Source organism: Archocentrus centrarchus, chromosome 9, assembly GCF_007364275.1.
Source record: "Archocentrus centrarchus isolate MPI-CPG fArcCen1 chromosome 9, fArcCen1, whole genome shotgun sequence".
In the NCBI taxonomy this organism is placed as follows: Eukaryota; Metazoa; Chordata; class Actinopteri; order Cichliformes; family Cichlidae; genus Archocentrus; species Archocentrus centrarchus.
The window spans coordinates 18,763,387-18,834,767 of NC_044354.1; the positions used below are offsets into that span (position 1 = coordinate 18,763,387).

The 71,381-nt window shown below is 40.4% G+C and overlaps 4 protein-coding genes across 4 annotated transcripts in view; 2 read left to right on the plus strand and 2 right to left on the minus strand.

The window, feature by feature from the left end:
* Positions 1 to 223: 223 nt before the first annotated feature.
* On the minus strand, positions 224 to 27,456 carry cemip2 (cell migration inducing hyaluronidase 2). The gene is made up of 24 exons (XM_030737774.1): positions 27,244 to 27,456; positions 24,313 to 24,670; positions 23,920 to 24,060; positions 23,213 to 23,780; positions 20,416 to 20,585; positions 19,450 to 19,641; positions 18,223 to 18,392; positions 16,673 to 16,885; positions 15,337 to 15,542; positions 14,528 to 14,597; positions 13,775 to 13,903; positions 13,094 to 13,182; positions 11,897 to 12,028; positions 11,509 to 11,544; positions 11,114 to 11,269; positions 5,442 to 5,637; positions 4,514 to 4,729; positions 4,210 to 4,421; positions 3,849 to 4,031; positions 3,415 to 3,634; positions 3,233 to 3,334; positions 2,979 to 3,124; positions 2,110 to 2,216; positions 224 to 2,026 (listed from the first exon to the last, which is right to left on the minus strand). The coding sequence occupies exons 2-24, from the start codon at positions 24,650 to 24,652 to the stop codon at positions 1,827 to 1,829; spliced, it is 4,194 nt and encodes a 1,397-aa protein (XP_030593634.1). The 5' UTR covers positions 24,653 to 24,670; positions 27,244 to 27,456; the 3' UTR covers positions 224 to 1,826.
* A 7,067-nt stretch (positions 27,457 to 34,523) lies between these two features.
* Positions 34,524 to 46,908, minus strand: LOC115786025 (abhydrolase domain containing 17B, depalmitoylase). The gene is made up of 4 exons (XM_030738019.1): positions 46,295 to 46,908; positions 44,709 to 45,185; positions 35,394 to 35,573; positions 34,524 to 34,985 (listed from the first exon to the last, which is right to left on the minus strand). The coding sequence occupies exons 2-4, from the start codon at positions 45,173 to 45,175 to the stop codon at positions 34,766 to 34,768; spliced, it is 867 nt and encodes a 288-aa protein (XP_030593879.1). The 5' UTR covers positions 45,176 to 45,185; positions 46,295 to 46,908; the 3' UTR covers positions 34,524 to 34,765.
* A 308-nt stretch (positions 46,909 to 47,216) lies between these two features.
* c9h9orf85 (chromosome 9 C9orf85 homolog) lies at positions 47,217 to 50,368 on the plus strand. Its single transcript, XM_030738095.1, has 4 exons — positions 47,217 to 47,402; positions 48,135 to 48,241; positions 48,414 to 48,527; positions 49,717 to 50,368. The coding sequence occupies exons 1-4, from the start codon at positions 47,301 to 47,303 to the stop codon at positions 49,934 to 49,936; spliced, it is 543 nt and encodes a 180-aa protein (XP_030593955.1). The 5' UTR covers positions 47,217 to 47,300; the 3' UTR covers positions 49,937 to 50,368.
* An 11,996-nt stretch (positions 50,369 to 62,364) lies between these two features.
* The window catches only part of gda (guanine deaminase), a 10,471-nt gene continuing 1,454 nt past the window's right edge, over positions 62,365 to 71,381 (plus strand). Inside the window, exons 1-14 of the mRNA XM_030736955.1 lie at positions 62,365 to 62,559; positions 63,104 to 63,192; positions 63,410 to 63,581; positions 65,506 to 65,593; positions 66,692 to 66,797; positions 68,213 to 68,240; positions 68,354 to 68,461; positions 69,073 to 69,180; positions 69,260 to 69,357; positions 69,594 to 69,661; positions 70,025 to 70,174; positions 70,309 to 70,427; positions 70,530 to 70,557; positions 70,653 to 70,725. Of these exons, the coding sequence (XP_030592815.1) occupies positions 62,431 to 62,559; positions 63,104 to 63,192; positions 63,410 to 63,581; positions 65,506 to 65,593; positions 66,692 to 66,797; positions 68,213 to 68,240; positions 68,354 to 68,461; positions 69,073 to 69,180; positions 69,260 to 69,357; positions 69,594 to 69,661; positions 70,025 to 70,174; positions 70,309 to 70,427; positions 70,530 to 70,557; positions 70,653 to 70,725 (1,364 nt within the window). The 5' untranslated portion in view covers positions 62,365 to 62,430. The remainder of the gene's footprint in view (positions 62,560 to 63,103; positions 63,193 to 63,409; positions 63,582 to 65,505; positions 65,594 to 66,691; positions 66,798 to 68,212; positions 68,241 to 68,353; positions 68,462 to 69,072; positions 69,181 to 69,259; positions 69,358 to 69,593; positions 69,662 to 70,024; positions 70,175 to 70,308; positions 70,428 to 70,529; positions 70,558 to 70,652; positions 70,726 to 71,381) is intronic.

The following is a 71,381-nucleotide window of genomic DNA, read 5'->3' on the forward strand; positions in this document are numbered from 1 at the left end:
AATCCTAAATTCCTAGGCTACCCCCAAGTGGTGAAGCTGTATAACAGATGCAAACGAAATGAAGATTTTAACATTCGCATTTCAGACCTGGACTGAGGAGAACCCGTGAGAGGCCATCTTCTAGCCTCTGGAGGAAGCAACTGCTGACATGTGACAGTATCACAAAACATGAGTTTATTTATTTGGCAATTTCATAACAAACTGAAGATGTTTTTTTTTTTTCCTCAAAATCATTTATCAATTGGTAACAAAAACAAAGCAAATTCACACATTAATGGTAGTCTGCTTGCCATTACACGTACAGTTCAACATCTTATTTACAAACTCCTAATTTAAAAAAAAAAATTGTGCATCAACAAATCTTCAACTGAACAAAAAGGCAAGGGATTGAACCACTTCTCATTCTTTTGCTCTTTTTAACAGAGTGGTTAAAAGGCAGCAAGGTCATCCCTTCATCCTACATGATCAGACATTTACTCACACAGTCACAATTACTTATCGTCACTCAGTGGGGGAGCCCTGCTCACATCAATACACCCAGAAAAGATTAGAATAGTCTCAAAATAAAGCAGTATACTTTTACAGCTAGTATATGATCTGTATACGTGCTGTCAATACTGTACAGTCCAGATACAAACTAAACCAAAAAAAAAAAAAAAAAAGGCATCCTGGAATTATGTCACCATACTGTTTTGGCAATAATGCACACAACTGAGGCAGATGAAAGGTAAAACATTCATTTGTTTGAGAAAACAAAAAGAAGGAAAAGTATCTGTGCTGCACATTTGAGAGAGCATCGCTGTGAAAAGATAAAAACAAAAATGAAGGTGGGAAAAAAAACAAAACAAAAAAAAAGCCCCAGAAAGTCTATAAAGGAATCCATAAAAAAGGTGCTTAAAGTTCTCAGATGTAGAGCTGCACGACGATAAGAGGAGGTTTTCCAGTTAAAGAGAATCAACTGTAACATGTTAAATATAAAAGGAATCATCTGCATACAAGTTACTGGTTTTTAAGAGCATTTTGTATACAAGAAAAGCCAAAAAACAGTCAGATTAATTTCACACACATTATTATGAATGCATATGACTATTTCGATATGAATATGGCTTGTTACAAATAAGTTTTAAAGGAGATTTGCAGTATTAATAATAAACCACCGGCTGTAAATTTACAACAATTTTTGGCTTAATGTTCCCATTCACTTCTCAGATGACATTTTATTATTATTATATTACTTATTATTTTCCTTTCAATCTGAGCGCAGCAAATCCATCCAATTTCATTTTCACATCAAATCGAGGTAATTTGTTTTCATAATTAAAATTCTGGTCTGCGTATGTAATAATTTCTTACATTTAATGGTTCTGTTTTCAGATTCAATTACTACACAATAAATAAGACTGAGCGGTAGATCTTACAGGTTTACTTTGGGTGTGTTTCTTCTGCTGTTCAAGATAAACTCCCATGTTACTGTAACGCACCATTAGGTCACTCTGGCTGGTAAGGCAGGTTGTGTGTATAAAAAGGAAAGTGCATTGACTTTGTGGCCCAAAGGCAAACTGACATACACGTGCACGCACACACACACACACACGCACACACACGCACACACACGCGCACACACGCGCACACACAAAAAAAAAAAATTCAGAAAAATATTCACCCCGTTCAGAATAAAACACTTTCTTTCCACTTGAAAGCGATAAACATCTTTGTCATCGTTAATAAATTAAAGGTTCAGCAGTTCACATTCAACAAATGGCTGTGTGTTTGTGTATCTGTGTGCAAGAGCATTTTAACTAGGTAATGTGTACAGTTCACACTGGTTATTGTTGTCCCGTGGCTTTTCTCAGAAGCTCCAGGTCTTTACGTTGTTGAGTTGCAGGTTGCAAACAGCCATACATCTCCAAGCCCAGGGGCAAGTAGCGCTCCTGCAGCCCTAGAAAGTCATCACCTTGTCCAGCCAGTAGTGAAACCCAAAAAGGAGGCAAGGAATCACCTTGGAAGCCCCAAAATGCCAGACTCTCTATGGTAAGAGGTGGGGGAATAAAGTGTTTAAAAAAAATGTAAAATGCAGTTACTAGGCAAAGTACAGAGAGTGTTACTAACCTTTACTACGCAGATCAGCAGCTTTGGCCACACCAAGAGAGACCAGATGCGGTGAAAGATCAACCAGGCCCTCTGGCTGACCCTGTGTTGCCATAAGCACTATTGACCTGGAGGAAAGAAATACATCTAAGAATGAGATAAAAATCTACAAAAATGTAATAAAATAATAGAAATTACAGTGCAGAATTTATTTTATAGTGTTATCGAATAGAAAATAAAGAACAGGAAAGTGGAGAGTGTTACAAAAGTGGTATATAATATTTACTAACAAGTAAATAAATAATGAATTCACAGTTATGATGAACAATCTCAAAATAAAAAATAAAACTAAATTTTTGGGCGTGATAACCAACCATGAATTATGTTGGAAAGCACAAGCTAAACAATGCAAAAAGAAATATAGCTTCAAATGTTACAATTTATTTTCACAGCCTTTCATTAACGCTGCACTGATGATGCACAAAGCATAAAATATTCTCCTTCCAAACTGGATTCAGAGGTCGTTTGAAATTAGATAAAGTACGAACTCTTTATATCAGGCATCAGGACAGATATTAAAGAGATGTAAAGGAGTAAACTTGTGATACAGCTGTGATGGGGAGTTTAGTTTAGGTAGTTCATTATGCAAATTTAAAAAAAAAAAAAAGGTTTTATTTATGTTCATGTTGTTTCTGTTTTTATTATTAAATCTAGTTACAAAAGTGTTGCCATTTAGAATAATCTTTCTAAATCCCAGAAATGTTTTCTGTTTCATTCAATTCTTTGTTGTCAGCTTTTATTTTTGTGGGAATTTTTTGACCATTGTTGTCATTTAACCAAAATAATATTATAATACTCTACTCTACTAATAATTATTTTGCCTTACTCACCTGTTTGGTATGCCAGTTTTTAGATACGTCTCCATCTTGCTATCCATCTTACTAAATGAGGTTTTCTTGGTGACTTTTCCAGAGCAGGCATCCACTGAGACAAGGAAAAAGCCCGGCCGTGAGAAGGACATGGTCACCTCATTCACCTTGGGGAATTACAAGAAATTGGATTAAATAACCCTGATTTAATTTCTGAAGCTCAAAAAAGACAAGGTAAAGTGTTTGGATTTGCTTTTGCAGCCTGGTGTGCTTACAGTGATAAAGGAGCTGTTATCTCCTTGCTGCTGCTCTTTGACGCTGAGAGACTTGACTTGTGTCTGGAGGTAGGAGGTCCACGGCTCGCTGGAAAACACACGCTGACACAAAGGCACATTGATCAGTGGTGGTTGCTTCTAATTTCAATGCCCAAATGAAGTCACCTTAAATGTTAAGAAACCTGTTGAGCACCGCAGTCTCTGCAGGGCTGTGTGTTTAGAGCTGGCATAGGCACCACTGCTGAAGGAGCCTTGGCGTACAAGGGGTAGGCTTTGGCTGTACAGTTACAGGTCTCTTTGGAGGATGTAGTAGCTGTGACTTTCACTCTTTCACAGCCTTTTTTTGAACAGTAGCTGTGACCATCACGACCATCCCGGGCCCGAAGGTAGAGCCACAATAAGCTGGGGGGGGTGAGCACAATAAAGTTTTAGAGGCTCAGTGGACTCTCCGAGGGATAAAAAGATAAAAATACTTGAAATAAAGTTGATGTCAGTTTGTACTGAAAGCGAAACTATATCCTACAGTGATCACATTGCAATATTTTCAACTGTGAGTGCATGTAAGAGGGTTAAAATTAAAAATTAGAAACAGAAGATCATTCTTCTTTCATCTCACCCAGCAGACTGGTCAAAGAAGTACTTCCTTTCCATTGGTCTTTTCTGCAGCTCTGAGAGGGATGGTACGGTGCCGTAGTCTTTGATGTCATTAAATGCGTTGCTTTGCCTGTCGTATGTGTCGGACATAATCTGAAAAGTGGTGTCAGATGGATAACACAGTCCCACCAGCACCCAGTCATCCCTGAGTGAAAGAAATAGAGGGACATTACACACCATTTGAAAGGGATAGAAAGAATCCCAAAAATATTTCCAATACTACTTTTTAATGCAGTGTTGCATGCATGCAGAATGTTTCAAGACTTGCACTAGCAGTGGCTAAAAGCACAGCAACACACGTGTTGTTCATTCTTGTCACTCACTTATCAAAGTTGATGAGAGAGAGGACAGTTTCTCTGGGCGCAGGCCCACTCCAATGCAGCGTGTAGCTCTTGCTCATCATCAGGATGGGCTGGTACTGCTGGGATGACGCCCCCTGGCTGTTAACACCCCTCAGTAACAGGGGAGCCTCAGGGTATTCATCTCTGCTGATGGATAAACTCAGGCTACGGGCTCCTTGGGTCTGGATGTACACCTGGAGGAGAGGAGGATGTTGTGGAAGAATGCAAGAATCTGTTTTCCATCAGAAGGACAGAATGATACTGAGGTGCAGATCTTGATGTGTACCTGAGAGTAGCGGCCGCTACATATCACTCCATTCCACTGCGGCATTTTCACACAGCCAGGATGTTGGATCAGGTAGTTGTCTGCTCGGCCAACATAGGTGTCTCTGTAGCCTGTTACTGAGCCGTCCACATCGTGAAAAATGGAGTTTTTGTCACCGTCCAGATCGTTTTCTTCAAACCACTCTCCAGGGCGTCCAAAGAATGCCCGCAGACCCACCTGAGGATTTTATGTGTGTTATGCACTCGGAAATTATTTTTCATCAAAGTTAAGCAGCTTCCCATCATTTTCATAATGATACTCTCAGTCTTCACAGGACAATTTGTTTAAAAATTTTGCAGATATTCCTATGCACTGCATTAGGACAGGAAATCTAAGAGCTTAGATTATTCTTGGCATTTGATATCTACCTGTAAAACGACTTGACAAATTTACCTTTGAAATGTCTTTTTCAGATAAGGTCACTGCACTGTACAAAGGCACCACAAGAGGGCACAATTGATTTACAATAGTTTCTCCACAGGACCGACTCTGAAAGACATCCCTTTTCTTCTTCTGTCTTCTGTCTGCCTGAAATATCTCCCAACTCTGTTCCTGACAGGCCTCTGATCTGATCTGTGATCTAACAAATAGTTGTAGGGGTAAATAACAACTAGGAGCAAACCACAAGAGTAAACACTCACTGGGCCTAGAGTGTGGTGCATTGTTTTAGGTACAAATAAAGGAGTGACTGGAGTATTCACAGCTACTGTCTGAGTAAACAGAAATAACCCTGCTGACCTGAACTGGAAAGTCTCTGAACAGCCTCTGCTCAAATATTACATATCCCCTTCAGAAAATATAACGCCGGAACCGCAGACCTACATTTCCAAAACAAACACTTTAATGTCCTAAGGACGCCACAAGTCAAGTCTTACCATGACTTACTTACCGTGGAGTGGAAGCTGAGCTGGGACAGGTTGTTTCGAGGCGTGAGCTGCCAGGTGTTCTTCAAGTTGAATCCCACTGCACTGGAATAACGGAATAATAATTCTTTTGGGAGTTTTAATGGGATGAAGCCACGAAATGTACTCTGCGTAAGCCGCACCGGGCCATCGTAGATCTGAAAACCTCGGATTGGGAAAGTCCTACAATGGAGAAGAATAATCCACAATTAGGCAGGACAATTACTGGAATATATAAAATCAGACTGAGGGAAACAACCATCATTTAGAAGGATTATAGGACCATTTTAGTCACGAAATGAAAAATAAAAAAAGCCACACAAGAGTCCTGTTGGCTTATAGAGATCTGCTGTCAAAAGTTTTATTTGTACAATATGTGATATATTGGAACAGAAACTAATTTGGCTGTAGGTCAACCATCATTGAGCAGATCTTTCTGCAACATTTTGCTAAAAAGCTCACCCTTTTGCTTTGGAAGAAGAAGGAAGTGCCCAATGTTAAACAATGGGTCAATGAGCTAACAGAAACTCTGCATCTAGAAAGAATCAGATTTCTACTTAGAAAAAAACTCAAGGAGTTTGATAAGATTTGGCACCCTTAGGTTTCCTATCTGAAAGGCTTAAACTAACTTAAGTAACACTAGGTAACACCCCAGGGCGGTTGCATGTTTGCTTTTTTGCTATTTTGCTGTCTTGTGGAGTGTGACATAGTTATTGTTGCGCTTCTGTATGGGGTCTCTGTTGTGAGACGTGAGGACTATTTTTCTTTTCAATTCTTTAACACTGAGAAGACTCCTTACTGTATTTGTTCTGTTGGCCAAAAAAGAGAGGGAAGAAAAAAAACCAAAAAAAAACACTTTTTTTGCTGAAATGTATGAAAACATGTCTTCTCTGTCTTGGCTATGGATACCAGCTATGGAAAGGAACAAATACCTGCAGACAGTAAGGTAAGTCCTGAGGAGTCAGCTAAATGGGAAGAACAAGATACACCTACGCCCTGCCGGTCTTCAGATACCCTGCTGGAATAACATGCTGGCTAAAGGAGGACACAGAAGCCACTGACATCAAGACAACAAAGCTCCTTACTATGCATGGAGGGTTTCACCCTAAATCCAGCACCCTGAGACTGTATGCCAAGTGGAACCACTACCCTAGATGAAACAACAAAGATCCATGAATACATCAAGAAGATCCTGTGGGACTTCCATATAATGATGGACAAACTGGTGATGGCTCACCGATCGGACAGGGGAGGAAGGAGGCTGTAATGATAGATGTGATCATTTGATATTGCTACAACATCAGGAGGAAGGCAGAGGTGGGAAGTAACAAAGTACACATACTTCGTTACTGTACTTGAGTACATTTTTCAGGTATCTGTACTTTACTTGAGTATTTATTTTTCTGAATACTTTTTACTTTTACTCCCTACATTTTTACACAAGTATCTGTACTTTCTACTTCTTGCAGAAAGTAACATTTACTTTTTAACACGTTAGAGAGAAGTTTGCATTTCCGGTCAGTGCGCCATCAAACATCAAACGATCTGAGCCTAAACAGCCTAACACATAAGAGCCAATCGTACTGCCGTATCCTCCATCACCGGGGCTTATTGGGTACAAAGTGATTAAATATGCTAACCCATATAATTAATGTATCATTTATAGCGCTATAATCAGGGGTTACACCAGCAAAATTTAGGTTGGAATAATGTTTGTATTCTCATGTATTATTTTATATTATTACAATAATATATAATAATATATAATATTATGCTTACAACATGGTGACTGATATTTGAACATAGAAAATGCTTTTAGCAGCTGATCCTTAAAACCTCTGGATGATGTTTTTATTGGGTATGCTTTTTACGTGATTTCTGCAAACCCATTAGTGAAAGTAAACAGCACTCTTGGACACATTAAATGCATGATATATAAGTGTAACTCTTCTGGGTTATATTCCAAAATTATCACTCTCGATCTAATAAGGCCTAGTTTAGCATTCTGCGTCGGCCCTACGTACATAACCAAAAATCCTCTCTGAACCTAACTTAACATGCACCTTGAGAAATGTAACTACACGTCCACAAAAACTGATTACTGCCTTGGCTTCAGAGGTGCTTTCTGGTTACATATGTAGGCCCCAGCACTCAATTAACAAGTTGGAGCAGCTTTTAGGGGTTAGCATTAGCAACACCCCTGCGTTGGGCTGAATAAAAATTTCTGGCCGAGTCACACACACACACACACACACACACACACACACACACACACACACACACACACACACACACACACTGAATTCATGAACACTGATTACGTTAAGGTTACTGGGGTAAAGGTAAGGCCTGTTATAGCCAATACTCATATATGCTTGAGACCTTGGTGGTTGGATGCAGGAACATCTTTGGGTCACATGACTTTGTAACCTCATGTTGTATTTTAGGAAGTTTTATGACAGGCAGGCTCCAAAAGTGGAGTTCTGCAGACCCACCTGTGTTTTTGTAACATAGATAAGCAGTGGATAAATTCTATGAATTCTTCAACCAGCATTTTCACAGTTCTTTTACTGATGAAACACAATGAATGTAGGTAAGGGGACCAACAGGAGAGAGAGAGTGAAACCACAGTGAAACATGGCTGGGGGAATATTTAAAAGTCTGAGGATGTTTTAGTAGTCTGAAGTTCCATCCTGAAGAAGCAGAAGCAGCAGCGCTCTATGCTCCATCCTCTTTTTTCTGGTTACCATGGCAAAACTATTTAGGGTTTTTTTTCCCCTTCCTCGTTTTGCCTTCAAAAACATGTTCCCTGTGCACTTTCATTCGTTCTTCTGCACCATAAAGTGTACATATAAAGAAATTTCTCATTTCCTTAGATTTCAATACATGTGGCCAATCTCCAGGAGTGAGACAAAAAAAAAACAAAAAAAAAAACTCTTCTCTCTTGCATATGTTTTTTTTTAAGTTTATTTATGTAAATTTAGTTTAAAACAGCAATTTCCCCAAGACTCTGTAATACTGCAGAGTCCCAGCAGTATTATAGAGGAGCCCAACAATCTAATGATCCCCTATGAGCAAGCACTTGGCGACAGTGGGAAGGAAAAACTCCCCTTTAACAGGAAGAAACCTTCGACAGAACCAGGCTCAGGGAGGGGCAGCCATCTGTCGTGACTGGTTGGTTTCACTTGCGGCAATTGCTGTTTTGGTTATATAGAAACTACATCTTAAAATTTAGAATACAAACCAATTGAAATAGGTCTTCTACGACCAATAATTTAAATACAAATTTTAGCAGCTATTCTGAGGTCTTCTGGAGCCAACAATCTCTGTATGAGAGCTGCACTTCTTTGCCAGACCATTGAAGATTTTTGTAGAATTGCAGTCCTGCAGTTGATCCATGGCCTCAGGATAAAGATTGTTCCTCAGCCAACACACGGGACAACGGCTCTGGCTCCAGAATAAACTTTTTAAGGAGCTTCTGTTTCAGTTAGAAAACTGTAGACTGTAATATCTCCTCTCAAATGTGTGGGAACAAGCCCGAGGCCAGGATTTTCTTCCTCTCTTCTTTTTTGCTTCTTCTTTCTTTTTTCTTCTTTCCTCTTCTGAATTTCATCTGTCAAAGAGGATGTACTTCTAGAGACCTCCTGTGTCTCACAGGCATTTCTCTCAGTTGAAGAGGTTGGTTGGTCTGCCCTCTTCTGCTGAATTTTAATCAGGGACTTTTCCAGATCTTGCATTGAATATGATGCCTGAGATTTTCCCCGTTGTGATCTGAAGACCTCATGGTTATTTTTTTCTGACTTTCTACTTTCCTTCTTCTTTCTGTTTTTTCCTTTTGTTTGTTCAGTTATTTCAGGCCTCTGGGCTTCTTTTCTTTTCTGGATTTCAACTGTTCGAGAGGCCAAGGTTGTACTCCCAGAGAGCTCCTGTGTCTCACAGGCATTTCTCTCAGTTGCAGAGGTGGGTTGGTCTGCCATGTTCTGAGTTTCTCCCAGTTCTTCCAAGGCTCTGGGCTCAGGATGATGATCATCTAGCTCACCTTGAGGTGGATCAGATTCTAGTGCTGATAACTCAGAGACATTTCTCTCAGTCGCAGAGGTGGGTTGGTCTGCCATTTTCTGAGTTTCTACCAGTTCTTCCAAGGCTCTGGGCTCAGGATGATCATCATCTAACTCGGCTAGAGTTGGAACAGATTTCTTTGCATTTTGCATTAAAAAACAAAACAAAACAAAACAAACAAAAAAACATCTAATTGAGGGACAGATTAAAATCTATTTAAGCAGTGACCCCTATTTTTGAGAAAAGACACTCATTGAAAGCTCCCCCACTATTATTGATATTACTTATCTGCTACTACCGTACTACAGTAAGACCATGGAAACACATGAGAGGGTGCTGGCCCAGTGTTTGGTACAAGAATTGGATTCTGGTGTCATCTGGTTGCTGGCTGGTTTTTGGTCTACTGACGTAACAGGATAAACACCCATAAGTTGGTTTCAGCCATAGTCACAATTGGGAAGCAAGTCAGTGAGATTCAACCTCCGCCACCTGAAGAGGATGCTGCAACACCATGAGGACTGAATGACTGTGTGAAGGATGCTGACACTTATGAAATTTGTCTTACCTTGAATATGCCTTAGCTAAAGTTGCGATTATATTATGTGTTTATTTACCTCAAGTCCTTTGCTTTTGTCTCTGAGTGCAGGGACTCAGACCCATGTGGTGTGCTCTGTGGATGAGGATGCTTTGTTTGGTAACATCAGATTGTTTAATGGTGACAGAGGTTTCTGGAGTGGGGAGATTAATGTTGCATCCTACGTTGGCAGGCACACCATGTGCGTGTGAGAGTTTGGCGCCTGCTATAAAATATGTTAGCAAAAAAAACAGCTCCCGCAGTAGATTACACATTCACCTTGGTCAATATTGGCACCGGCCTGAAAAATATTTCTGGCTAGAACCCTGACACTAACTCTTGAAACTAAAATAAGGTAGTTATTTTCCAGTGTCCCACTTAAGCTCCTCTCCTCTTGTATAACAATATCTGTAATAACAGAGAAAGACAAAAAAAACATGGAGAGTGCTGCCAGGAGATCCTTAGGGGACATGCAATTCAAACTCTCATTAGGATTTACCACCCAGTCTGACTTGGTATTACAAAATGAGTAGCCTCTAGTTGCAAATGGTGCAAGGCAGACTGCTCACTGTATGCATGTGTCATGCATATCACGTAAATGCTACTGAAGCTGTGACATCTAGCTAAATCTAAAAGGAGCTGAGTTAAAAGCCTGAAATGCTCAAGAAAGAGAGAATTCCCTTTCCTCTTATGTAACCAACTTCTGCGAAGGGCATTTCCTTCCTGCAAACTGCTTTGTGTGATGCCACCACAGTTTTTCATAAACTACCAAAAATATCTCTAGAGAGAAATGAGTCAAAACACTTCCTTTCACAATCTTACTTTCAGCTAAAAGTGCCTGCAGCACCTTCATCTGTCCATCTGCCTTGCTGGCTCTCTTTTTTGTTTGTTTTCCCAGCCTACATTTCTTTGGCAGCCCTATTCCCTGAATTCCTGAGAAAACTCAAGTTTGATTTAGACTTTCGCCTCAGTATTTTAAATAGGTCTTTCCATGATCCATTACTCTCACCTATTGCACCCCCTCACCTGTTTCTAGGCAGTGTCCTCATCTTTCCATCGATTCCTCCTACTCCCGAGTATTTATTCTGTCCTCCAATTGTCCCTCTGTTCCGGCTCTCACCCACAAACAAGGACTGTGTTACCTCCTGGCTGGAGCCTTCGTCTTTAGGGTAGCTGCCATCACTGGAAAATAAAATGATAATAACTAGTTAATTAATAATAGAATAATTTCTGTATTTTTAGAGTGAAAGCTGCAGAAAACAACACTGTTAAGCACTGAGGAAAAAAAAAAAGTGACCATGCAATCATAACATTTACAAAAGGTTCATGGTAAGCCCATCTAAGAGGAGGAGAAGAAAAGCGAATACAGCTGAATAAAATTTGAAAAACTTTGTGGAAAAGCAATTTAGATAAGTACACACCTGGCAAAGGTCAATCCCACTCCATTGTCTGCAAAGCTGTTCAGAAAAATAAATGAATCATATGTTAGGCCTTAGGAAATATTTGTGTCTCTGAGCTATTGATCAATCATTCAAAAAAACCAAAATCATAAAATGTTACATTAATCCAATATTCCTTTTGGAATTTGAAATAAAGCAAGCCGTAAGATGAGGCAAATGTTACGTGAGAGGAAAAGAACAATTCATCACAGTAAAAACCTCAGCGGTTTGATTACAACACTTTTCCAAATTATCATCTTAGTTTCTACTGTGATGACATCCTTCCTTTTCTGGTGCTCAGTTCACTGGAAGACCTCGAGCTGACTGCCAGGCCAGCACAAAAGGAATCATAATCAATCAGATGTCTCACCCAGAGTTCTGGATAATAATGTCTCCACCTCGTATCCACGCTCCCAAGTCATTGTTCTTGAAGGAGATCAGAGTGTCGATGACTGCTGCCACCCGAGGACGACCAGGGTCAGCATTTTGGTGCGGGCGAAATCTTAAAAAAAAAAAAAAAAGCAAAGCATGTGAATAAAAATACTTTTCTATTATTGACCTTGTGATTTTCCATTGACACCATTCATTTCCTCTTAATTTTTCATACTTACTTTAGTGTCACCCACTTCCCTACCACTGCTAATTTTAGTACATATGGTACTCATGAAAGTCAATGCACTAAATCTCACACACACAAAAGATAAGAGTAAAAGTTTAAAGCTCCATTGTTGAACTTTGTTCATTGCCTCCTACACTGCATCCTGAGGTGGCATTATGGGAAAGGACATTGTGCCATCAACCAAAGAAGGTTTTAAAAATAAAATAAATGCTAAAAAATACTTTCAAGTGTTCAAAAAAATAAATAAATAAAAGTACAGGGCTCACATTGTTTTTTCCAGCCTTATGGTGGCACCTCTGGCTGTTATTTTTAATACCTTGTCACAGGCCAAAGTGTTGCTCAGGGAAATTTTTTGACCCAACTGTGGAGCTAGATGAAAGCGCTGAGAGCCGCATAAATCAGACGAGTTATTTTCTAAGAATTGTGACCATCTCTTGTAGTTACACAACACAAATCTCCCTCTTCCTTCTGCACTTGAACAACATTTAAAATCCTTCCCTTCATACCTCTGCACACTCACACATACACACAGACTACAGTGCGCAGTCTCAGACATTTTTTCCACCTAGCTGAGGGCTGTATTCAGGTAGGGAGCTGCAGAGTGGAAACTATCTGTAGAGTCTTGTTTTCTCTGTCAACACAAATTTTACAGACCTTCCACTAAAATGCAGTAACACACTAAAAAGCCATCTGTCTGTCCCTGTCAATGGCTACATCCTGGTTGATATTCAACAGTGATCTACAAATAACTTAATTCATACAGTTAGCGACAGTGGTGGTAAAAAAATAGATTAGTAAACCTCAAATATCACAATATTTACACAGTACAACTATACACCATGATGCATTCGATAACTGACCACAGACTCTTAAATAGTGCACTTGGATACTGGCCAAAAATCAGTTGCAAAGTTATGCATGCAATGGTTAACCTATCAACATACACACCTGGCACTGTTATCCAGACACAGGTATTCCCGGGGGTCAGCAGCACTGGCATTGGTGGTCTTCACTCCTTTGTCAATGAACAGCCCTGCCTGGAAGGTATTATGGCATGATTACAATAAATTGCAGTAAAACTACAAGTACAGATGGAAGTTTTCTGCTGTGGTGAAACCATCTGTAACTCTACTAGCGCATCTTATGTGGGGTACCTGAGATGTACTACATTTAAAGTTATGGAATTAATGCTGTACATATGTCTAAACATATGGATTATGTTTTGCATGTTTTAAAACGGAATTGTATTATTTATTAAAGGAAACCTGTCTGTGTATGTTTGCATATGGAAATGTGTGCTGTGAGCTGGTCTTGTGGTATAACCGAGGCATAGTCCTAACCCTCATGGCTCCTTCCTCTGTAAGAGAGGCTGGACAAAGGACTTACAGTTCACCTTCCCGACTTCTGTTATTACAAAACAGAGCACCATTGTAGACCCTAACAGCATGTCTGTGCATGTGGGTGTATGTCTATCCCTATTTTTGGCAAAAACCAAGTAAGCAAGCTGAGATTAATGTACAATGTCATTTAGAATATAAACACCGCACTTCTCGTCTTTCTTAAGCACAGAGACACATGCACATGCAGTGTACACTGAAAAGCAAAAAAACCCCAAAAAACTAACAATACCTTAAAGTTGGAGTGTACGCGATTGTTGTAAAAAATCCCCAAAGGAGTGAGCTCTGCCTTGGTCTCTGGTACCAGCCCATGGGAGTCACCAGTGGAAGAGCTGTGGAACACAAACCATATCCCAGCATCCTGGAACAGGGAAAGGAGCAGAGAAACAGGTGATAAGCAACACAAGTCAGAAGAGTAGGAATTTGACTACCCAAGCTAACATATAATCATGTGGTTTAACATAAAATACAACAGCATGTGGATCAGGGTGAGCTTCACATTATTCTCACATTGAGCATGTCCTGCGGAAAGACTCAACCAGATGCCTGAGTTCATATAAACTCATTGGCTTATTGAAGTTTGCGGTTATAGACAGACAACCCAAATATCACAGAAATAACCCCACCATTAAGTGGTATGTAGTATAACCCCCTGTGGTCCTCCACATTGTTTGTGCCTAAATGAAAATGAAGGATCTTTTTTTTTTTTTAAACTTTCATATTTTAGAGGTCTCACCATTTTATTGTGCCCTCTATCAGACACTAAAGCCTGTTAAATCCCTTTTTATTGATGGATAACTTTTTATGAGCATGAAGGTCTTTATATATTTTTTTAATATATAAAGTTGAGGAACACCAAAGCCAGTGTAGCTTTACATATAAAAATAACAGTTAATCTATCAATAAGTGGTTCTGCTTTTTAGTGACACGTTTCCTTAATCACGTGTAGAAAGTTTTTTTTTTTCTTGCATAACTCTGATATTACCTGAGAACCAGCAGCTGCATTGCTGATGAGGTTGTTGTTGGGGTTGGCGATCCAGAATGTTGAGACTGCCCTGGAAAACACCCCCCGCCCACACAATTACACGCATCTGAGCAGACAAAGATATTAAAAAGACAGTACCTTGGCATATCATGAAATATGACTAATAAGCACAAGACAGAGATCAAAGGATCCTGTGATCTTTCCCAAATTCCCTCAATAATCCATGCTTACACACACACACACACTCTATCTCGCTCTCTGAAACAGGCCGTTCTGCTTCCTTCACTTTTCTTGCTCCTGCTAGGATATAAAAACATCCCGTGGAGAGAAGAGGTTGTTATTGCAGGGATAAAACCACCTAGCCAATATCTCTCTCACACAGACCATCTGTGTTTTCTCAAAGTATGTCTCCCATCACACATGGCTTCTCAGGCTGACCTCGGAGTCAGAGATTTACAGTGACCCTGCCATGGACACATTAAAAGTGGAACCAATCATATCCCTTAAAAATCAATCTGAATTGGAGACATTGTATATATAAAGAATTAAATAAAATAACTGTCTCTTTGTTGGTATAAACGAAAATGAAAAGGACAGTAACAAGCACAGTTAACACACAGATAGCTATAAAAGGTAATTAATTGATTTGATCCCAGTACAAATCAGTGATGGTTAGTACAGGAGTAACGTACTATTCAGACATGTTTTTGACGATAAAGGACAGCATGAGTTTCTGTTTTTATCAGTTTTCTCCATGTAATTCCTTCTCTCTGTAACCATGTATGTGCATCACTGCACTGTTCTCTTACTTGCATTCTGTACTGGGTGAGGGAGTGTAGCCCTTGTAGACTTTGTCCTTGATGCTGAGGCAGAGGGTCTCATTGCGATCAGTGGGTAACAGAGTCCCAGGACGGGTCAGCAGGCCAAGGTTGTGGTACAAAGTGTTGCGCTGCTCAATCCCATCCTCAAGGAAAAAACAGTGGCCCAAGGTGTCATAGCCTATAGTGTTCTTCACCTGGGTCAAAAAAAAAAAAAAAAAGAGAACACAAGATACAACAATTAAGAAAACAAAAAACATTTTTTTTTTTTTTTTTTGCAAGGAAAAGGTTGGTATCACCAAGGACAGCATTTGTTAGACTACTTTAGCATCATTAACAACTACACCTATGGTCAGAAATAATCACACACACTAAAAACTGGAAGGAGATTAAATTTTGCATTAGAGCAACAACCTCCTTCACACATTTCAAACAGGTATATAAAGACTTTTTGATGGAAGGAAACATTTGCACCATCTTTTTCCTTTAATTTGCATTTTCTGGCTTTGCTACTGTTTTCTTCTTTTGTAGGTTGTTTTTGTTTTTATTATGTTTTGTAAAAAGGCCAACTTATATCCTGCAGTACAGGGACCTGCTGTAAACCAGTTTTAACTGATCCGGGCCAGTGACATGCAGCTTATTTGTGTTACTTGTCCTGTATAATAAACAGAATGAAATTAAACACCCTGCAGGAAAATACAGTGCGTTCCAAATGCTTGATGTGCCTGTCTCCTTAAATACTTAAAATTCCTGAATGAATTTCCTCCTACTGTTGAAGCTTCGGTATGCAGAGAAAGATGGTCCACAGGAGAATACTCACAGGGTCATATCTGTTTTTCCTTGTTTGCCTTTTGATGCCAAGTCAAACAATGATATGCACCATAAATGAACTCCATTTCCTCGATACAGATCGGCTCAGTGCTTCAATTATGTGGTCTCAAAACAAAATTAAATACAAACCTTAACCCATCACTCTTTAATGTCAAGGTCACTGGCCAAATGGACCTGTGTGAATATGTGTGATTATATTTATCCAACAAGCATATAGAAACACATGCATTTTTCCAAAGAGACTCCAAAATATTCTGTAATTGTGAAAGAGGTGAGACAGGAAGCTCGAGACTGAATAAAAGGGGGAAGAAAAAAGAAAGGAGGAGACAAGACATTACAGTAATCTAGCGCTGGAGGATGCAACTCATGAGTATTGAGACAAACCACCAATAATCACACAATATGGTGGTCATTAGTAAGACTATGACTCATTTATGGTCTTCTACATTCTCACATACAGCAACTTATTCAACACAGTCAAAAATATTTTACTGACCAGCAGGCCGTTGGTGGCATGGATAGTAAGACAGCGGGAGAAGGAGTGGTGTATGGAGAGTCCATCTACATAGGTGGGCTCTAAGTAGCCTCCCTTCTGGTCAACGTCGCCACACATGTGAAAGTGGAGGGGGTAGCGGCTTTTTTTTGCCTGCTGACCCATGTTCTTCAACTCCACGTGGGACAGATGCACTGATGAGAAGTTGCTGAGAATCTGTCGATGTTGGGGAGAAAATGTGGGATAAGTTTCAAGGCACAATGAGCTTTCACCCACCACAAAAGCAAATGACGCTGGGTTTGCCACGTAACAGATGCTGACTCACTAATAAAAACAATAAATTCAATGTTAAGTTTTTAACAGTACAACAGTCTGTGTTCATCAGGGATCTCGCTGGGATTTAAACTATAGCTCATCTGGCACCATGCTCTGTGAGTCAAACGTTTCAAAAATCACTAATGTTGGTGAATAAGCTGTGAGTTATAGAAGCATAAATTAAAAGTTAACCACACACAGAGACGCACACAGCACATAGTTAAAGCATGAACGCAAACAAATAATACAAATACGCTGTTCAACGCTGTCTAGGAGGCCTTTTTGTGGGTATGGCATAATCAGTGGGATCTGGTTTCTGTTAAGAAGGTATTGGCCAACCCTTTCAGCTAACCGTAACTCAAGTACACACAGTAAACACTGACCCTCGCCCTCTTTCCCTGACTTACAAACACACACATATGCACTAATTGTTTCAATAGTAGATCCCATTCCAGAGAGCCATACTTAAAGTAAAAGAAAAGGCCACTCACTAGACAGCTTAACTGAAACATGACACACATGCTGCTGAACTATGTTCAACTCCAAGAATTTGACAGATTGCTTTACAGCAGGATGTTTGCCAGCACAGAAGGCCTAGGACCTTGTTTCAAAACCAAGAGCTTTGTTAGAAAATGCTGACTCTGTAAAGCTTCGTGTGTCTGTCTGGTGTACTTTGGGGTTATAACAAAATGACTGTCAGAAAAAGAAAAAAAAAAAGGAAAGAAACAAATGCTGGAAAGATGTTAACATGGAGGCAAAGTATTTTGTTTAGCACATAGGGGGCAAATTACATAGACTCTAAGGAATGTTTGTGTGTATTTGCAACCGATTTGAATGAAATCACAGAAAATTACAGTGAACTCATTGACTACATGGCAACCCATATAAGCCAGGAGAGATATTTCCATGTATAACCCTGATGTGCCTTCTGTCTTTGCAGCTTATATGTCTGGAGTTCAGTCTTCTGAAGAGTAGGTGTCTTGCATAAACATAAAAACCTCACATGCAGTGGAAGAAAAGGAAGAATGTGTCACAGTAAATAACACTTCTCATTTAGGGCATTATACATGTATCGAAAGTATGAACACTTCATCTTCAAAGTGTGAAAACTGTCAAACAGGAAAGTAAAGTCATGCCTAGTCATGCACAAAAATAAGCACAAAGCAGGCATAAACCAGTCTAAACAAGACTATGTGCTATAAAATTACACACCCCCACACACACCCCCACACACCCACCTTGATGTGGCCTCCAAAGGTGTCGTGGTTGTAGAACTGACACATATTGTCTCCGTAGCAGGAGTTTTCCATTTCTCCATAGATGAGAATGTTTCTGGAGAGGAGAGCCACTTCAGCACGCATGTCAATGCCATCTATGATCTCTCCAGTATGGTTATACTGAGGCTTCCCTGAGCAGCACAGACAGATTTAAAATTAAAAAAAAAATAAAAAGATTCTAGGTCAAACACTACAACAGGGGGAAATTCTTAAAGAAAAATATGTTAAAAAAAAACATGATAAACATGCAAGTTGTTACTTTGTATGAAAACAAATGGAAAGAACACTGACAGAAACACTTAAAATCATAGCAACACAATTTGGTTTGTGAGGTGGGGCAAGTCATACTGAAATACTACAACAGCTTACTTTAGGCGATGCTTCACCTAGCATGCTTTCAACTGTAAACCACAATGAGCATGTATGGCAGCTCCCGCTCAAACCAGCAAACCACACCCCAAAGACAACACACCAAACCAACAGGCATGTAAAAGCAAAAGTAATCAAACACATATGAAACATCATTTCTTCAGTGATGCAGAGAGTACCCTTTCCCATACAATGTAGCTGCCAGAGATAATGTTTGGCAGCCCCAGATACCTTTCCTTTCAGAAACACAAAATTCAGCCCACACACACACGCACGCACACACCCTTCTCTCCAGGAAGGGAGTTAACAGAAGAATGAAATCAGGAAATGTGTCTGACAGAGTGATAGATAAACTAAGAAACTATCAGTGTACAACATTAAGGGAGCAAGAAAGGAACAGGAGGAAGTGAAGAAAAAGTGACATATCCAAATCCATAAACCTCCCCATGGTTATAATAAGATGAGGCTGCTGTTAAAACACAAGCTGCCAATCTCTTCTTAGCCTCATCCAATGTTACATCAGCATAACAGCTGAAAAGGAAATGAGATCCCACTGGACCTAAGGATTAATAGTGCTACATCTGCTAATCACATATATTAAATACAAAGAAGTGATTTTTTTTTTTTTTTTTTAAACAAGTCTTCACACAGGCTTTGTAAAATGAAATATTTCTGCACATCACTTCCTGTTTGTACTGTTTATGACAGTAGCTCCCAAAAACCAAGGAGTAAAGCCTCTGGGTAAATACTGATATAGCTGAAGAAACAAAGCCATTCTCTCCATACGCGCAGTGCTGCTGCCCTCTCCCTCTCTCTCACCTTGTATCCTGACCTGTCGGCTGGTGCAGTGAGGGCAGGGCAGCAGGGTAAACTCTTCAGCTTGGTGCATTGAGTAGTCCGTGCTGGCAACTACAACACGGTCTCCTGGTAACCATGTCTGTTGCACTTCATCCTGCAGGTTTAGCACCACCTGGTCCAGAGCATCCACCTGGAAGCCCGTGCTAGGGACACCTGAGGGGTACAGAACAGTATTTGATTTGAAAGAAAACATAAGGCCCACCATAGCATGACAGAGAGAGGAAGTCCAACGCTTCGTTATCGTCTGAAATGAAAGACAGCACTGATTTACTGCACAGGATTTATGACACTACACAAAGGCTTTTTCACTGGAAGCAAAAAAACTGATGTCATCTATGAGTTCCCTTCTGGTCAGTTCTATGTGGTGTGAAGAAAAACTGAAAAATACTTAAAAGTGTGGAGTCAGATGCAGTGTGGTGGGATACACTACTGACAGGAAGAAGAACCCAGAACCAGGGTTTAGAAATCAGTGAAGTCCAGAATTTTTTCTCTTAATGAATCATATTTAGGGTGTAGCCCCTGTGGTCCAATGACCAGTAGAAAAGGCTACATTTCTGAAGAGACTAGCCCCTAGAGCTGGAATACAATCAAAACCAGAAATTTTGAAAACTGTAAATGACTAATTTGTACACGTTCTTTTTGCAGAACCAACAGTGTATAAAGAAATATAGAAGATGAGTGTTTACCCCCCTCCCCCTAAACACAACCCACTGCACTCTATTTAAGAATAGAAAAGGGTGATGGTAGAAAGCAAAGATCACAGAAAAACTGTCTGATGAATAATTATTTCCAATGAGCAGTAATTCAGACTTTGGCTTCTCAAACATTCGAGATTAAAAGTAAAGCACAAATTAATTCTGAATGAATGTCAGAAATTGAGATTATTTGGTTGGCTGGTTCTGGATTCCATCATAAACCATTTCTTACCGGTCTTCCACTCGCTATAGGCAATGACCGAGAAACCCACTCCGTTAACGGTGGTGAAGTTCCGTCTCGCCAGAGCTCTTCCTCCTGTGTCATGGTTTTCATGTTCCCGAACATCCTCTGAACACGATGCATTTCCACCACCTATCACGGAAACCAAAGCCCACGCCTGCCTGGAGAGACCGAAGGGATTAAAAGGAAGGTGGGAGAGAGAAAGGAAGAGGAAGTCTCAAGTTATTGCCAAAGAACCATCATGTTTTCATTTGTTTGAAAAAAGGAAAATGAGCTTAATATCTACCAGCAGCTGCAACCAATTATCAACATCCACAATTGGTTTGTTATATAAATGCTGTTAATAGTTCACCTGTTCATATTTGCTTAGTCTGTGATGGTGTTTTAAACCTTGTACTTTAACCACACTCCTACAGTCTTATGTCAAACAATGTGTTAAACTACTGAGCAATAAATGTAGCCATAGCTACTTCCACAGACAATGCAAGTCATAACAGACACTGTGCTGGTTGACAAAAGCAAATGTAGGAAATAAATATGAAACAGGACAGCAGATTGGAAAAAGAAAAAAAAAAAAAAAAAAAAAGGAGCAGGAAAGTGACTATCAGAGCGAATGTCAAATCATAATAAAGAGAAAATGAAAAAGTAGAAAAAAGGACATGGAACAGGTCAGGGGATTACTGAAATAACTTGGGAAAAATTTTTAGGAAGGGTGTTCTGTTGGCTTAGAGGAATGACGTGTATGTGATACAGTTACATTTTTTAACTTTTGCTTCAGGTCCTCCCTTGTCACTCCAAGAAAATTGATTTTAAATGAGATTTCAGTGATTCAATAAGGAGAGGCTGAAATCATCTCAGCAAAGCAGCTCGAGGGTGTGGACGGTGAATAAGTCTGGCTGTGCTTTTTGGGGTGTGTGATCTAAAATAAGACAACACAGTGTGTGACTTACAGCTCTGGATATTTCAAATGCCATGCCCTTGGCTTCTTAAGAATGGCTCTCTGCTATTTTTTGTTCTCCAGAGTAAGCCGGGTCTCCCCTTCCTCTTCACGAACACCAAAAACATTTCAAGGCAGCTGTTCTAATTCTATGATATAATCTTTAAACATTTTATCAGACAGACTCATATGCCTTTTAAACACAATTTACCATTCATGCAACTCATGGAATTGTATCTGGGTCGGCATGGGTCCATCCAGACTGGATGAAAGTGATCTTGTTTCCACTGAGCTGTTGCTTGGCTCATTCCGTGCAGTAAACATTCCCAAAGTCAACTCTACACGTAACCTCTTCAGCTCCATTTATCTGGAACTACAGGGGCTCTACAGCTAAGCCTGCCAATCGTGTCACATTTGAAGACTGTGTAGCTATTTGTTGAAATACACATGACAGTTTAAGAGTATTAATAACTCAAATGAAAAAGCAATGAAATATCATTGAATGTAAGTAGCAGTCTGTACTGCAATCAACCAAAGACCCTCTGTGTTAAAATCTGTTTTCGTAAATGTGAGTCACTCTGACAAGGAACAGTGTACCTCACTGATACACAAATAGGATCCATCTGGGGGATCCACTCTGGTCTCTCATTAGAGTCCCAGTGGGTGGCTTTCTGCAAACTGTCCTGCTGCTGCCTGTGTGCATGTTCGCTCAATAAATAAGAGTTGAGTCAGATGGTTAAAAACAAACAAAGAGGAAAAAGTGTGTGTGTGTGTTTTCTCTTTTTGTCACATCCTTGATTTGGCAATAACCGGCCTTTAATGTCATTGTTTAACTGGAACTGCAAATGTGTGGGTGCCAAAGATGAATTCGCTATAGAGCGGTATGAATGCTTGTTCCTCGTGTGTGAATATGGTCCTTAGAGACTAAGATTAAAGAGCAAGTGGTCAACGGGCAAGAGAAACCAGCTAACAAACTTGTGTCTCTCTGCCAGGAAGGATGGGCGGCACCACTGAAATCAACCTGTGGAAATTAAATCAAAGAAGCTGACGGTCACGAGTTGCGCAAGTTGTTGAAGCACTGACGCAAATAACAACTGCTGGGAAAATATGTAGCAGCATTCCCTGCACCATCTCCACAAGAAGGCATTACATGATAACCAACTCCACTTCATCATATTGCTGAATCCCATAACCAAATTCTATCAGCCATAAAAAATAAATAAATAAATAAAATAAAGCGAAAAAACACTCAACTTTTGAATCATCTCATTTTTGCAAACGAGACAAGTAATGAATGCACTAGCCCATGTGGGCAGGACTGAACACTGTTCTTTTGAAGGGAAAAAAGATCAGGAGGGACATAAAATCTCCTGAATTGCCACATTTTGCACAAATCTGGAAAACTCTGTCCATGACCCTGTTATCCTGTACGTGCTTCCCTTTTCTGGTGTACCATGATATAACAAAGACACAAGGGAAACAGGAACTGGTAATGATTCAAGGGAACATCCAAACTGAACAGAAAGACACATGAAAGAGGGCATTTTTCCAGGGAGGTTAAACACAGGACACAGAGCTTGTGAAAAGTATTGAGGCTTCAAAGGTGACTGGTTTACTTTAACTGGGGAACAACAACAACAACAAAAAAAAAAAGATACACCAAGACTTACACAGTCACTGTACCATGGAGAACAAATACAAACCCACTGGGAGACCCATTGGCACACTCAGCTGACCCGTAAACATACTCATACATATTTTCACAGAGTTTGACAGCAGGTAGATAACAATAAGAAACATTCCAACTGATTTCATGAAGATCTGATTTACAGCTGTTGTGGTCGTGTTTACCTGTACTGGAGATCAAAAACAAATTTGCTGCCGAGTTTCTCTTCAATGACCTCCTTGGTTTCACGTTGAAGATTTTTGGCGGCAGAGTCTCCCACAGCTAGTGTGACAATTCGGCCCACCGGCAGGGAACGAAGCAGCTGGCCGAGCCGCAGGCTGTCATTGCGGGACTCGTGCGTGTCGTAGCGTTCAAAGAACAGCAAAGCACCCGTGTCCTGATCCACCACGCGCAGGTGGATGCCTCGGCTGAAGTTCCGCTGGAAGGCATAACCTCCTGTAGCCAGCCCAGAGGCCGGGATGCTTCGGGTCAGCAGAGACCAGGAAACTCTCTCAGTACCGTGGAGCTCCAGAGTTCCACCGGCCTTCACGCCGATGAACTTGCGGCCAAAAGCTGGGACCTCAGAGACAGCCTCACTGTCAGAACGACCCATGAGCACAATGGTTGCACGAGAACGGTAGCGACATTTGGGTGAACCGATATGAAGGGCTCCACCTTCTTCTATGAGGATGTGATGTGTTCTCAAGGTTATGTTTTTGGAGCCGTCGTGAGAGTCTGCAAAAACTACCCGACCTGTGAGAAGTCGGAAGAAAACCTTAGTTAGTGCTTGCTGTTGGGTCCAAAAAGTTCATAAACTGAGCTTTGATTCACAATAACCAATTATCATTAATCTGTGTTACAACTCAAATATCAGACACCTTGATGTGCCTACCTCCTGACTGGATGGTAAGTGAATGTAAGGTAGCAGAGGCATCCAATCTATACAAATCTCCTCTCCAGACAATAACAGCCTGCTGTGGTTGGTGACCTGGTTTCCAGCTACTAAGAGATGGGTTGTGATCTGGACAATTCTCTGTAAACATGAGCAACATTAGATAGTGACAAATCAAAACTCTACCAGTTACACAAAGACGTTCAAAAACAAAATTCTACAGAAATGGTGTGTGTGTGTGTGTGTGTGTGTGTGTGTGTGTGTGTGTGTGTGTGTGTGTGTGTGTGTGTGTGTGTGTGTGTGTGTGTGTGTGTGTGTGTGTATTTGAATATGAATGACAGTGAACACTTGAAGCAATTTTATCATTCATTTCTTGACTTTTTAAATACTCACCATCTAATTCAGGACCAGTTTTGAGACTAAGAACAAGGATAAGCGTGAGGAAGAAAGCCCCCATCGACACTCCACAGCAGATCAGAGTCTTCTTTCTCAGCTTTTGCTGGAGCCTCTGAGCATCCTCCCTGCACTGGTTCTCTTCTGACAAGCTGACCCTGGTTTGTTGCCTAAGCGGCACACCGTGAGGTTTTATCGGTGGAGGTGGAGGCGCTTTGGCAGGTGGCAGGGAGCGGACTGGAGCCACTCGCCCGGGGACATAACCAGGACACCTCTGATGGGTGCCCTGAGGCGGAGGCACAAAAACAGGGAACCTGCTGGGGCCATCACTCGTCGGCATGGTATACGTGGCTGCTACCTGAGAGGAGACCAATAAGAAAGAGGGCAGAAGGAGAATAAGAGGCAAGGAGTGCAAGCAGAGCATCAATAATGTAGTTTCAATTTTTTTTTTTAAACTCTTGTTTAGTTTACAGAAAAAACAAATTTGAAAAAAAGGTCAATTTTCTGCTGTCTGTCACATCCGACTTTGGAATAGGTGATATACAAAAGGTTTAAGGCTAAAATGAGGAGAAACTGAAAAAGATGTTAAAGTGAAGGAAGACTAAGAGAGCACAAAACTAAATGATTATTAAAAACAGTAGGAGATGAACAAACAAACAGGGGCTGATTCTGGGAAAATTGGCAATAACACACAAAGCATCTCACTTCTGGACCCCCAGGTAAAGATCCTCTGAGTGGGTTTTTTTTTTTAATTAAAAAAAAAAAAAAAAAACCCACCATTAATCTATTCCTTCAAACCTATCTCCCAGCCTAGTTTGGCTTGAACCAGGGTGACATAGGCTGCTCTTGTCCACAGTAATGAAGGAGGTTGTGAATAATGGATCACCACATTCTTCAGACTATGTTAACACAGCCAACAGATGGCACCAATTACAGTTGGAAGGAGGAGAGCGCTCTAGTTCCAGTCTATGTTCGCTTTATTTCAGACAAATGGAGAAAGTAGCACAAAGCGAACCGAAGCCATGGACACTCACAGTTGTCTTTCGCTGTGGGGGGGTGGGGTGATCAGAAGCATTTTTCCTGCATCGATTAAATTCTTGGAGACCCCAAAGGTATTTTAGCAGGAACCCAAAGGAAAAATCACCAGCAATGTAATGAATTTTTAACTTGCTTTTTTAATTTTGGTTTATTTACTCAAAATGAAAAATGCTGCATGAGGACTGATCATGCTTACTCGCTTAGTCATTCCCCCCAAAGCTCCTCTGTCAGCCAGGAAAAACCGCTCGACTTGAACAAATTTTCCTCAAGGCTTCCTCTCACCTTATAACCTTCAAACAAGTTTTCATGTACAAAAATGCATGACTGAAGTGAGGAGGACCCTTCATTTTGTTCTGAAAAAAGATCTGACCTATGTGCTACAACATAGTGGGACATGAGCACAACTAGGACAAGTACACACAAACACACAGTAAAGTTATGTGGGCACACCTGTACACACAAACATGCGGGGATATAGGACATGACAGCACAGAAAAAAGGCTTCTATAGCACTTTTTTTTTTTTTAGAACAGTAATACTCACTGTAATAACATAACTGCTTGCCCTTTATAGATTTTTTTTTTTAAATAATGTCAGCAAGTGCACATTTTCTCAGAGAAATTAATGACTGCGATCTCAGTCGAGGGGTTTTTTCCCCCCCACAAATGTCTGTAACAGTCTCCGCCAAATCAAACACAAACTGGAAATGATGATTTTACCCTTTACATCTATCAGTGCTTCACACCACTACACAAACCTCTGTGCCAAGCCACAAACACACAAAATGACCATTGTCTTGACAGGCCATCTAGTCATCATTTTAGACCAGAGAGCAACAATAAACCACTTCAACTCATAAACAAAGCCCATGTAGGAACAATCAAGGACTGTTAGACTACGGCTCAGTCATTTATCCAGGATTTAAAATAAACTAGGCAGAACAGCAGGTGGTTTGCCCACTTCAACTTGAAGTATCCCATTACAATGCCTTTGAACCATTCCCCCATCTAAACATAAGAGGAATGGTGTGATCATACTCTCGTGGTAGGTGTCCTACATTAGTAGGGATATTGTGGTTGGAAGTCTCAGATCTCTGGCAATTTTTTAACTCAATTCCTCTCTTAAAAAAAAAAAACAGCCCGACTTCTTCTGCTCCTAGAAGTTAAATAGATCACGAGCCTACACACTGCTTGCAGACCTGATGTCTTCACTACTGACCCACTCTCATTTCACACGGCAGCTACTGGATATCAAACAGATGTGTGGGGAAACGCTGGAATCACAGCATCACACATTCCTCAGCTGTAAAATTCACGGCAGGATTACTAACAGTACGCCATGTGTTCACTCAACACTGTACAAGGGAGCAATAACAGCGCTCACAACTTCTACTTACTAGACTACCACACTTGCACTGTATGGTCGGATTTCTGTGTATAAGTGAGGTTAATGAGGATGAGTTCAATGGAAGGATTTCATTATTTTTGGGGGGCGATTAATGGGCTTTTATTTTCGCCAATGTGAAGCCTTGCACCCCACCTTCCTTCGAAAGTATACTTCCAATGGCATGTTACCGACTTCCCACGTCAAAAGAGGAACCTAGAAATATAAAATGTGAAATAAAGAAGTGGATAATACATTTCTATTTCTCCAGCTTTAACAGCGGCTTTTCTCTGGTTTCACCGTTCAAGTAACCGGTGAATGGGACACGTAGCAGCACGCTTTATAAAACTTTTAAACAAAAGCACGGTCAATTTTGACTTTAGCCATTTGCTTATATTTAAGCCTAGGGTTTTTCTTTGAAAAAAGCGTTGTTTCACAGGTTCACACTCCTCCCCCCAGTGCTTGAACCACGGACACAGGCACAAAGTAAAAGCGGACGGTGGGTCTTACCGTTGGAGGGACTGTCCTGTTCCTCTCCCCGCTCTGTCCATTCGCTCTCTGTCGAGCCGTAAAAACGTCGTCCCAGCGATGGTGAGACAATTGAATAAGTCCTCACCCTGACAAATCTGCGCTTTCGTGTCCCTTCTTATATACCCTTTGTTCACATGGTGTATTTTTTTTTTTTTTTTTCTGCTGATAGGTTGTCTTACGCCCGACGACCAGCCTCCGGTCCCACAGAGAGGGAAGCAGGCGCGGCTTTGAAGGGAGTAAGACGCGATGCGTTCAATTGCTGTCGGAAAAAAAACTGCGGTGACGGCCTCTAGCCCTTTCATGCATGAATTCGGAAAACCTCAGCCAAGATTTTTCTCCTAACTGCTTTTAATTCCACTTTAGACATGAAAATACAGTGCAATTGAAATTTTGTTTATGAACCTATTTTTCATGGAGTTACAAACATGTCCACTCAGCTGGACACCATGTGTTTGATTTTTGAACCAGAGAAATATGTATTTAACAAACCAATAATAGAAAATTATATTGCATCCTCAGATCGACTGTCACTACTGCTAGCACTGACTAATCCTGATACAGTTAATTCATTCAAATAACAAATAAAATAACAAAAACAACTTCCCATGACAGGCCAATAGGTAGCAGTGTATGGGACGATGCACAAGCTGATATGTAACTACAACAACAAAACACATCCACATACAAGAGAACAGCTTTTGAATAGCTGTCCAATGTAGTGACCAAAGGGCTAGGTTGAATAAGAAAGTACGGAGGTGGAGATAACTGATCTGTTGCTGTTTTGTTAATGAAGGACATCGCTTTACTTTGCAAGGATGGATCATACTCATTATACGGCAGGCTCTGCTGCTTGCTGCACATTACGTCCGCACAGAATGACCTAATCACGTTATACAAATTGTATAATTGGATTTAACAATAATTTACATGTGATTTTAGCCCAGAATCAACGTTATTAGATCATGACTATGAAGAGTCATGATCTAGTTTACTGGGACGCCATATTCAAGTGTGCATGTGGCATTCCCTTTTATCCCTCTGTGATGAGGTTGATTCAATATTGCAGCGTGAAAGAGGGCTGAGGGGTCATGGGCTGTCGCACCAGCCCCCAGAAATATTATTGCCCATCCATTGGATGAGAGCAAGGATGAGAGCAAGGCAGTGCTACAGTGTCCAGCAATACAGTATGCATGAATCAATCCATCCCCTTATGACAAATAAAAGGACTCCAACAGACTGAAACAGATGACAGTAATTTCTAATAATAGTAAATATATTCACATATATATAAACACTTTAAAATGAACAGCCAAAGCTCTGTTTCAAAGCACCTTAACAAAAATAATATATACAAATGCAAATGTGCATTAGCATAAACTACCACTAAGGCTCTCTCCTGCGCATAGTGAGATGTTATTTCTAACCTAAACCATTTTGACAAGTTCCTTTCTTATGACTTAAAGAAAATAAATTGTTGGCTCTCCGAGGAGTTACTGAAGGGTACACCAGGAGGAGTATTAAATAGAGAGGAGGGGCTTAAACGTGGGACACAGCGCCACCCAATGGTGAAAAGGAAAAGATGCTTTTTACTACTTCCCCTTCTTGGCAGGCAGGAGGAAAACAAAGAAAGAAAATGTTGAACTCTGAAATATTAAAAACTGGAGGAGTTTCCATGAGACAGGCAGTTACTCTAGGAGAGTTGGACAGAGCCGTAGAAGTTCTTTAACCCATCAGTAGAATTGGTATCTGCTCTATTGTGCAAGGAGGAACAGGATTAGCACTGCCAGATCCCTACAAAATGACCTCCAGCAGGCAACTGGTGTGAATGTCTCGGACCAAACAATTAGAAACAGACTTCATGAGGGTGGCCTGAGGGCCTGATGTCCTCTAGTGGGTCCTGTGCTCACTGCCCAGCACAGTGAAGACCGATTGGCATTTGCCATGGAATACCAGAATTGGCAGATCCACCACTGGCACACTTTGTGCTTTTCACAGATGAGAGCAGGTTCACTCTGAGCACGTGACAGAAATGAAAGGTTCTTGGAAAAAGCTGTAGAGAACGCTGTGCTGTCTGTAACATGGTTCAGCATGACTGGTTTGGGTCAGTGATGGAGGGATGTACAGACCTCTACAGGCGACGCAACGGCACCCTGACTGCCATTAGGTGTCAGGATGAAATCCTTGGACCAGCTGTCAGACAGTGGGTCCTGGGTTCCTCCTGGTACACAACAATGCCCGGTTTCATGTGGTGGGTGTATGTAGGCAGAGCCTGGAGGATGAAGGAATTGACTGACCTCACGCTTGCCTGACCTAAATCCAACAGAACACCTCTAGGACATTATGCTTCAGTCCATCCGATGCTGCCAGGTTGCACCTCAGACAAGCTTGTGGGGGGCCATACAAACTACTGAGTACCATTTTGAGTTGAGCAAAATGGACTAGCCTGCTGCATCAGTTTTTCACTTTGACATTCGGGGTGTCTTTGAACTGAACCCTCTGTAGGCTGATAATTTACATTTCCATCAAATGATGTGGCATTGTTTAATTCCTAAAACAGCACGATTCTTTTTTTCTATTGACATCTGATGTATTTTCAAAGTGTTTCTTTAACTTTTGAGCAGTGTATAAAAGCCAGCAAGAATATGATGATTTCCATGTTTGGCCATAATATTTTCACTACTGGATTTCCCCCAAATTATCTCCTGTAGCTTCTCTTATCTGTAATCTAACTAATCCCTTAATCCTACTGTTACGCTCCACTGTACAAAAGCAGCTGAGTTAACTTCTTGCCCTCCAGCACTATCAAGTCTCCACCTGCTCTGAAATATCATCTCTCCACTTTGACCTTGGGAAAGTGACAAAGCCACAGAAACACTGCAGAGAGCAAGGTACTATATTATACTCATCACTAGATTATATAAAAGGTGGGTAGGAAGCATAAGATCCTGAACATCTGTTGGAGGGGGGGGGGGTGTATCTGCCATCAAAAATACCTAAGAAATAAAAAGCATGGACTACATAAAGTGTGGTTTTTATGCATTTTTATATGTATATGCAATAGCCCTCATGTTTTTCCTGTTCTTGTAACATCCACATGGATGGCAGGACCCAAGGGATCACAGCAGAACATTGCCCAAAGCATCGCAGTGCCTCCACTGGCCTGCCTTCTTCCCATAGCGCATCCTGGTGCTAGGTGTTCCCCAAGTAAGCGACACACATAATCCGACCAGCCATATGATATAAAAGAAAACGTGATCAGGCCATCTGCTTCCATTGCTCTGTGGTCCAGTTCTGATGCTCACCTGCCCATTGTTGGCACTTTCTGTGGTGGACAGGGGCCAGAATGGGCACCCTGACTGGTCTGTGGTTATGCAGCCCCATACACAACAAACTGTGATGCACTGTGTGTTCCAACACCTATCAGAACCAGCATTAACTTTTTCAGCAATTTGAGCTACAGTAGCTCGTCTGTTGGATCAGACCACACAGGGCAGCCTTCATTCCCCACATGCATCAGTGAGCCTTGGCCGCCCATGACCCTGTCGCTGGTTCACCCCTGTTCCTTCCTTGGACCATTGTTGATATCTACTGAACAATGCAGACTAGGAACACCCCCCAAGAGCTGCACTTTTGGAGATCCTCTGACCTAGTCATCTAGCCATCACAATTTGGCCCTTGTCAAACTCACTCAAATCCTTACGCTTGCCCATTTTTTCTGCTTCTAACATCAACTTTGAGGACAAAATGTTCACTTGCTCCTCAATATATACGACCCACTAAGAGGTGCCATGATGAAGAGATGATCAGTATTATTCACTTCACGTCAGTGGTCATTGTTATGCCTGATCAGTGTATATTGTATATGGACATATTCTAAGGACTACCACAGTACCAATCCACTTCTATAGATTTCCTTCCCAGTTCCATGGCCCAAAGTTACTATTCTAGACATAGGAAAATTTTGGCTCTTCACTAGGGTGGTCAGGAACATGTCCCGGATGACCTCAAACTGCAGAGTGCCTGAAGCCTGTTGGAGGGACGTTAACCTCAGAAAGAGCACATACCAAATGAGTCAGTGCCTCAGGGAACCAGAGAAAGCAAATAATTGGAACAGAAATAGAAGAGGAAAAGAAAGGAGAGAAAGAACATAAATCAACTGGAACAAGAGAAAGAGGGGAAAAAAAAAAACTACACGTGAAGGAAACACTGAAGAGTGCAAAGCAATAGAAAAAAGGATGCAAAAAAAAAGAAACAGAATAAGAAACTGAAGGAGAAGAAAGAATTTGAAAAGCAGGAAGAAGGAAAAGGGAACTGGAAGAGACAAATCAAAGAATGGCTATTGGGTGTGGATTTCCCCCCAACAAAAACACAGAATTTGGCAACTGGAAACAAACTCAACCAAATAAAAACATTATCAAAGGGCAGAAAAGTAGAGGCATAGCCCAGTTGCAGGAACACAGGGTAAAAAGTACAGTTTCTTAGAAGGTCTGGTGAACATACAGGCAATCCAGACATGCAAAAGGTGTGCAGGTGGATGACCAGAGACAGAGACAGACAAAAGCAAGACAGGTGGCAACACCCATCTGGAGGCCAGAGGCAAAAATTGATCAGGAGGCTAAGCAGGGAAGGGGATGGGCAGTACTGGAAATGTGTTTGGTGGCGCTGACTCTGGAGACAGAGAGGACAAACCAGAATGTTTCAAGAGGAGACGCTAAGGCAGAAATAGGAGAAGTGCAGGCCAAGCTTGATACAGGAGTGGTTAGGAGTATGCCAGGGTTTGAGGCAGGAAGGCTGGGGAGAGGTGAGGCAAGGGGGCTGGGCTGCACAAAGGCATGTTGACAAAAGGCTGTTTATGACTAGTCTTACCCACCAAGAAAGATGACTGACAAAGGCACAAATAGTGAAAAGGATAGAATGCCAGATGTTAGCCAGCTCTGGGGATGGAGCAGGCCTGACTGAAAGAAGGATCACCTCCTAAAATTCCTCTGAGGAAACTCTTCAGTCTGCTGGGTCTAATTCTGGCCAGACAAAACACAGATGACACAGAAAGCAGAGGGGAAAATTCAAAATTCCCTTCAAGGCTTCACGTCCGGATCAAAATTTCAAACACAAACTAGATTGTTTTTCAAATACCATTTATTTCCTCTATCCATGTTAGAATTACTTTAATAATGTTTTTACATACAAGTTCTTTCTGTATTGAAATATGCTATACAAAATGAATCTAATCAGACATGATACTTGTCAAGGTGAGCAGTACAAAGGTCACCTGAAAAGCCAAAATGTTGGCCCAGTCTCCATCATATCAAGAGTTAGAGAAGTAAGAAGAAATACAGTTAACATGTTAATAGAAGACAAAAGCCTGCAAAGAAAAAAAGGTAAAAAAAAAAAAAAAAAAGAAAAAAGGACATGTCCAGTACACACATTATTTAAAAGTAAAAAATCATGATCTGTGAAGAGAGTTTTCAAAACAATGGACCATCATGAAAAATGATGGTTACCAGTCCTGATCTAGGGCTCTCTTTGCTTCCTCTCAACCTGTAACTAGTCAGACCTGAAGGTTTACAGTAGCACCCATTGGCTTATTGGTTAATTGTCATTTACTAACAAAATTTGACCCCCTTTTCTAAACACAGGCTTAAGTGCAATACAGGAACTGAAAACACCTTGAAGAAAAATAAATCAAGATTTTTTTTTTTAAGCAACTCTAATACAGGCCAAAAACAGGGCGGAAGAAAAGAAAAAAGTAATTCATGGCATGCAGCTGCACGGTGACATTTGGTTTTCGGGGCACTGAAGAGAGCCTAGTGGGATTGTTTTGCCTCACTCAGCATTAAAAAGCAGAGACCCCCCCCCCCCAAAAAAAAAAAAAATTAGACACATCATGCAGACAGAAATGAAGTTAAGACAAAAACCAAAGCAAAACATTCTGTCCATGACGTGGGCCTTTAATGCTGAGCCACTCCCACTGACAGCAACCCACCATCCAACACATTACTGGGAGGATTTTTCAGCTCAAATGTACTTGAAGGACTAAAAATACAGCACTGTCCTTGTTTTTCCTCTCTTTTCTACCTGACATGAAAACCAACACTAGCTGTGTTCATAAAGTTCATCATTCCTGATTGGCATTAGTGGTTTAAGACCTCTGTTACAGCACTTACAATTATTTTTTCAGAGAAAGACGATCGAAAGGTCTGATCCGGGTACAGCAGAGATCTGTAACTATACACATTATGTAAGTTGACCTCTTCAGACCCAAAGGCAGAAAGTAAAACACTGTCACTCAGCTTCATAAGAGTTACGTGTAGGCAAATACTTCTCACTTCCAAAGGAAAAAAAAAAAGAAAAAGGGATGAGATATTTTGTCAACAAAAGTGCCCAGCATTTAATTTACCCCCCCCCCCCCCCCCCCCCCCCCCCCAAAAAAAAAACAAAAAAAACCAAACAAACAAAAAAAACCCCACCAAGTTCATCAACTACAGTGTAGCTATGCTGATCTTATACCAACAATACTTCAAGTTAAACTCTGATGTAAGCACTGTTTCAGTGTGAGGAAATTACCCAACGGGCTACTTAAGCTGCTGACTGAGCCTCGTCTTGTGTTGTATTTGTGTAGACTGTACCACTTTAAAATTAAACAGAGAAGTGGAGGATTTATACAACTAACGAAGCTTTGGAGATGGTTCTAGATATTACTTGTAAAAGTACACTTCCTCATATTCCTAAGTCTCTGCAATATATACGACACATTTGGCAACACCAACACAGCTAGGCAATGTCAGTTTGTCTTGTACAGTTCTTCAGTGACAGCTGATACGTGCAATATTAAGTATAATATAAAAAAATATAACAGTACTCCAAAAAAAAAAAAAAAAATAATAATAATAATGTGACAGCAGTGTGTAGGACCAAATCTGACCTCAGAGTCAGATGGAGTTCAGTGGTATTAGCACAAGTCTGGTCCAGCACAGTTTGAAGAAAGGCTGTTTTCTCAGTGGTCTGTGGACCACGTCCTTTTCAAAAGGCAGCAAAAATGTGGCACACATGCACACAGACACACACAGTCATATATTGCATGTACACAAGGTGTGTTGTCTGCACATGTCAACTTCCCCTTTTATTCACTCACTCACACACACACACACACACACACACACACACACACACACACACACACACACACATGATGATTAAAAAAAAAAAAAAAAAAAAAAACATACAACAACAACAAAAAAAAACAAAACAAAAAACGGGTACTTCTAAATTCACAGCTGCAGCATGTGGAGTGGACGGTGTGGGCATGCCCTGGGCAAACTGGAGCTCCAACATAGGTGGGGGGGAGCCCCCCCAAATGATGGAGTCAACCATTAAGAAGACAGTACAACAGACAACTTCTACCTGCATTAGAAGAAAAAGTTGAACCCCTTGTTCATTTACATACTCCTTAGATCTGCTGTGTTCTCTTCTCCCCGACCCCCACCCTTTTTCTCCAGCTCCTTTACAAGTTGACTAATTCATGTGCAACAAACTGTTTGAGTCTCTCCAGGTACTGTCCGTAGAGCTCCACATCATTGTGTCCGGCCCCTTCCACCCAGAGAGGCTCCACTGGGCGCTGGCAGCGTTCATATAGTGCCAGCCCGTGGGAGAAATCAATGACCTCATCTTCTGTTCCATGGATCACAAGTACTGGCGATGTTACCTTGGAAATCTTGTCGATGCTTTGGAGCAAGAAAGAGAAAGCAGCAATGTGTTAAAAATAGGGAAGTAAAATACACAATAGGACAAGAAAATAAAAATTAGATGCTAAGTTATTGTTAAGTTACTGATACTGATTACACACCAGGGGGAGCTATTGAATCTGATTTTTATTAAGCATTGCCCCTCAACTGGGAAGGAAGAAAAACAAAACAAAAAAAACAAACAAAAAAAAGACTTCCTGAAATGATGTCACATCTACATTTCTCAGTCCAGTTTTAAACTTTAGTTATACGTCTTTTCCTTGAAGCATTCAGTCATACAGTAGTGTGTTTTTAGATGCATGTGAGGCTGTGGGCCTTTTGGTAAATGCTGCGTGAAAAATTCAGCCTGACTTTCACATTTGCCATCTGTCCGTACGGTCCACTCACTTTGGGAAAGCATCAAAGCAGTAGGTCTTCTTGGTGTCAGGGAAAGCCACTCTCATGCCAGAGGTGAGCGGGGAGTGGAGGATGACTGCAGCAGTCTCATAGCGAGAAGCCAGGTCTACAGAGGGCACCGTGCCAATGCTCTGACCATACACAATCACATTTTCTGGACGGATGCCATACCTACAAGAAGGACAAAGCTGATCATGAACAGGATATTTACACAACCAGGAGCCAGATATATTTGGATAAATTTTGTGTGCTCATCTAGACACTGGCAGGCATCCAGCTAGGCCTTAAGTTAATTATACAAAGAACCTTAGCTGGCAAAACCAAGAGCAAATGTTTTATTTTGGAATCCACTAGCTGGTGTTAAAGTTAATTTTCTTCAAGTGCTTTTTACAAATCTAATAAATATATTCAACCTGCCAATTGGGCTCTTTTCATGCCCTTATCCCCCCACCCCACCCCACCCGACCCACACACAAAAGCAGACACCTGTGTGCCAAATGAGGCTTACTCATACACTATTATCAGTACAAACATCATGCTACAGTGACTCAGTGATTACAGGGCATCCTAAAACAAGCACACCAAGATGTGATGAAGCCATCGCTGAATAAATAGGGTTTTCTGCTGCTTTTAAATGCAGCTTAACAGAGAGGACCACCACGATCTTGTGATTCAGAAGGGGAGGGGGATTCGAGTAAAATAAGGTGAATTAGAGCAAAAGAGCCAGTGATAATGTATTTAGGGTGAGGGAGAAACGAAGATGGAAGGGGGAAAAAAATTTTTTTTTTTAAAAAGAAGGGAGACATTCCACAGCTGATTATGGAGAACGTGACCCACTCTGGCAAGCAGTCTGCTGACGACCTGCAAACTAGTCTGAGAACACTGCATCACTGGCTCTGCTGCTGCACTGCTGGATAATGCATGGTAAAGTCACAACAAGACAAATAAAGCTCTACTCTAGTATTAAAATTAGGGACTCCAACAGAACACTAAAATTAGAGACTTAGCACTGCAGCCTGTACCGCTGCACTCCTATAATACACTGTGGTGAATACATGAACACATGAAGTCTGGCAGCTCTCTAAAATGCTGTGATGCATTATCATACTTACACCCTTTGCAAGAGAACAACCTGCAATAACATAGGGCTGCTGCTATAAAGAGTAAAAGACTAAATGCAGGCTGATCTATTAAATATGTACACGTCCACACAGACACACACAAAGTCTAGCTTGCAGACAGTCATGAGCAGGAATATAGGAACTGTTTATTATTGGTTTGTCAGCTGGTCTTCACCCAGTATAAATAGGGGTGAAAAAATTGGCACGGCATGGGAAACGTGTTAGCACAGGCTGATGCTATGGGATTAACAGCACCATTAACTGACAGTCGGTTGCCTGCAATGTACACAATTCAAGGAATGAAAGCCTATCTCGGTTATACAACACAATGTAGCTGGTTAGGTAACAAGAATTTTAAGGAAAAGAACATAATGTCAAATCTCTAGAAACTGTAGAAAAATGACACTGCCCTTTCTAAAGTGACAGCTTCTAATAAATAAATAAATAAAAATGCCTCAAACTGCTTTGAGACCTTTTACAAGTAAATGCCACCATGGTTTACTACTTTAAGAATAGTGCAATTTAATAATTTTCACTACACTAAAGAAATGCTCACTATAACCAAAATATTATTCCCCCCAGTCGGGTTTGTAGAAAAACTATTTCTCAAAACCCAAAAGCTATTATAATGCTCAATAATAATCAACTTGGCTGAAGAGAATTTTTGATAACTTCTGTCTTGTTAAGTTCATTTAGCTTTAAATTTTAAGGTTAGCAAACAAAAACATGTAAGGTAGGTAACAAGACCCGTCAAGCCAGCAAGACAGCTGGCTTAAACTCTAAGGGAAATGGTCAGTTTTCAGGGCTTCCGGTGTAGCCAGCAGATAACTGGACCACAACTTCTTGTTCTGACCTCACTGACTCACTGTGTGCAAATGTGATGGCCATGGTTTCAAGGCTGAATTACAGCAAATGCAATTCCTCTTTTACTCCAACACCAACCATACATATGCTTAGGGCCAAAGCCCACTTAAAAGTGATTAGTCACTACAATTCTGACAAGTTACCAAAAATCTTGTCCCTCATCTACAAATTCTACAGCTTAAATGCAAAACCTGTTCACAGATTAGGAAAGTAATTACAGAGCTTGAAGGCATGGGACTTTAAGTACAATCTACTCTTATACTTCAAAGGCTGTTAAAAGGCAAATAATTCTGAGAAATCAATTTTAACACATTTAAAAAAAAAAAAAAAAAAAAAAAGCTGGGGCAGCATCAGCTTTTCTTGGAACAACCCTGTAAGCATCTAGAAACTGAGGAGAGCAGTAGGTTTGGTTTTAAGTGTAAAATGTATATACAAATTTGTATACATTGGTCAGCATTAATGGCGCCATCACAGATGTCACTGGGCAAAAGGCAGTGAACACCCTGAAAGGCTCTATCACAGGGCCAACACAGAGAGGTAACAATTCATACTCACAATCACACCTATGGTCAATTTAGAATCACCAGCTAACCCAACATGCATGTCTTGGGACTGCTGAAGGAAGCCAGAGTACTCAGGGAGGGCCCATGCAAATGGGATGAGACCATGCAAACTCCACACAGAAAGCCCTCAGGCTGGTGGTGACTTCAAACCAGGCATGTCTTGCTTTGAAGCGACAGTGCTAAACATTGCGCCATCGTGCTGCCCAGGCTTATGAACACTAAGGTGATAACTAGGTGGACTGCTCCCCAGCCTTTTTATTTGGTCCACATACTCTGCATCCCACTCAGGAGCAGCCAGCAATTGTTTTACAATATAGTCCACTGCATTTACTTCTCCCAAGTTACACATATCCCCCAAACCTTCATTAATTTAGTCTCTTGACACAAATCCAATCTTATGCATCACGTCCTCCCTCATTCCCCTATTGTGTCTCACTCCCACTTGACCACCCACCTCTTGCGCATTGAAGACTAAAAATACTCTCCTTCGACAGCCGTCACCATCACCAACATATGTGCAGGACTTCCTGAGCATATGTACAGTAATTTTTAACAGATTAGAGTACCATCTGCACTGCAGCAGGGAAATTCTTCACTGAAATGCTCAATGATCCATTATTACACTTTGTGTACAAGTATATAGGGGTGATGTGGCTTGAAGTCACTGAAAATGAAAGTCCATTAGTATGTGAGCACAGTATTAACAATTTGTTTCGATTGTGTGCTAAAGAGAACAGTCAGGTGAGTGATCAAACTCCACCCAAATGACTTCATAGATAAAGCAGGCTTTTATCACTAGGCAACCCCTGACATTTAAAAAGGTAAGAAAAGTAAACAACCAAAAGTGTCGAGCCGCTTCCCTGCATAACGTTTGGGAAATTCTCTCCTCCATTCAATTTCCAAGAAGATGGATAGTGTTTACAACTTGGATCAATAAGACAATTGGCAAGGAAGTGAGTTTCTCTCATTTGTTTTTATTGGCCACACTGTGGGAAGACCTCAGTCTGAAAACTCAGGCATCGGTTGCTAGGCTACCACTCAATATTAGACTAGTAGGATTGACTGCCGGCATGCTTCGACTTCTGAGAAAAAAATGATACAATGCCATTCCATATTTTTAAAAGACACACACACACACACACACACACACACACACACACACACACACACACACACACACACACACTCTTAATTAACTGGATTACTGTTTGGCTTGATTTCGCATTTGTAGAATCCTTATCATTCACCCATTAGTGAGAGAGTACAACTCTGCTCACTCACATCGTCCGACCCACTCCCTGCTCAGGTGAAGGGAGTGCCTCATCCACTGTGGAACAGGAGTGTGTTGGTGGACAGAGCTGTGTGGTTGTGCTTACACTGTCAGCAAAATGACAGGTGGCCGCCCTCTGTCATCTGACTACAGCAAAGTGAAAGCAGCCTACACGAGTAAGTGAATACTCAAGAGGTGGCAAATTTGCACACTGCTGAATCATATGGTTAAAGACACTGAATGACAGAAAAAACAAAAACAAAACAAGAAGCGCTCCAAGTGTCGGGTTCTAGTGTGTTCAAAAATTTAGTCAGAAAAGGGAGAGGAGAAAAAAAAAAAAAAAAATACACTGCTAGAGATGAAAGCAGTTATCTTCTTAAAGCTGGAGGCCTGATCTCGTGAGAGACAAGCACGAGGGTTGTAGGCAACCGACTAATGTGAGGCCATGCAGAGTGGGCTTTTGATGTGATAATACCATCTAGTCAATTCATGTTCAGCTAGGTCTAAAGGCTGAGTTGTACGCTCTGTCACATAGGCAGTCAATTACGAATGTGGCACCACCCTCAAGATCACGCAGAGACAGCTGAGAGAAAGAGATATATATGGGGGTGAATGAGGCATGTTGTATAAAGCTCTATACAAGAACCAGTCCATTTACCATTTAGTTCTCACAAATAAGTGCTAAACTCCCAGAGTTAATTCCATCAGTGATCAGCAAGCAAGTAGCCCTGAGTGGTAGTTAAAAATCTTTTAAATACCATCATATTCTGTGGAAGAAAATAATGAAGTACAAAAATGAAGGTGATTTCTTTAGGAGTAAATGCAATGTACTGTAGCAAATTACTGAAAGAACTGAATGCTGACCTTATGCAGCACAAAATAGAAGGCCTACAGGACATTAACCAAATATTGCCATCCAAAACAAAGGTAGCATGCTGTTAGACTTCTGATAGTGGGATTATTTACATAATATATATAGCTATATAAAATGTAACAGGCAAAAGAGCAGAGCTAGTGAGAGAATGACAGCCACACATCCATTTAAAATGTGTGGTTACCTTTATTACTCTATTGCTACCTTTATTGCAATGTCATTTGGTTTAGCCAAAAATAACATGCAAAACAGACTTGACAAGCTAACCTATGGTTTTATTTGTATTGTGTGTGTGCAACATAGTTGTAGATTTTATGAATGATTTGTGACTACAGAATGTGATTGGATCAGCTAGACAGCACTGTAAGCAGTGAGGCTCACACAGAGTCTGATTTCTCAGTCAGGAGTGAGGTTTTCGCCAGCCGGAAAATCACCAGCATTCATTAAAATATTTTCTCTGTTAATTGGGGTTTCATTTACTCAAGCAAAAATAGACATTTTTCTTTACTGAAAAAGTTAAAATAACAAAATCACATTGATTTCTGTCAAATAAGGGTTTATGGACTCCTTTTTAAATACACGCAGGCGAAATGTGCTTGAGTGCGTAGTTACCTTCCAGAGACCCATGCAGAGCTAGGAAAAACCCTGGCACAACCACATTCTTACTCCCACAAGGTGAAACATCCTCCAACTCTGCCTCTTCCTGCTAAAGCAAGAAAACTTGACGAGCGCTACACGTAGGTGCAGCAATGTTAGCATAACAATGGAAAGAATGAAAGCTCAATCAGCCACATTGCTTCAAGTGACGTGGGACACACCATCTTGACAAGTCAGTCAACACTGCCCAACTAATTAGCACTCAGATCAGCAATAAAGAGAATGCACTTTGATACAGGTATTTCTGATGTTATTATCCAGATAGAGATTACTGCCTTGTAACAGCAACCTGCTGTGGCGACCCCTTGAGACAAGGGAGCAGCTCAAAGCAGCTATACCACACACACACACACACACACACACACACACACACACACACACACAGTCTACACTGCCCTTGACATGGAAGACAAAAAAAACAAAAAAAACAAAAAAAAAAAAAAAAAACATTACAGTTCGCCTTGTACACACAGAGTGAATTTCCTAAGAACAAAAACATTCAAAAGCTAAATCCCTGAATTGCCACATGAATTATTCCTGAACACTGGCCGTTATGGTACATAGAGCTTTCTTAGAGACTCTGAACCTGACCATTATTAGGACCAATAGAATAATCCCAAATATGTGCATGCATAACACCTGTGTAGAGCATGGAACTAAGAGAACAAGTCATCTAACCCTGTTCAACTTGTCTTTATTTCAAGAGCCATGGGTAATGTAGTCTAATTCTGCTGTGGGACTGCTAACCATGTGACTACAAGGCACGAGATACCCAGTACACCCGCAAGGTTAAGCCTTCTGAAAACAACATTATTTCCTTCTTCCTAAAAGGCTCTCATGTGATCTTGAGGATGCTTCTTCCAAAATTAACCTACTAAGACATGTGAAATTGTATTTGACACTAACGTCTTGCTTCCATTGACTCACTGGTAATACATGATAGTAGTAAGCGAAGTACAAACATTTAGGTGGCCTGAAGGTGTTAAATATGGAGCTGAGCGAGTTATGAAATAATAATAATACATTTTATTTGTAAGCACCTTTCTAGGCACCCAAGGACACTTTACACAGGTAGATAAAAAGATAAAAATCACAGACAATACATAAAAGCACAGAACAAGAAATAAAATTTAATAAAAATGGCCAAAGAAACTAATGCGGGAAGGCTGTCCTGAACAGATGAGTTTTGAGTCACGATTTGAACGCAGGAAGAGAGTCAATAATGAGGGTGTCTGGTTTGAGAGAGATCCTGATTTGGGCAGCAGAGTGGGAGAAAGCTCTGTACCCATGGTACTGAGGCAAGCAGAGGGCACAGTAAGGGAGTCAGTCAGCTATTCAACTGACAAAATCTTGAATCTGCATCCTATTACAGCTACAGTTCTAGTAATTTTACAAGTGTAAACTAGATGGGTTTTGTTAAAATAGATGGGAAAACATGAAAAATTAGTTAGAGATGTCGTGGGATTCAGTGATTAAAATCCATCATGTATCACAGCAATCTTTTTCCAAATCAGATATTTAATTAAAAAAAACAAAACAAAACAAAACAAAAAAAAAAAACATCATAATCATAAGACAGCAGTGAAATGAAAATGATTTATTTTGGGGTTAAATATTAGTTAATAATCAGTTACATTCTATACGGAAAAAAAAAAAAAAAAAACAATTATCGAGCTGATAAAAATGTGATCTTTAGGCACAGCTTTAGCACATATACAGAGAAAGGCATCAGCTAACTTGTTACCATTCTGGTAACCTTACAGTTAGTGTGAACTGGGTGTAGTGGTCAGTGTGATGTTAAGAAAGTGGGACGCAGCAGTAGTACATCACAAGCAATCGGCCCATTTCAACAGGCTTTCTGAGGGTACTGAACTTCTTAAACAAAAGAAAGTCACTGATTCTATACACACACAGACGTGCGTTATTAACCCACCAGAAAAGCAGGTTCTTCTTCTTCACGGCAGTGGCCTACGTCTTATATGCAGAAGCCTTACAGTCAAGTTTCTAGTTAAACTCGATAGCTTCCTTATGTAAAAGGTCCTCATTTACAGAAGCCCAGTCATTAGTTTCTGTGAAAGTGCTCAGGGAGGTTCACAGCAAAAGTCAGCAGCTAATACAGTAACATTTTCTTGCCATTGGCTCTTGCCAGTGTTATCAGCACTTTAAACCTCTGCAGTCCAACACCTTCATTTACTACAGAAAGAACATACACCCACACTAACACTGACAGAGGAGGAGCACTCTGCACTTAAAAACTGTTTAAGACTGATCTGCATCATTTTGTCTCGTGTCTTTAGTATTTCTCAGTGAACACTCCCCATCTGCTCTCTTAATAATTTGTCTTCAAGCAGGAAATATACAGACAAGCAGTCCCACTGGATGAAATTTTGTCTTTCCCTTCGCCCACACAAACAAGTCATCACAGATATGATGGGCATAGTACTCACACACCCACACACACACACCCTCCACATCCTGTTTCATCACAGCAGGTGAGTGGATGTTTGTTTTCTTGTTTATGGAGAAAAAGCTGCTGTCCTGTATGCATAGGCAGCACTGCTACTAAGCGTTATTTTTAATTCCTTTTTCCAACACTTTCCTAATAGATGTCTAAAATTTTACAGCACTACTTGTACGATATGCTTGTGGGGATTCAGACGCTCTCCTGGCAAACCCAGAGACTTTAAGCACAATGTCTGTGCTGATACAAAGGACAAAAGGAGGAGATGACGAGATGGTCGAAGACAATAAGCAGACGTCCTTAAGCACAGATGGAAGGAAGAGAAGGCCACAGGGTCAGACAAACTGATAAGTGCTGCTTACATGTAAGATGATCTTATCTGTGGGAAGGAACTGAAGCTGAACAAGCGTTCACACCTGCAGTACGTAGCTATTCATGGCTTTAAAGGCCAGACAGACTACCAGTGATTTAGGACTTAAGTTCTTCATACTGCCCCTTTTATAAATCAATGACAAAGAAGTCTGATTTTAAGAACTAGTGAATTGTAACAGAACAAAACTTCGACTGCAAACTGAATACCTGCTGGGCCATGTGCACTTCAAAACCACGAGACAACAGGAAGCCCTGAATGAGTAGGTTTTCATCAACTGGGAAAAACAGATACCAGTTTCCAATCAGCAGAGGCTTAAAAACAGCCAATAATTATCTGTCTGTTGACAGCCTACAGAGCAAACACATGCAGCAGAACACCCGCTCCCACCTACATATGGGGAGGGGCCAGCATCATCATCACAGAAACCACGCTTCCTTGCCTACGAGAACATCATGTCATTCCCACTAAAGCAATTCCTCATCATCATCACTCGTGATTTCATAAAGTTCTGTTAAGTAGTCATCCCTCTGCCAGCTCCTTCAGAAGTTTTTCTGTCGATCTAAATCATCTGTTTCTTTCAGAGAGCCTCATCATTTAACGCTTTATAAAATGCCCCCATATATGCATTTACAGCATAACAGAAACAAGAAAGGTTCACACTGCTGTTATTCACAATTTTTCCACTAGCAATACAAAGCTGTCAGCCAAAACATGAACTATTAATATGACTATGAAGGTTTTAAAAATTACCATCATACACTGTATGGGAATTTTTTTATTTATAGTATTTCTGTGTTGGGTCACTTCCCTTTCAACTTAAGATTCTTTAGCTAAAAATCAATCATTTCAAGTATTGTGGGAATTTGACTTGCTTACGAAAAGTTCATTGGCTTTAACTTGTTCTTGTTTGTCATGGGACATCTAAATGGCCATTTAGGTTTATTTCTAAACCAGTATACATGCCATCACTAATAAGCTGGTTTTGAGTGACTGCAGGAGCTATAGCTGTGAGATTTGGGCTTTCATCCCTTAATAAATCACTTACAGGATCTGTGTACTATTCAACTATTCTAATATCACTTCATTTAATGCTACTTATCTATCCATTATTATGTTTCATTACCGTGATCGGAGTGCCTGCCAGGCAGCATCTACATCAGCGTACAGGTTCTTCTCTGAGGGTTTCCCAGAACTGGCCCCGTAACCCGAGTAGTCGTAGGAGAAGACGTTGCAGTTGATCCGGGAACCAAGGCCAATGTAGAAGCTGCTCATCTGGCCCAAGTCCACTGCATTACCATGGGAGAATAACAGAGTATACCGGGCGCTGGGTGAGCAGCGGACAAACATGCAGGCAATTCGGTTCCCTCTTGAGGTGCGTGTCATGAAACACTCAATGGCCTCCTTCTCACGGGCTGAGTACTGCCAGTCAGCACGTTCGGAGAGGTGCAGCGTCCATCGGCCACCGCTCTCGTCACACATGAGGCTGTAGGTTGGTTCGGGGGGCAGGAAGGCCAGCTTAGAAGCAATCTTGCTGGGGCACGGTGGACAGCAGAACAGGCAACACAGCTCACTGAGAGATAGGTGGTTCATCCTCGAAATGCTGTAACAGGGAAAGTAAAAATGGTTAAAACAGAAATGAGGGAGACAACAGAGCACACAGACATGCCAACACAGACTGATCACAAGGAAAAGCAAATCTGTGCTAGAGTTTTTAAATGATGTTTTTCTACATAAACAACTGTCTGTTAAGCAAAGCAGGGAATTTCTTGGACTGGGGGCTATAGTCAGGCTGCTCTTTTTTTTTTTTTTTTCCCTTTTTAAATTACACTAAACAAACCCTCTCTCCAGAATGCAGGGCTCTCTCGAGCCAGGATTTTAAAGACAGATGACCCTCGCCGAAAGATTTTTCTCTCCGTGTCTGCCTTGAGGCTTCACAGTCACTCAGAGAGAATTAACTCGAAAGCCTTTTTTGTCTCTCCCTACCTTAGGTTACCTCTTAAGATATTCCAGCTACTTTGAAACTACTGCAGCATCCTGGCAGCAGTGATGTCAGCATAGCTCCTTTTGGTGAAACATAAGCCGCCTGGTCAAAATGTCCTCCAGGAATGCCATTTTTGAAGCAATTCTCCAACTGGCCGTAGGCAGTAGTATAGCTTTATAATGTGACTTATTTTAACTAAGCAGGAAGAAATTGTTTCCTAATATTAGATTATGACAATGCGCGATGGGTTGCCTTTCCTTTGGGAGTAGCTCCCCTGACCAGCACAGTACTTAACAGCTTTACAGAGGTACATTTCTGCCTGACATTTTCACAAATCTCGTAATTGATTCGTTTTGGAATAGTCTTAAGAAATGATGCTAAATAACTGTTGGAAATCACTCGATTCAACTTGACTACACGCAGGTGAACTGTCTGTGTGATACTTGGGTAAATAAATGGCTGTACCAAAGATGACTGAGGGTGAGGATGACAGGGAAGCCCATTTGCTTCCCACATTCCCACCACAAAGTCCATAATCTATCAAGCTCAGGCTGAACGGAGCCCCGCAGCGATTTACTGTAAAATGGTGGTGGATGTAGCAATGTGTTCAGTGAGATTACAGCTGCACCAGGCTATTTGTGAGGGCTTAATTTATAGCGGCTGCAATTAACTGAAGTATGGTGGACCAAGTGCCCGTGTGTTCCCAAGCAAAAAAAACCTTCCCTTACCTGGACGGCGGCTGGACGTTTGTTTTGCTTTTTTTTTTTTTTCTTTTGTTTTTAAAGGTGAAAGTACTGGCAGACGTCGCCGTAGTCTGGAGATATCTTCGCACCAAGCCAACTAACTTATCTTCTCGACACCAGGAGCTTGTCGAGTTTATCCCTTACCAGATTATCCTCGGTTAGCGATGTCAGTTTGAGTGTGTACTATCCTTATTGGCTCCACAGCTCTCAATTAGTATTAGCTGGCAGCTTCGTCCTCCGGACCACACAGCCTTCTAAACTGTCGTTTCCTTTATTTTTCCTCCTTATGGTTTTCTCAACGTACGGTCCTGAACGGTAACGACAGGGACTCCTTCGAAACGTTCAAGCTTATAAAGCACGACAGTGGCATTGGTGGATAACGGATTAAAATTCACTGAAGTCTCGTAAACGCGCCCGTGTGGCTTACCAAACAATTCACAGCAGTATCACCTGCCTCCGACACATCACTGCTTTCGCCGTGAAAATCGCCCTGCTTGTTATCTTGGCTGGTGGAAGAAAAGGCTTTCATTGACAGCTCTGTGGACCAATGACAAAACAGGTTGATACAACTCCACCAATGACAATGCTATGTATGGGAGGTCCTTCGAGACGCCGCAGAGTATAGGCCTAATTTTTTTTTTTTAGATTGAAAACCAATCGGATATTACTATTGAAAGGCCCCGTCCAATCAGCGATGACCAAGGTGTTTCTAAAGCGCTACTGGGTGACGTCATTGGTAAGCTATCTTTATTAAATGTGTTTGTAAATGTAAAAAGAGAATCAGAATTTTTTAAAAATAAAATACATTATTATTATTATATTATTTTAACCACTTAAAAAAAAAAAAAGTAGACGGTTCGCGTTGACCACAGTGACGTTTCATGGTTTCATGACGTCGTCTTTCCTCTTCCGGGTTAGTGCTTTCGCTCGGTGGCATGGTTGTTTAGTTTGTGTATCCGTATAACGTGTATGTCTTAACGGTCTTTATAAAATGAGTTCTCAGAGGGGTAATTTGGCTCGATCTCGGGGCCAGAAGCATCAAAACACCACTGCCTTCAAAAACGACAAGTACGGGGCGACTACACAAGTGAAGGTGTGTCATGTCAAGTAGTAGCTTTGTTGAGCTAAGATTTTATTTAGGTTTGTATTGCATTTTGAACATTGAATGAAATATTGAATATAACAAATTATGTTATGTTCAAAGTTTGGATATATATATTATTGCTGTGAAATTTTAGCTTCATGTATCAAATACTCTTCAAGATCTTTGAAAACGAAATATTCAACTGTATATCATTCAGAAATTGTCTCTAATGGTCTTTTGCAATGTGAGTTTTTTTTTTTTTTTTTTTTTTTTAGTCTGCTCTCAAATATGGGACTGTACAGGACTGCTTGATTTTTTTTTCTTCATATTGTATTCTTCATATTTTTTTGTTGTTATCTGTCCCAAATTATAGAGAGGCCAGTGAAAATGTTGGACTTTTATCTAAAATAGTTTTTGAGATATTCATGTTCAAACATTGCCACAGATTTCAAAGTGTGAAATAAAGACCAAAAATTTGGGGCACATTGGAGATGGTGGAGCACAAGGCCCAAGGTGCTCTGAGATGGATTGACCCCACTGCTTAATCAGTGCTCTGTGTGTATATATGAGGGAAGTTAAACTTTTAATGAAAATATACATTATTTGTGAAAGGCTGAGACTGTAAGTAGTGCATACTTTTTCCTTCCTGTCATTTCCTGTGAAACCTGTTCTTAAAAGCTCTTGTTTTGTCATACACATAATATTTAAACATTCTCTTTGCTTTTGTAATCTTAATTGTAGAAAGCAAATTCAAAGATCCATGATGGGCTTTGTCAACACTGTAAGGGTGTTCTTGAGTGGAAAGTTAAGTACAACAAATACAAGCCACTAACACAGCCTAGAAAGTGGTAAGTATACTTAAGTACTGCAGACTTTTGTGTCAGTACATGGTTCTTACAGCTGCACATGAAAATGCACACCAAGAATAATCTGTCCAACACATGCATGCGTCATTTTAGGTGGCAAGCTAAATGCACTGTCCAAAGTAATCCAAGGTATCTGCTGTTTTCTTTTTTACAGTGTCAAGTGCTCTCAGAAGACAGTAAAAGATGCGTATCACATCATTTGTAAGCCCTGCTCTCTTCAGTTAGAGATCTGCTGCAAGTGTGGGAAGAAGGAGGACATTGTTATTCCGTAAGTGGATAAGTTGGCTTGTGTTTTGTCCTTACAGTACTATATGAAGCCTTGAGCCACCCCTCATTTCTTTAGAGTTTGCTTCCAAAAAGAGACTATCTTGTCATTTTTAAAGTGGTCTCGAGGAATAATTCTCCAGGCTTTCTGAAGGTCTTTCAAAGTTTTTCTTTGGACATTGGCTGCTTTTTCACTTATTTTCCATCCAGTTCTTGTACCTGGTCATTTTCAGAGAAATGTTTTTTCTTGCTTCTTAAGCCACTTAACACTGATCTATTAATCATTCGAGCATAAAAAAAGGCACCTAACTCAGTGTTGTGTCTGCACAAAAATGACAACTTGTTAAAGAACAAATTATATCTTTAGACACTTTGTTACTAGTAGCCTGTCATAAAATCATATAATTCCCACTTCTTTAGCTGAATTTACAAAATATGCCAATAGATTATGCACTTTAACAGGCATAAAATAATATTTTTGCACCAACAAGGGGATTCCTAAAGAACTATTAGCCAAAAATGTTCCACATTTCAGTGTGGTGTGCAATTACAGAATTTGAGGAAAGTGGACAAGTGGAGGGCAAAAGAAGAAGCAGCAGGCCTAAAAAAAAAACAAACTATGTACAGCAGATGAATAGTATCTGAAAACCATGTCCTTAAGAAAAGAGAATAAAAATGCAGCAAAGACCTGACACAGGACCTGAGAGATGCATCTGGCAAGAACTGGACTGAAAATGAAGTGATGAATCCAAATTTGAAAATTTTGGTTCAAATATTTATCAGGTCAGGGGAGCGATGCAACAGAGAGAGTGTCTACAGCCATCTGTGAAATACAGTGGAGGCTCTGCCATGGTTTGGGGCTGCATTTCAGCCAGTGGTGTTGAGGATCTTGTCAGAATTGATGGAATTATGAATGCAGAAAAGTTTCATCAGATTTTGATCAACTATGCAACACCATCTGGAAAGTGTGTGATTGGCAATGACTTAATTTTTCAGAATGCAGTGTTGTGTTAGCTTCTTAAAGAGACAGGATAACAGAGTGCTTTTCATAAAAATAATCTTGGCATAGTTTATCCTAAAAGGCAAAAATAAAACCTGCTGTAAGTCTGCCATCTTGTGGACAGTAAGCTACATTACAACCCATACTTCGGCCTGAACATTGCACTGAGCACTTGTTTTTCTTTCCTGTGTAGGGTTAACTCACATCTGGAGATAAAAGAGCAAGAAGCTGACGAACACAGAAAGAATGGGTGTCAACAGGGGAAGAAAGACATGGATGGCTTGGACAGTGATGATGATTATGATGATGAAGAAGAGGAAGATGAAGACTCAGACAGTGACTCAGTAGCAAAAAAGACACAGAAAAAATCTGCTGTGCTGCCAGATGTGTCCCCAATCAGTATTAATGATTAAAAATAATAAGAATTTTTCCCAAACCTTTGTAGCAAATATGATTTTTTTTTTTCGGGGGGTATAGGATCACATTTGTGTTTGTGGTGGAAGCCCTACTAGATGAACTTATACAAATAAGCCAATGCTGCCTGATTGATGCAGAACATGGAAAAGGCAATCAGGAAATGAAGGGCACAAAAAGTCCCAGATGACATCAGAGGGTGGTATATCATTTATAATTGAGTTGGTGTTCTTTGTAAAAGACCTTAAGAACTGTAAATCATTCGAACCGCCATAAGTAACTTTTTATAGACTGTCATGCAGCCTCATGCATTTTGCAACTATGCAATAAATCATTGCTTGTTATAATATGTTTGCAGTGTTCAGCTTTTTAGCCCTGTTGAGCAGTTAGTACACTTAGAAATGTTTCTAATATTTTGGCTATTGAAATAATTTAAGACAAGCGGTATATATCTTTGGTTAGGTAGCAGCAATTCTTATTGTTTTTGCAACATTTGGATTTTTTTTTAAAAATTGTGTCGAAATATTAAAAGCTTCAGAATTATCACTGATTTATCTATCCCTGTACAATCACAATATTTTAATACAATAGTTATTCCTTAGACTAACTTTAGAAACACTGAACATCTTAATGTTGCTGAATTTGAAAGCAGGCTATCCTAAACCTCTTCCTTATAGCCTGAGCTCACAAATTTTGAAAGTGTCTGGGTGGAAGGTAAGCTACACAATTGCTGCAGATTTGTCAGCTGCACATCCATGATGTGAATCTCCTGTTCAACTGCATCTCCAAGGTGCTCTTGGATTGAGATCTGGTGACTGTGGAAGTCATATGAGTACAGTGAACTCATTGTCACGTTCATGAAACATGTTTGACATGATTTGAGCTTTGTGAAATGGCGTGTTATCCTGCTGGAAGCATCCATCAGAAGATGGGTACACCGTGGTCATAAAGGGATGAACATGGTCGGCAGTAAAATCCAGGTAAGCTGTGGCATTTAAAGGATGCTCAGTTGGTACAAAGGAGTCCAAAGTGTGCCAAGAAAATACCCCATGCCATTACACCAGCAGCAGCCTGAACACACCTGTCAAGTTTTGTGTTTAAAAATAAGGGAAATTTCCACCGCTGAAAATAGAAGTTACTATATCACATCATCACCTAATTTGCACAGTCGGTCATTTGCACAGTCGGTCATTTACAACTAGATGCAAATGACCGACTGTGCAAATTAGGTGATGATGTGATATAGAAGTTACTATATCACATCATCACCTAATTTGCACAGTCGGTCATTTGCATCTAGTTGTAATCGAGGCTGTAGGAGAGAGGAATGACATCTTTGGAGAGACAAAGAGTGAATTCATTCAACCCTCGTCCTTTATCTGGGCCACTGTTGCCAACTTGTGTAAAATTTGCTGGTGGCTGTCTCAAAAGTTGATAAAGGCTGAAGCTGAGCAACGCTGAGCTGAGCAACACTGAGCATAGACACATATACATTATATTTAGAGTTTATTTTTCTTTGCTTCTCCCTGTTGATGTTCATGTGCGTCCTTAATATTACACACATAGTGCTGCTGCCTTGCGAACAGTTGGTTGTTGAACATGGTTCTTTAAACTATATCTTTTGTCAAGTTTTTATTACATAATACTCACTATTGCACCTTGAATCTTGCACCTGACAAAGTATGAAAAACTAAAACTAAACTAAAATTAAGCATTAAATCAAAAATAAAAACGAGCAAAACCACTCTGAAAACTAACTGAATTGGAGAGAAAAAAAAAGAAAGTAAAAACGAACTAAAACTAAACTACAATGTAAAATCCAAAACTATTATAACCCTGGCCTGAACCAGTGATACAATGCAGGATGGAACCGTGTTTTCATGTTGATGCCAAATTCTGACCCCATCATCCAAATTTTGCAGCAGAAACTGAGACTCGGTCTGGGCAACATTTTTCCAATCTTCTGTTGTTCAGTTTTGGTGTGTCTGTACAAACTGTACCCTCAGTTTCCTGTTCTTAGCTGGCAGGTGTGGCACATGGTCTTCTCTTGCTGTAGGCCATCGGCTTCAAGTTTGGAAGTGTTGTGTGTTCAGAGATGCACTTCTGCATACCTCGGCTTGCAGGTGCAACAAGTGGTTACTTGTTGCCTTCTTATCAGCCTGAAGCAGTCTCCTCTGATTTTTGGCATCAATTTGCCCAGAGAACTGCCGCACACTGGATATTTTCTCTTTTTTTTTTTTTTTTGGGTGATTCTGGCTAAAATCAAGAGATGGCTGAGTGTAGATCACCAGTTACTGAAACACTCAGATCAGCCTGTCTGGTTTCAACGACCTTCCTGCCTTCAAAGTCACTTAAATCACCTTTCTGCCCCATTCTGATGCTCGGTTTGAACTTCAGCAGGATGTCTTGACCATGTCCGCATACCTATATTGAATTGTATTTAAAGTGGCCGGTGAGTGTATGTGAGAAGAAGTGCTACAAATACACTGTTTTGTTTTGTTTTGTTTTTTTCTGTTTGGTGCAAGAGCACTGCAGTTTGAAATCTGTAAGCACACTTCTATACTTCCCATTACTCAATAACCTAGAGTTATTTCAAAAATAGTTCCTTCTGTGGATGCTGCTGTCATCTAAAATTAATGTGTTGTAATTTATCATGTGGGTGTCATACATTTAAAAGCATGTGGCACTGTTTCAAATAGTAATTCCTCATTAGCAAATGAGTCATTGTGAAAGAGAAGAAAAAAAAACGGGTGATCACATCACTGAGCTCATAGGGTTCCCTTAAAAATCGGCATCACATGCTTTTATTCTACTTATGCGCTCGTGACTGATAATAAATAATATTTAAAAAAAAAAACCCTCTCACTTGATGCTGACACGAGTATTTTCCAACTAAAAGGCTTCCAGAATTATCTTGGTAACTTTGTATGAGGTAACAGTGTCATCATAAGATCCACTAGTTGAGTGTTACAGGGTTTCATGCAAACTATAAACCTAAGCTGAGATGCCCTTTCACTTAAGTTTAATGCGGTACAAATGAACAATGCATTTTGCCTCCTTGGCAGTTATAATGTGCAATTTTTTGTTGTCTGCCAGAACGACCACCGTGTGTTAACGGGTTCGTCTTCAATATTCTCTTCAACACTGTGCGTGAGATAGCCAGTGCTTACTTACTGCATGCTGATTGCATGCATATTAATCAGAAAATGAACAAACTCTGAGAGAAACTGACCGGGTTTTTGAAGTTATAACATCTAATGCTTTTTATCACCTGTTGCGGCCTCACAGTTGCCATGTTATGGTCATGTTTTGGGCTGCCAAATTACAAATATAAACCCTTATATTAGCAAAAGATATTTTAAGATTAAGATATTCTCTAGCTGTTTTACTCTTTATTTACCCTACTAGTGCCTTATAATTACCGATAACCACTTGCTTATTACCTTGTTATTGACAAAACTCTAGCAAATAGTGTTTAATGGGAGTAAAACGTCTACAACCTTTACCAAACATGGGTAATCTAAACTGAAAAAGAGGAACAGGTCACATCCTGTATTATTTAAGCCACCTTCTTGTATGCTTGGACATAAAAGATGAGATAGTTCAAATAATTTTGTGTACAATAAAGAACACGTAGGTCCACTTTTTAACCCTCTAAGATAAAAATGGGTGGTCGGGTATTTATAAGTTTGAATTTATGTATAATTTTCTCTGATCCACACAGGCTCAAAAGTATACATACAGTTTCAGATGTATACATACACTCAAATAAATATTTTAATAAGTGGTGCTGAAGGTTCTACAGTGTCTTTTAACTTGGCAAGACCAAAGCCTATCAACTTCTCATTACTGATCATAACTGACTACAACTGGTTTCTCTTGGTCAGCATAAAAAGGGTTTGACAGCACTCAATGTATTGACCAATACTCAGAACAGTGGAAAAGTCCAAAAGGCTGAGTGAAGATCTAAGAGTAAAAGGTGCGGCTTTCAAACCTAGGAACACTATACCAGCTGTCAAGCATGGTGGTGGTAGGATCATGCTCTAGGGCCGTTTTGCTGCCAGTGGTACTGGTACATTGCACAAAGTGGATGGAATAATCAAGAAGATGGAATACCTCCAAATTCTTCAACTTCACATCAAATTAACTGCTAGATGGTTGAAACTTAGACATAATTCATACCTGTCCAGTGTTCTAGCTAGGTTGATCTCCGAGCTGAGACGCCCTCGAGCAGGGCTGAGGATTTCACCTCTTCACTTTTGGAGCTCTGCTGTGACTGCATTTAGCAAACAGGTGCCCGCCCCGCAGACTCCGCCCTGGCTAGATCGCTGCTGCTTTAATTGCTGTTTGCACCTGTATTATTTCACTTCAATTTGCAATCTACCACAGAGCATGGAAAGTTCACAATGTGCATGATTGATCTCCCTACGGTCTGCGCGGGCTTGATTTTGAGGGAAATCGAAATGACGACTGGTGTTAGGTCGATTCGCGTTTCCCCGTCAGATACGGTTAACCCTAGCGTCTCCTTGCCACCCAGGCGGCAAAAAACGTGCGTGCTTGCGCCGCAAGAAAACTACGGGCACCGTGAAAGGTCAAACACAGTTTAACACAGGGGGAACGGTATCTGATGGCACTTATTGGGCCATCACGATGTATCTGATCCTGATGAGAGCGCAGCAGGGTTATTATAGTTAACAAACGAACGAAATAAGGAAAACTGAAATTGAAAAAACATTGTCCTTAACTGAAATAAATAAAAACTAAAATTAAAAGGAAAAAACGATAACTAACTAAAACTGAATTGTGAGTTTACAAAACTAACTAAAATTAACTGAAATTATAGACATTGTAATTTTTTTTAAAGTCTTGTGGATTGATATGAAATCATTTTTTTAGCTCTCCGAATTTAAGCTCGGAACGCCATCGGGCAACTGTGTGCGCATGTGCATGCGCGCACACGAGCTGCTCCTCAAAGTAATTGCAGCGGTCTGCAGAGAAAGCACCAGAGTTGTTTTTTATTTTTACTACAGCACAGATAGAATCGAGTGTCTTGTTGTGGATAATGAAAAATGTGAGGAACACTTCTTAGTCAGGAAAAAAACACCAACATCAACGTCCAGCTGAGAAGCACACACAAGGCAGCTATGGAAACCGCTCTCATCCTACCTGGCGCACCTCCAGAGAAACGTGACTAATCATCGGGTCCACGCAGCTGCAACGTTGTGATTAACCTGTTTAGTCCTTGTGCGTTTCCGGCTACTTTATCAGTGAGAGAATAACAATCAGGAATAATAATCAAAGCATCAATATAAGGACTACAGATGTCAGCAAATTCCTGGAGGGAGACTGCTGAAACTATCGGGATGGATGTGAGGAAATGAAGAAAGTGAAAAAACAGGAACAAATATGCTTGCAGCCAAAAAACTGAGCACAAAGAGCAAGGACTGAAAAACCCCCAGCACACAACCACAAGGTAGTTAACACACATAAATGCGGACATGAGGTCAGCCACTTCCATAGGCAACAGAGGCCGCAAAGACCCTGCAAGTCTAATTAGCAAGCATCTAACAAAGCTAGCTCCAAAACAGAAGCAGCACCAGGTGGCGGAGAACATCAGGATGCAGCTGGATTTGAGCTTTGACTCCTTCAAAGAGCTTGTTTTTGTCAAACACCACATGTAGCTGTTGTTAATCTGCTGCACTGAGGCTGAACTTCATTGTTTATTGTAGAATTTATCGAGTTTTGGACTTCATATTTTTTCTTTGTTTCTCCCTGTTTATGTTCATGTGTGTCCTTAATATTACACACATTTAGCACCTAATGCTGCTGTCTGTGAACAGTTGGTTGTTGAATATATTTCTTTAAGGGTATCTCATTAAGTATGAAAATACTAAATCTAATGCTGAAACTAACTAAAACTAAGCATAAAACCAAAAATAAAAACGAGCAAAACCACTCTGAAAACTAATTAAAACTAACTGAATTAGAGAAAAAAAAGTAAAAACTAACTAAAACTAAACTATAATGTAATATCCAAAACTATTATAACCCTGGTCTGAGGATGTTTTAGTAGTCTGAAGTTCCATCCTGAAGAAGCAGAAGCAGCAGCGCTCTATGCTCCATCCTCTTTTTTCTGGTTACCATGGCAAAACTATTTAGGGTTTTTTTTCCCCTTCTTCTTTTTGCCTTCAAAAACATGTTCCCTGTGCACTTTCATTTGTTCTTCTGCACCAGAAATGTGTACTTATAAAGAAAGTTCCTTAGATTTCAAGACATTTGGCCAATCTCCAGGAGGAGTAAGACAAAAAAAAAAAAGAACAGTTCTCTATTGCATGTGTTTTTTTTTTTTTTAAGTTTATTTATGTACATTCAGTTTAAAACAGCAATTTCCCCAAGCCTCTATAATACTGCAGAGTCCCAGCAGTATTATAGAGGAACCCAACAATCTAATGATCCCCTATGAGCAAGCACTTGGCGACAGTGGGAAGGAAAAACTCCCCTTTAACAGGAAGAAACCTTCGACAGAACCAGGCTCAGGGAGGGGCAGCCATCTGTCGTGACTGGTTGGTTTCATTTACTTGCGGCAATTGCTGTTTTGGTTATATAAAAACTACATCTTAAAATTTAGAATACAAACCAATTGAAATAGGTCTTCTACGACCAATAATTTAAATACAAATTTTAGCAGCTATTCTGAGGTCTTCTGGAACCAACAATCTCTGTATGAGAGCTGCACTTCTTTGCCAGACCATTGAAGATTTTTGTAGAATTGCAGTCCTGCAGTTGATCCATGGCCTCAGGATAAAGATTGTTCCTCAGCCAACACACGGGACAACGGCTCTGGCTCCAGAATAAACTTTTTAAGGAGCTTCTGTTTCAGTTAGAAAACTGAAGACTGTAATATCTCCTCTCAAACATGTGGGAACAAGCCCGAGGCCAGGATTTTCTTCCTCTCTTCTTCTTTGCTTCTTCTTTCTTTTTTCTTCTTTCCTCTTCTGAATTTCATTTGTCAGAGAGGATGTACTTCTAGAGACCTCCTGTGTCTCACAGGCATTTCTCTCGGTCGCAGAGGTGGGTTGGTCTGCCATGTTCTGAGTTTCTCCCAGTTCTTCCAAGGCTCTGGGCTCAGGATGATGATCATCTAACTCGGCTAGAGTTGAATCAGAGTTAAGTGCTGATAACTCAGAGACATTTCCCTCAGTCGCAGAGGTGGGTTGGTCTGCCATGTTCTGAATTTCTCCCGGTTCTTCCAAGGCTCTGGGCTCAGGATGATGATCATCTAACTCGGCTAGAGTGGGATCAGAGTCTAGTGCTGATAACTCAGAAACATTTCCCTCAGTCGCAGAGGTGGGTTGGTCTGCCATGTTCTGAGTTTCTCCCAGTTCTTCCGAGGCTCTGGGCTCAGGATGATCATCATCTAACTCGGCTAGAGTTGGATCAGATTCTAGCACTGATAACTCAGAGACATTTTGCTCAGTCGCAAAGGTGGGTTGTTCTTCTATGTCCTGAGTTTCATCCAATTGTTCCGAGCCTCTAAAACAGCAACTGAACAACTGAGTGAAACTCAGTGACTTGACTTGAGTTTGATCAGATTTTATTGGCGATAACACAGAGGCATTTCTCCCAGTTGCAGAGCTGGATTGTTCAGCTGTGTTCTGCTGAATTTCAGTCTGGGACACCAAACCTTGCGTAGAATCTGGTGACTGAGATCGTCCCAGGTGTGATCTGATGAACTGTGCAGCTTTTCTAAAAACCCCGCGTGGCATCTTTGTGTATCAAGGAAGTCCAGATGATATTACACTAAATTGCAATCAAATTCTTTGGTTACGCTTTACAAGACTGCACTGTGCAAACCAGGAGAGGCAGGGTACACCCTGAACAGGTCGCCAGCCTGTTGCAGGGCCAACACAGAGTTACAGACAACCTTTCACACTCACATTCACGCGCTCAGTCACACCTATGGGCAATTTAGATTAGCCAATTAACCTAACCCCAGTAAGTGCATGTCTTTAACCACTGCGCCACCATGCTGCCCATGCTTAAACATAGATCTAAAAATTGCTGTTACCATGGCAACTTTTTTCTTTTAAATAACAGCAGCTGGGTTTAAAATCCACTGACTGTATGTTATAGCATAGACCTGTTATCTCCCCCACCCACCCAAGTGGCATCTGGGTGGCACTGAGGCTAAGATCAGATGCTCAGTGTCAATAACAGCCTGTGAGCGAATACTGAAAGCCCACCTAAGCAGATGCTCATTTAAGAGTTACCAGCAGCACTTAGATAAGATCAAATGCAGTCACAGAGACACATGTAAGCAAGCATGTTACATCCTTGACCCCGTATCAGTTAAAAGAAACAAAGGATCTTTGACATCCTTCCAGGTTTTACATTGACTAGTTTCAAAATACAACCTCAACAAGACTCAGACTAGATTACAATTACAAACCTGTAGATTGTTTTCTTTGCATTAAAAAAAAAAAACATCTAATTGAGGGACAGATTAAACTCTATATAAGCAGTGACCCCTATTTTTGAGAAAAGACACTCATTGAAAGCTCCCCCACTATTATTGATATTACTTATCTGCTACTACCGTACTACAGTAAGACCATGGAAACACATGAGAGGGTGCTGGCCCAGTGTTTGGTACAAGAATTGGATTCTGGTGTCATCTGGTTGCTGGCTGGTTTTTGGTCTACTGACGTAACAGGATAAACACCCATAAGTTGGTTTCAGCCATAGTCACAATTGGGAAGCAAGTCAGTGAGATTCAACCTCCGCCGCCTGAAGAGGATGCTGCAACACCATGAGGACTGAATGACTGTGTGAAGGATGCTGACACTTATGAAATTTGTCTTACCTTGAATATGCCTTAGCTAAAGTTGCGTTTATATTATGTGTTTATTTACCTCAAGTCCTTTGCTTTTGTGTCTGAGTGCAGGGGACTCAGACCCATGTGGTGTGCTCTGTGGATGAGGATGCTTTGTTTGGTAACATCAGATTGTTTAATGGTGACAGAGGTTTCTGGAGGGGGGAGATTAATGTTGCATCCTACGTTGGCAGGCACACCATGTGCGTGTGAGAGTTTCATGTTAAATTCATATGATTTGAGAAGCATTTGGTGCCTGCTATAAAATATGTTCACAAAAAAACAGCTCCCATGTAGATTACACATTCACCTTGGTCAATATTGGTGCCAGGCTGAAAAAAATTTCTGGCTAGAACCCTGCCTGTCAAGTCTCCCGTTTTGGCCAGGAAACTCTCGTATTTTACCCCTCTTTTATTCCAGGTTTATACAGTCAAACACTGCCATAGTCAGAGTTATATGACAATGCTGAATGTAGACAAAAAAGAAATAAAAATAAAAAACACATGAAAAGCACAGCACTGCACAACAGATTCATTCTGCACCATCATGTTTGTGTGTGTGGTCTGGCCAGAGGACCTCACCCAAATCACAGGCAATGCAATCTCATGCCACGCAATGGGGGGAAAACCCCCATTGCGTGCCAAATCCAGCCTTGACAGGACTCTGCAGTAACATTATCCCATGCGTGTTCCATTGCCTCCAGCATATTCTCCCTCGCGTAGGGCTGGTGGTCAAACACCTTCCACCTCCATGTAGAGAAAAACTTCTCTATTGGACTGAGGAAGGAGCTGTTTGTGAGAGAGACAGGACAAAAGACATGCTGTGGAAGACAGCCAGAGATTAATGACAACCAATGATTAAATGCAGAGTGGGGTATAAACAGAGTGAAAAGAGGTGAATGAAAAGAAACACTCAGTGCAGCACAGGAAACCCCCAACAGTCTAGGCCTGTTATAACGTAACTAAGGGATGGTTCAGGGTCACCTGATCCAGCCCTAACTATAAGCTTGATCATAAAGGAAAGGTTTAAGCCTAATCTTAAAAATAGAGAATCCAAATTGGGAGCTGGTTCCACAGAAGAAAGGCCTGAAAGCTGAAGGCTCTGCCTCCCATTCTACTCTTAAGTATCCTAGGAACCACAAGTAAGCCAGCAGTCTGAGAGCGAAGTGCTCTATTGGGATGATACGTTACTATGAGGTCTTTAAGGTAAGCCTGATTATTCAAGATCTTGTATGTGAGAAGAAGAATTTTAAATTCATTTCTGGATTTAACAGAGAGCCAATGAAGAGAAGCCAATATGGGAGAAATATGCTCTCTTTTTCTAGTCCCTGTCAGCATTCTAGCTGCAGCATTTTGAATCAGCTGAAGGCTTTTCGGGGAGCTTTGATGACAGCCTGATAATAATGAATTACAATAGTCCAGTCTAGAAGTATTAAATGTATTAATTAGCTTTTCAGCATCACTCTGAGATGTTTCTAATTTTAGAAATATTAAGCAAATACAGAAAATCAATCCTATATATTTGCTTAATATGTGCATTGAAGGACATATACTGCTCAAAAATTACTCCAAAATTTCTCACAGTGTTACTGGACGCCAAAGTAATGCCATCCAGAGTAAGTATCTGGTTAAACACCATGTTTCTAAGATTTGTGGGGCTGAGTACCATAACTCCAGTTTTATCTGAATTTAGAAGCAGGAAATTAGAGGTCATCCTGGTCTTTATGTCTTTAAGATATTCTTTAAGGGGTAGCTGTAGCTCAGTAGAGCAGGTCACCTACTGATCGGAAGGTCAGCAGTTCGATTCCTGGCTACTCCAGGCTGGGCAAGATACTTAACCCCAAGTTGCTCTCTGACGCAACCGTCAGAGTGTGAATGTGTGTGAATGTTAGATAATTAAAGCACTTAGCTTAGTTAATATTGGAAGTGCTTGTATGAATGGGTGTGCGTGGGTAAATGTTGTATAAGTGCTTTGATATAAGTGCTTTGAGTGCTCAGACTGAGTAGAAAAGTGCTATATAAGAACTAGTCCATTTACCATTTCCTGCAGTTTAACTAATTGATGTGTCATCTGGCTTCATGGATAGATAAAGCTGTATTTGAGTATGATACGCATTGTAAAACTATGTCATATCCATGATACTGAGGAGGGTGGGGCAAGTATCCAATCTAGAGGGCATAGGCTTTTATGTGATTTGACCTGCTTTTGGACTGTTTTAATATAATATTGAACACAAATGGTCAGTAATTGGGTCCAGGGCTACAAGAAGTGCAGGAAATATGTTATTCTGCTGTCTTGCTACAAAATGGCATGGTGGCAGTACCCCAAGAGCACAAAACTGATCTGGGATCCAACAGCATCTCAACAGCCTTGCAGGTATTTATGTGAAGTTAATGCTTATCACACCAGGCCACGACTCTAGCAGCAGCTCTGTGGGGGGATTCACTGGAATCCTTGGTGAGCAGACTGAGAATGACAGTGTCATTGGAAAACTTCACAATGTGCTGATTTGGCTCAGAACCCACGGTCATTTGTATACAAGGTGAACAAGAATGGCGAACTGACGCACCCCTGGAGGGGCACCAGTGCTGCCCTCCAATGTATCTGAAAGAGTGGAGTTGAATTTGACTTGCTGCGGCCTAATGGTAAGGAAAGAGTGATACCACCTAATTAAAAACAGGTTTACATTCATCTGCACCAACTTTTTAAGGAGAATGTGTGGCTGAACTGAGTTAAAAGCTGAGCTAAAAATCAAAAAACAAGATGCTGCGCAGTAATTCCACCCTGGAAAAAGAACAGTTCAAAGAAATCATTCAACGCCCAAAATGGCCATGACATTGATGCCTCTGATGAGTATATGGACGAGCACAACTGTAGACTGGTTGATGGTTCTCTTTCTCAGGTCATGATATATTTCTGATTAATAATATTTTTGCATTCGTCTGAAATTATATGTTGTATTTTTTAAAAATAAAAGACGCCAAGACTGATTGCTTTTCTTCTCTGGAGTACTTATTATCAAATGTTGTCTCAATTTCATTAACTTAAATATTATAATTATGAAACCATAAAACTCATGGAACTCAAACACCCTTAATCGGAGAGACTTTTACAGGTCTCAGATCAGATATTTAAGCCATCTGAGCCGCTAAACTCTTGGTTTCATTTAAATATTTTAACTCAGTGACAATAAAACACGTTGCTGCCATTCTCTAAGATGAACTGATGCTGAATAAGGTTTTTATTTTATGTCTTTTTGAAAAGAACTGATTATGTCCGACTTTGCGCAAGAGAAATGAGGGATCGTGTAAGTTGCGGCGCTGCTTCGGGATCGATTTTATTCCCTGAACTTGGGTAACCTACTTTGACGCACCGCACCTCGGTTTGAGGCACGTGTGAGTAAAATAAACGTAAAACAGCTAATTCCTCATTAAGTTCATACGCTGGTCGTGTCTGAAGACAACGTGACATTCCCAACAAGCACCTACACCCTGTCCTCTCATTGGCTGCTCAAGACCTCTGCTGTCAGGTGGTGTTTGGCACTGCCAGTGGACATAACCCTGGGTCGCTCCCGCTGCAGGCGGTATCTCACTGCTGCAGCGCGACTTACCTGGAGAAGATATGGCAACCTCTGACCGACCCGACACCCCAATAGCGTTTGTGTACAGGGGCACATTTGTCCACTCGACTCAACAAACTGCGCTACAAACGCTGGAAGATGCGCTCCTGGGAGTAGATACACAGGGAAAGGTTTGCGGTACTCCAGAATATCAAAAATACACTTTTGCATTTTACATTTGATAGATATTCTGATGATTTTCAATGGAAAATAATTCAATCGGGTACGTTTTATGGCGTAAGTCTGTTTTAGTATGCTATGCTGTTTTATTTTTTTCTTGTGTGCTGTTGCTGAGCAACTTTGACAGTGTGGCCAACAGTAAATCCCCTGATACAAAACACTTACCATTATACTCCTCCAGTAGGTCTACCTATCTGATTACAGCGTGTGATATATATATGTGTATATATATATATATATATTTTTAAAAAGGATATATAACTTTTAATATACATTTTCTTTATGCCCAGAGAAGAACAGACTCGGTTGTTCTGTATGAATAAATACATTATTAAATGGCTGATCAAAATACAGTAGAAGCTAAACATATTAAAATTATACAACAGTTTGATGATGTTTTCCTTTCTTCCAGAGTTCTCAGCTCTTTTACTTATTTGTAAGCACTTTTCTGCAGGTATACCATTAACTCCTGATTTCTATTCTGCTACATATCAGGTTGCTTTTATCAGGGAAGGCAAGGAGTTAGAAAAAGTGTCTCAGACCTTTGGATTCAAGCCATCTGATGTCACTCAACTGGCACAACAGTAAGTTTATTATATCAATAAGTTACTGGATATGTTGAAATTTTTAATCATAGTTATAGCATGTGATGTGACTTCAATAAGTCACATTAAAGCTTGTGATATAGCTCCACACATATGATTATAAAGATGTGCATCTCTGCACTGAAAGAAGGTGATTTCTTGCATAGGGTATAATAACCATATATTTAAAGCACTTTTATGGCTTGCTGTATTCCAGTGAGTTCTTCATGCCGGGTCTGGTAGACACTCACATCCATGCATCACAGTATAGCTATGCTGGCACAGCCTTGGACATGCCTTTGCTGCAGTGGCTTAAAACCTACACCTTCCCTGTGGAGTCACGCTTTAAGGACTTGGAGTTTGCCCGCAAGGTCTACACTCAAATTGTGGTGAGTTTACTGACATGGAAAAATAAGTGGCCATCAAAATGTCATCAGTTACAAGTTGTTGTTTTCTTTTTCTTTACTTAACCTTTATTTATACAAGTAGCCCCATTGAGAATCAGCATCTCATTTGCAAGAGAGACCTGTTTCCAAAAATATAATAAATTTACAACAATAAAATAATACAATAAATAGTAAGTAAAATGCCAAATGTTTACACAGTGATATTAAAACCAGGACAAGGTCCCAGCGATGATGTGACAAAACTGTTTATATGTATTTTAAAGTCAATGGGCAAAATGGGAGAGCTGTAAGTCCTTCTGTAGTGTGTCCCATGAAGATGGAGCAGAAAGGGAGAAAGCCTTTTTTCCAAGCTCAGTATGAGCTGATGGAACAACGAAGGTAATAATTTTCTGAGAATGCAATTTGTGACTACTTTGTTTACATAGCATGTAGTTTGATAAATACAAACGGACTAAACCAGAAACAGATTTATAGATAAAATGAAACCATCCTGCGTGAGGTCATTGAGGACCAGTTAACCAGTGTGGTGGTGTGTTAGGGGCTTACAACCAGTTATAAATCTTAATGCCCCATGATAAATTGAGTCCAGCTGGCAGAGAGAATGAGCAGGGGCATTCATATAAATGATATCAGCATAGCCCAGGTGGGGTAAAAAAGTGGCAGCAACAAGGCAGCAAAAGGGAAACATGATCTGTTTCTGAACAAGAACCCCAGTTTCAGCCTCAGTTTCTTTAACAGGTGGTCAATGTGTGACTTGAAGCAAAGACTGTTACTGAAAGAGAATTTATAGTTTGCCAAAACCTCCTAGGGTCTTTCAGACTGTCTGTAGTTGAGGCCAAAAAGTAATCGCGTTTCGCCTTCCTAATGGAGGCAGTGAATCTATTACGCAGCTGACGAAAATGCAGCCAGTCAGCATCAGAGTCGGACTTCCTCGCGGCTGCCCGGGCCTGGTTCCTCTCATGTAGGAGACCCGCCAGTTCAGAATTGAACCAGGGGCTGTCCCGACCTTTAACTCTGACCCGGTGATAAGGAGCGTATTTGTCCACAAAGTAGATAAAACTCTCATAAAAATATTCCTAAGCTAAAGCGACATTGTCGATCAGTGTAATACAACCCCAGTTAAAATCCATCAAATCATAAAGAAACGCTTGCTCACTAAAAAAGCTTTAAGTTTCTTTTTGTGATAATGCGGAGCTTAGAGCGTGAAAGTTTCATGTTCCTCACAGCACCGGCCACCATGCAGTGATCACTCAAATCATTGACAAAAACTGCTGATGTGGAAAATTTATGTGGCATATTGGTTAAAAAAAAAGATCAATAAGAGATGATTTATCTGGGGGTTTGGGATTCAGCCGTGTCTGACTTTTAATAATTTGGGTTAGATTAAAAAACAAACAATGCACTTTAACATCATCAGACACAGAAGAGAGCCAGTCCCAGTTAAAATCACCTACCAGAATGATTTCATTAAAATGCACATGAGACAAAAGTTGAACTAAAAAAGATAGTGCTTCAGGAGAAGCAGATGGGGGCCGATAACAGCCAACAACAATTAAAGACTGGTTTCCAAACAGATTAATACTTAAGGCCACAATTTCAAATTGCTTAGGTACAGATCTAGAAAACAAGACCTGAACAGCCAGACACGCCTTCACATAAACTGCCACACCACTTCCTTTCCTGGGACGGTCTGAGCGATAAATGTTAAATCCCTGAATTGTCACATCTTTGTCCAGTACAGATTTAGAAAGTCAAGTCTCAGAAACGACAGTTATGTCAGCACCAGTTGAATAGGCCCAGATTCCAATCATGTCCATTTTAGGTCCATTTGTGAGCCTGTAATTTGAGGGACTCAGCAATGTTGAATTTGGTCTTAATCCCACGATATGATCCTTGTGTTTTACAGAGAAGAACCCTGAGAAATGGAACAACCACCGCATGTTACTTTGCTACAATCCATACTGAAGCCTCTCTCTTGTTGGGCCAGATTGCTAGTAAGATCTCTCATACTAAAGCACACGCGCAAGCATATGCTTTTATTTTTTTTAATAAGCACATGCTTTTATTTTTTTTAATAAGCATATGCTTTGAGCTAAATATTGATATTTAAGCATTAGCCCGCTTCATTGTTTGCTATCTGTCACATTGTCATTGACTGGGAGTTTAGTGCGCGTGCGCGCGCGCGTGTGTGTGTGTGTGTGTGTGTGTGTGTGTGTGTGTGTGTGTGTGTGTGTGTGTGTGTAATAAGCTGTCTTTCTTCACTCAAATGAAATGTATCGTGCACACTGTACAGAAATGATCCTTCACCTTTATACCTTAAGCTTATCTTCTTCCTGCATATTATGTAATACTGAACGCATGCTCGCATGAATTTGCAATGATGTAACACTAATGCATCAAAACCTGCTGTTCTAAGCTTTAGAGTCATTTTGCGCAAACAGGGGCGTTGAACCCTTAACTTTGTCCTGCTCTGGGTAGCTGTTCCTGTTTGTCAGCAACTGTTGAACAGAGGCATGTTGCAGTATTTCCAAACCATGTATCTAACATTCATGCTGCATAATGCTCTGAGTATGTTTAATTCATTAGCTTGAAGAAGTTTAAAACTGTTTTGACAGATCAGACATAAATTGTTTGATCGTAGTTGCACCACAAAATCTTAGTTTTCAAAAACAGATATGACAGCAGAGAGGTTAATCTCAGACTCATAGAGATTAACAACTTGTCAGTGGCAAGCAACACCCTAAAACATTCCATGGTGTGTCATCATTCATGAAAGGAACATCATGTTGTATTATATAAGCTTGAAACTTGTGATCGAGCCCATAAACTAATTAGGAAAATGTTAACATTTTTATATGTAACTGATAGCAAAAGTCAGACGGATGGTAAAACAGTATTCTCGTTCTCATTTCAGTTATTGTATATCTTCATGGTCACAAGCAACATCCACAACACTTAGACCCCTTGTGATCTTTTGTGGGCATACTTTTTTTTCCTTAAAAATGAACCCAGTTACAGCTTTGATATCAAGGAAATGAAATGGATTAATGTTTACTTCTGTTCCTGTTTACTCACTGATGCTTTTCTTGCAGATGACTTTGGACAGCGTGCCTTGGTTGGCAAGGTGTGCATGGACAGGAACAATTCGGTGGAACATTACAAAGAGACCTTGCAGGAGTCTCAAGACGAGACTTGCCGGTGGGTGCTGACTATTTCATATGTTTAATTGTAGCATTTATTCAACACCATAATGCTGAGTGTTGGGTGTTGTCCAAATAAGAACAAGGCAGTTCTTCCACTGTGAGGAAAGTCCATGAGAGAACAAGTTTAATTACACTGTATTTATTCAGTCTGCAACAGAGAGGAGCCAGTTTCAGGACTTCAAGCTATTATGTCTGATACATTGCTACAGATTTTTTCCAGATAGAAGTCAAATGTGTCACAGATTAAAGCCATATAAAAAAAAAAAATGGGGAAATAATCTGATGATATCATTGACAGTAATATTAGCGCCATATGGACAATGTAATGATAAGCTTTTAAAAAATTAGCTTAACTGGTTACAGATGATGTCTTCATTGCAACCTGCAATGAAGACATCATCTGTTAACTACAGTTGTGGTCAGTCACCAATAATATTTGGTTAAATTTCCCTTTGCTTGTTGCACCTTGCCCAGATTCTTTTGTTAACCATCAACCAGCTTCTGACATAATTCTGGTTGGATATTTGTCCACTCCTCTGATTCCGTACTGAAACTCTTCAAATTAACCATTCCTCTGCAGACGATCAGTTGACTGTTTTACAACTACTCTTTCAATCATTTTTAGATAAAAAGGAAGGTTGGAGATCAGCCTATAATTAGTTAAGACAGCTGGGTCAAGTGATGGCATTTTAGGGCTTGTGATATGTAACCCATTAATAAAGATAGATTGATCATATTTAAGAGCGAAGGCATTGTAGGATTTCTTTGAGCAGTGTTCTTGGAATGGGGCCTAAAAGACACAATGACGGTTTGGAGGAAGTGATTATTTTAGTTAATTCAAAGATTACTTGGAGGGAAAGAGTCTAAATAAATATCAGTAGTAGTGAAAGTTGCTGTACATGATCAACAGAATCATAAATCCCTCAGTTAGCAGTAGCATCTAGATGCTCAGTTTCAAAGCACAAAAACAAAAAAAAACATCCTAACAAAGCAAACTACAGGAAGGGTTTAACCTGTACTTGGTATGGCAGTTTTTATTAGTAGCAGATTTTATTTCTTACTAAGTGTTTCGATCTCTCGTTTTTGCCAGTCTTAAGACGAGAACTGGTGCCCCCCAAAACCCTTCTCACTAGCAAGGGGCTGCTCCCTTGTGGCATAACTTGGAATCTAATTCCACTTAGGATTTCTCACAGTCTAAAATTTAAGGTCCCAGTCTAACAGAATTACACATTAAAATATGCTAAACACATCTAATTAAAACCCCATAAATATGTTGGTAACTTATTAACCACAAATACCAGCAGATCTGTTATGAGTAGAAGTTTCAGTTGCAAAAATGGATGAATTTTCATATTTGTGAATGTGGCTGCCACCAATAAATAAGCTAAATTGTTATTTTGCTCTCTGAAGGTTCATTAAAGAACTCCTGAACAAAAAGGTAAGATTCTATAATAAGCATGAACAGGAATAAATTGGACTATTCAAAGATGTAAGAAGAAAGAAAAAACAAGTTTTCTGACTGTCTGTTTCTTCTTACCTCCTCTGGGGTAGTACCCTTTAGTGAAGCCTGTGGTGACTCCCCGTTTCGCTCCATCCTGCACAGGAGCTTTGCTTAAACAGCTGGGAGAAATTGCTAAAAATAACAACCTGCACATTCAGGTGAGTTCGCTGTAGCAACCAAACTAGGCTGTGTCTACAGGCGACTTTTTCCACAGAGACAATCTAATGTTGGTATGGTGGCAATTAAACCACCAAAAGGCCACTTGAGGGAATCTGAATCCATTCCCAGTGCTTTGTGGTGGAAAAAACTGAGGTCTGAGATGTCCAATAATTTGAACACTTTATCGTCTAAAACTTAAAACCACAAAATCTTGAGTGCATGATTAAGAGATTAAAAAAAAAGCTTCAAAAGTGCAAAAAAAGGATTAAAAACATGGCATAACCTTCAGAACCAACAACCACACATGGCTGAAAAATTGTACTGCATCCTCCTGGCTCTGATTCCCTACACCTGTGCCCCTAAGGCCTTCCTCAAACAGGGTAAACAACCAGTCTACAACCTCTGCCCCCTGGTGCCCAAGTGACACTACTACAAAAACATCTAGACCTTAACAGACAATATAATACACATCAGAACTGGTGACAACAGTTGGACCTTTAGGCATTTAGATAATAAAATAAATACACACATACAAATATTACAGAATAACATATGGCATAATGCAATAACTGTGCTGCTGCTCTGTCTGATGTGCGCTTTTTGTTGTCAGAGTCATATCAGTGAAAATGTGGAGGAAGTGAAGCTTGTGAAGGAGCTGTTTCCTGATTCAGAGTCTTACACAGATGTCTATCACAAATACAACCTGCTCACTGACAAGGTCAGCACGCCCCTGCCTCCGCACAGACTTTTTTGCACCAAAAATGATATAAATACTGATAACCACTGATGCTTCACAGACAGTGATGGCCCATGGGTGCTACCTCAGTGATGAAGAGTTGGCTCTATTCAGAGAGACAGGAGCATCTTTGTCCCACTGTCCCAATTCCAACTTTTCGTAAGTACCTGATAGTTCTTGAACTATATCTGACTGAGTGTGTGTGTGTGTGTGTGTGTGTGTGTATATATATGTAGAATTAGGTTGTACGAGCATTAAAAGGATTTCAATTTAAACCTTAAATAGGTCAGTAGTAATAGTCCTGAAATAATAATCACCTGGCAGTAAAACAATATTCCCTGTAATATTTATTTACAGTTTGATTGCCATCTCTCACTCTCTCACTTTCTTTTCAGGTTGTGCAGTGGAGTGTTAAATGTCCGCAATGTCCTGAAGCACAATGTGAAGTTGGGGCTGGGAACAGGTGGGAGCAGAGCAAGTGTAATTCTAAATATTCTGCAAACTTCTGCAAACAGACCATTTCTTTACACTATAAAGAAGTAATGATGTTTGGTGATTAAGCTTTTGTAAACTCCCCATACTAGTGCACACTGTTACACTGAAACATTGCACCACTCATTTTTATGGTTCATTTAGGACAGTCAGCTGAGAGGTTTGGCACGCAGGTCAGCGTAAAAGTTTAAAATCAAGCTCAAAGTTGGTTAAAAAGTTTAATTTGATAGGCGCTTTGATTTCACGTGTCAGAAAGCTATACAAAGGAAGTGCTTGCTTTTCATATTTTATATTTCAATGCCCCATCCTGTCTGTGTCTGTGGCGCTGCATCAGATGTGGCTGGAGGCTATTCTGCCTCTGTGCTCGATGCCGTGAGGAGAACTCTGGATGCATCTAAAGTCTTGACCATCCAGGACCCAGCACATGACGTAACACTCAGTTTTGAGGAGGTGTTCAAACTAGCCACACTGGGAGGCAGCCAAGGTAAGATACACATGCCATTCAAAACGAGTAGTTCTGCAGTAGGCATTATGATTATGATTATTATTATGATTAATATATCAAGTGTTCAGTCCCTATGTTGAACAGTTTATTTTATGAAGTCTATTTTTCTGTAGCCTTGTCCCTGAATGACCAAACGGGGAACTTTGAAGTGGGCAAAGACTTTGATGCCCTGAGGATTAATGTAGCTGCTGAGGATGGGCCTATTGACCTCATCCAGCCTGAGAAACCAAAGGTTGGTAGTGGGACACTATAAATCTGTTGAAATAAATTAAGACAAAACAAAAAAACTCAGATTGAAGTCCAATTGGAATAATTATAATCTCTCGAATTTCAGATTCTTTTGGAAAAATTCTTGAATTTGGGTGAGTGACACTTTTTTGGTTCCCAAAATATTTCAGTAGAGTGTGACTCTGACCCATTTACTTGATGCTGATCTCCCTTCCTTGTTCTGTGGCAGGTGATGATCGTAACATAGCGGAGGTGTTTGTAGCTGGCAAGAAGGTGGTGCCATTCACCGAGCCAAAGGAAGAGTAAGCTGTTGCACCTTCGTACAGCTGTACCCTCGTACAGCCTAAAATAGGTGTAAGATACAGGATGTCCAACACAGTAACTATAAAAAATGCCCCGTGTCTGCAAAACAGGTGAAAAAAAAGAACAGACACAGTATTTCATACAATTCAGGACAGTTGAGCTAGAATACATGAGTCTTTTCCATGAGTCTTTAAATGTAATTGCTGGGTTGTAAAAAGGAGAATAAGGGACTTATTAAGTGAACTTTGCACTTTTTCAGATGATTGTTGCCAGCCAGGTGTGTGTCATTTCTGCCTGCTACTAATGCAACAACACTCTCTGATTAACAAAGCACTTTTTTTTGTCTTCCCTTTGTTCATATACACATCATACTTATTATTTCAACTTCTTTCTTAAACTTGTTTTAATTTAAAAAAAAAAAAAAAGCGGCACAAATCCTGTTGAAGATTTAAATATTCCTTTTCTATTACTTGTTGGTTCAGTGTGACTTTTGTCCACAAAGTTTAGTGTTGGTGAAGTAAAGCTGCTCAGTGTGCCGCTGCAGTGCCTGAACTGATTATCTTCAGTGGTTGATGGTTCCAATTTTAATGCTTGTGCAGCTAAAGCATCCTTTGTGATCCAAAGACTGGAACTGACTTGAGAAAATACCAAATGG

Bases quoted from the DNA above. Each gene is read 5' to 3' on its own strand.
- cemip2 (XM_030737774.1), bottom strand. From the start codon at position 24,652: ATGCCGACGAGTGATGGCCCCAGCAGGTTCCCTGTTTTTGTGCCTCCG. The intron at 24,061-24,312 runs GTGAGTATTTAA...TCATGTTTACAG, and splicing joins AACTGGTCCTGAATTAGATG to AGAATTGTCCAGATCACAAC. The intron at 15,543-16,672 runs GTCAGTAAAATA...TTTTTGACCCAG, and splicing joins ATGCCACCAACGGCCTGCTG to GTGAAGAACACTATAGGCTA.
- LOC115786025 (XM_030738019.1), bottom strand. From the start codon at position 45,175: ATGAACCACCTATCTCTCAGTGAGCTGTGTTGCCTGTTCTGCTGTCCA. The intron at 35,574-44,708 runs GTAATGAAACAT...TCCTTCTTGTAG, and splicing joins TGGCAGGCACTCCGATCACG to GTATGGCATCCGTCCAGAAA. The intron at 34,986-35,393 runs GTGAGTGGACCG...CTTGCTCCAAAG, and splicing joins TGCTTTGATGCTTTCCCAAA to CATCGACAAGATTTCCAAGG.
- c9h9orf85 (XM_030738095.1), top strand. From the start codon at position 47,301: ATGAGTTCTCAGAGGGGTAATTTGGCTCGATCTCGGGGCCAGAAGCAT. The intron at 47,403-48,134 runs GTGTGTCATGTC...TCTTAATTGTAG, and splicing joins GGGCGACTACACAAGTGAAG to AAAGCAAATTCAAAGATCCA. The intron at 48,528-49,716 runs GTAAGTGGATAA...TTTCCTGTGTAG, and splicing joins AAGGAGGACATTGTTATTCC to GGTTAACTCACATCTGGAGA.